Raw genomic sequence first — 72089 nt, forward strand, 5'->3', positions numbered from 1 at the left:
TCGGTCTTACATGAATATTTTGAGAGCAGTCGGATGAGTTATTAGGTCTTTCATTACGCGGTTAGAGAATCCGTGCCGATAAGTGGAGATAGTAAGAACTCAGCTTACAAGGTCATGCCTTGTAGCTGATTGCTTCTTTTAAGTAAAGTCACTTAACTGCTATCGCCCACGATCTCTAATACGAAATAAATAAAACATCACGTTAAAGAGACTAAGAACCATGTGTTTCCAGAATGTAGAGAGTTAAAGAAGTACATGCTGAATGGTGAAATCTAACTGCCGGATAAGCTTTAGCAACTTGGATCGTTCTGTTGTAGGTACTGAACTATAGTGCACAGTCGGGTTACCTGTTATCGTCAGGTATATTAAGTGAAATAATATTTTATACTTTGTAGATATACCAGAAATTGCAATTTTGTAATGTAACTAATTTTGTAGGCTAAGGCGTAGTTAAGTTTGTCCAGGAGCTGAAACAGTAGCAGTCGAGCGGGACCAAGTCTGCCATTGAAACTTCGTGGCAGATTAAAACTGTGTGCCGGATCGAGACTCGAACTCGGGACCTTTGCCTTTCGCGGGCAAATGCTCTAGTGCACTTGCCCGCGAAAGGCAAAGGTCCCGAGTTCGAGTGTCGGTCCGGCACACAGTTTTAATCCGCCAGGAAGTTTCATATCAGCGCACACTCCGCTGCAGAGTGAAATTCTCATTCTCATTCAAGTGTGCCATTGCTCAGCGACGACACACCTGGACACAACCACCCACACTATCCACAATCCGAGAGGCTAGCAGGAGAAAACTACAACCAACGAACCCTGAGTGATATATTTCTCTGTTTAGTTTTGGTTGAACTGTCCCTGTGAGAGTAGGTTGTGTGAAAAGAAGTGTTTGTAATTTCAAAGGATCCTAATTGCTGTAGCTTTAACCAAATATTTACACAAAAGTATGTATCTTCTAGAGAATTTTTTCATACAGCGTGTGTTGCATTCAATAATCGATGCGTGTAGTGGCTGTTAGGTTTGGATTGGATAATGACTTATGGAGTCACCTTGGATGTGCCTAGAGAGATAATGTGCCTGTCTATTAAGAATAAACAAATTTGTATTAAATTGATTAAGTGGCAGTCAGTCGCACACAAAGAAGAGTATCTGACTAGTTGGAGAGTAAAATTTGAAAAGAACTACATGAATTAGGTGAAATGGTAATTTTAGTTAAGGAAAACTGTAAAGAATGAAGTGAGTTAAATAGCGTTGAGAGAAATTAATTAGCGGCAGTATCATCACAGAGTAGATAAGCGTTTGGTGGCTAATCGGATATCACTGAAGGAGTTGAGTGCGCGTTAAATATCAAACCTGATCTTCCTTTTTTCAACCTCTTTATCACAAGGGGTAAGCATGCATAACGCTTTGTGCAACGAAATTTATTGGATAACTAATTGAGGCATTATCGAAGAAACAGATAGAGCATGTTGTAGTTCCATTGCTGCAGTGGAAAAATCGAATGGCGATTGTAGGCTGGTTCTTGAAGTGGCAAAAAATAAGCTAAGATTTAATGACGCCAAGTCATAATAGTAATATGCCGCGTGGGATTAGCCGAGCGGTCTAGGGCGCTGCGGTCCTGCGCTGTGCGGCTGCTCCCGGCGGAGGTTCGAGTCCTCCCCCCGGCATGGGTGTGTGTGTGTGTTTGTCCTTAGAATAATTTAGGTTAAGTAGTGTGTAAGCTTGGGGACTGATAACCTTAGCAGTTTTCGCGTAATAGTTCTCTCTCTCGCGAATTGTTAAATTGTTGCTCTATGGTTTATTTATTCTCTTTGTAACAACACATTTACGGAAAGAGTTACGTGAAATACTTTTATCAATGCTGTGCTTTGCTTTTCCTTATCATCATTACCTTTTAGCGGAATAAAATGTATATATGGAAGTTTGATTGTTCTGGATCTGGCCTACAATTTAAGGAACGATTTTTCTTAACTGCAACTCATGCTAGAAATCAATATATCTTCCCTACTTCATAATGAATAAAAGTTGAAATTACTTTGTTATGAACACTGATGTTACAGTTCGTATGATCGTTCAAAAACACAAGTTCGCAGTGGATTTTATTTCTCGTTAAAATGCTATTTCACACCACGACTAGCCCAAGAACATGAGACTCTCAATAAAAAATACGTTGTCACTATAAAGTTTGCCAGATCAGAACGGAGCACAGCAAGATTCCTATCAGATTCTGAAGGTACATTAAATTATTTGCACTGTAAATTATATCCTATCAGCAGCCCGCGTCAATCTGCAACACATCATAAAATCCGCTGATCTTCACTGCCAGTCTGGTAGCTAAAAGAAATAATATTATTTTACTATTATTTTACCGCTTCCTTGCGGTATGCTCGACTATATCGTAAGTCGTTTAAATACGCCGCGGCAGCGGCTTTTCGTTCTCCACGCAGCTCAGCACCCCAGATAATATTTATATAACTGAAAAATGTTTCAACAGGATGGGATAATATGCAAGCAAGCTTAACAATAAATGATACAAGTTTTCATTTAAACAACTCTATTATAACCTTTAAATATCTCAGTGATTACAGACCTTTGTGAATTCAGGCGTAATGGCGTATAATGCTTAGTCTCGACAAAAGAGTGCTACATTCGCGTTCTCTATGACAACAACAGGAGATCTTACTCGCGCGACTTCCAAACTAAGAAGACAAAGACATTAATCTACATCACGTATTATATACTAGTTCATTTCTTTTATCTCTGTTTAACATTTATCTTCTGTGTCGGTTTTATTACTCGCCGACGCAGACGTTTTCAAAAATAAATAATAAAAAAAAAATACATAATTTTATGCAATGACACAACATGATACATCTAATTCTCTAATTACTACATAATATATTGTTTTTGTTTCTCTAGACGTTACAATGCCCCCTGGCAGCAATTGACTAACGTTGGAAATGTTCGGCAATATGCTGCCACTAACGTCTGTTTGGTTATTGTCTGTTACCTTGGTTGGAACATTCACCATACACTTCTTAGTTCTTTTACACTGTAGGTTTAATTACACTTTTTATACTGTTCTTACACTTTGCGAGGTGCAGATACAACAGTCATTTTCTGTCCCTGCTACACACAATATTGCGTCCTTTCCTCCATTATTTATACGCACAGTTTATTTTTTAGTACCTTTTAACTGTTCTTCATATACTCACTCTCATCTACATGGCGTCTATTTGTTTTTACCTTATCACAACACACTTTTCATATTGTTACTAGGCGTATATAGCCCTTTTGCAAAATTTTTTAATTTTCTTATAAGTGTAGCTTGCCTGGTTATCACCCATCTATCAAACAGATTTTACCATGTGCATGACAGCTTGACTTGGGCATATTGCTCAATAAATACTTCATTTAGCACTAGCATTATTTTTAATGATTTTTCCTATATGACTACAGTGTAGGTTCCACATTGGTTGACTTAATTCGCGTATCGCGTAGTGAATATTCAAGGGCGTGTACCAAGTACACAGGCTTCAATTGAAGCATTGTTATATACAAAGCGGAGTTTCCACGGAACCGGCTTGTTTTTTGATTAGCTTATGCTCCAGTGTCGTTCTCAAATCACTACTGGCAGCAAACATCACATAATTGTTGCATATTACAGAGTCCATGTTTGGCTAGTCAAGACTCTCTCTCTCAGGGTTCCTTATTCTAATACAATTACAACAGTTACCTTACTATATTAGATTGCATCATTAATTGCACTTACACACTACACATAGAAAATGGTTCAAGAAATTAATCCTTTGTATAATGATTCAAGAAATTAATCCTCACTTTATCAACAAGAATATTGTTCGTTGCTTAATGAGCATATAATATTTTAAATGGCTCTAATTGTCTGTAAGCAAAATCTTTCCTGTGTAAGCTATTGCCTACTTTCTGAATCCATTTCCTCCAAGTTTCATTACACACAAATTTCTTTCTTAATACTAACATACTTATATTCTAAAACACAATTAAAATCTTCTTATAACTATTACTCTTTATATGTGATATGTCACTGAATAAATAACTTCACATCTTTACGTGGATACAATCCTTTGATCTTCCCCGTATGGGGATGTGCTAACAAATAGCTACATTCGTGTGGCACGCTTATTACTTCAAAGGGCCCTGAATATAGCAATTGCCACTTACTATTCTGTTTTAAGGTGGCTGAGGATTTAGGGTGGTTACGAATAAGTACTAGATCTCCGACATTATATTTCTGTTCGTTAGTTACACCTCGGTCGTACTTCCTTTTCCTCTTTGCCGCACAGCTGGTTAGTCTGTTCCATATCTTTTTCATCTTTTCCTCCCTTGTTTCTGCCTTGACTGGTAGTCTCGGCAAAGGCGTGAGCCATTCATTCGGTGTCTCATTAAATCCATTCAATATCTCTACCGGTGGATAGCCTGTACTTGAATGGGGTGTTAAATTGTGTATTTCTACAAATTTCGGTACTAGTCCTGGCCATTTTGTATGTCGGTTCCCTAAGTAGATTCTAAGGAACTTATTCAATTCTCTAAATATTCTTTCAACTAGACTTGCTTCTGGATGGAACCGGGATACCAGAATATGCTGTATATTTTGTTCCCGTAGGTAATTTTTCCAAGTTCGACCCGTGAAATAAGAAGCATTATCAGTCGTTATGGCTTCGGGTTTTCCCACTTGAGGCAAGTATTCTTGATTGATCCGCCTAACCATGGTTTTGGCAGTAGCTGATTTTATGCAATAAATTGCCAAGTATTTGGAAAAAATATCGTACATGGCCAGTATATACTTCATACCTCCTCTGGCCATGGGATAAGGACCGGCTACATCCACAGATACTATTTGAAGCGGCCTGAGTGGAACTATGGGATGTAGTTCAAACTTAGTGGATCTATTATAATGTTTTGCTTTTTGACATATCACGCAAGTTCTAACTGTTGCCTGAATCTGGTGTTTCATACTGGGAAAGTAGCAGTATCTCGCCATGATCTCTGTACACTTTCCAATCCCTGCATGGCCCCATGCCAAGTGCGTGTGCCATATCATAACTTTTACCGACTGGTTAGGTATACATACTGCCCAGCAGTCTTCTTTCGTACTAAGTTTATGATACAAAATATGATTCACTATTTTAAAACCTTGCTCATCTCTATTGTTAACGCCCTCTTCAATATTATTAATGATTTTTTTCCACATCGGATCTGCCCTTTGTAATTCGAACATGTTTTTACATATATATAAAAAATCCTTCATGTAAGTATTGTCACGCACTAACAGCACTTTATACTCCGCGGATTGCTCTAACAATTCTGCTAAATCCGGTAATCCTACCGGCAGTCGCGACAGAGCATCCGCTATCACGTTATCTTGGCCTTTTATGTACATAATCTTTATCCGGTATTCTTGTAAGACAAGCATCCATCTCCTCAGTCTGGTATGGAATAGTTTGCATGACATCAAAAAACTTAACGCCTGGTGGTCACTATACACTCTAATCTCCTTCCCTTGTAGATAATAATTAAACTTTTTTACAGCCCAGACTACTGCAAGTGCTTCCAGTTCGGTTGCCGAGTAGGCTCTCTCGCAGCTAGTTAAAGTCCTACTGGCGAAGCCGATAATCTTTATTGTTGTCGGGTCGTTTCCTTCCCCCCACTGAAATAAGCACGCTCCCAGGCCATAGGAACATGAATCCGTCGCAAGACAAAAATCTTTTGACATATCTGGGTGCTGCAAAATATTTGCATTCAGTAGGGCGGTTTTAATCGCTTCGAAAGCTTGTTGACATTTGTCAGTCCAAACCCACTGCACATTTTTTCGTAGTAGATTTAGTAGTGACGCGTCATTTAACAACTGATTGGGCACGAACCTTCTGAAAAAAGACGTGAGCCCAAGGAACGCTTTCAATTGTCTCTTAGTGCGGGGGCTTGGAAATTCTCGGATCGCCTCTAGTTTTTTGTTGTCTGGGCGGATACCAAGTGGTGTAATAAGATGGCCTAAAAATTTAATTTTATTTCGTCCAAATTTTGACTTTTCTAGGTTTGCTGTCACACCTGCTTGCTTAAATCTCTCTAGTACTCTACGCAACAATTCCATATGTTCGTCCCAAGTAGCAGTAGCGATTACCAGATCATCAACATATACAGTGATTTTTTCTAATAAGTCTGGACCCAATACCGTGTCTAGTGCAGTAATAAACACTCCGGCACTCACATTCAATCCGAAGGGAAGTACCTTGAATTGGTAACTTCGCCCTCCGAATATGAAAGCTGTGTACTTCCTGGATTCCGGTGTAAGGGGAATTTGCCAATATGAACTTTTAAGATCGACCGAGGTCAAGTACTGTACTCCATGAAATTTTTGTATCTGCTCATCTAAATTCTCAGGGCGAGTCCGGACAGGTATGATAATTTTGTTAATGTCCCTCGCATCTAACACTAGCCTGATTTTTCCATTGGCTTTCGCCACTGCTACAAGAGGACTACTATATGGAGAGAAGGAGGGCTCAATGATATCCCACTCTAACATCTTTAGAATCTCTTTAGCTACCAATTCCCTCCTCGACCAAGGGATGGAGTAAGTTGCGCGACAGTATGTTTTATGGGGCATCACCTCTATGTGATAGTGGTACCCTTTGACTATTCCTGGTCGGTCGGTAAATACCATAGTGTATTCCGATAGCAGCTGCGTCAACTGTTGCTTTTGTGTATCGCTTAACCCTTCAGATTCCTGCACTTTGGTTTTAAATGCCTGAACATTTATTTCAAAATTTCGATCCTCTAAATTCGGATAATAGAGGTCTGCTGCATGTGAAAAATCATCAAGGTGTAGTACCCAAGGGTTCCTACCCTTGATATTGATTCGATTACAACACGGCACAAGTACCTCCTTCGATTTCATCATAGATAACTCAATCCTTCTACCCCTATTAACTATGCTTAATTTCCCCAAGGAAAGGTCGATCAATGCGTCCCTCTCGCGGAGAAAATCTACTCCCAGAATGCAGGCCACCTTCAATCCTTTAACAACGAGGAACGAGCTCACTATGGCTTCGCCCTCCTTACAAATCTCCACCTGCACCTGGTACTTAACTGATTGGCTCTGTGCACTAATGGCTCCAGACACCTTACAATTATTAACCGGGAAAGTCGGAATGCTATGTCCTTTTCCCAGTGCCTTAAATAACTCCATACTCATTACACTTACTGAGGCACCTGTGTCGATGATTATATTCACTGCAACATCATTAATTTTCGCTTCGATAATAGCTTGCACATTTTCGTTATTATCTTTCTTACATTCGTGCGGTTCGTTCAGTAGATCTTTGTCCATACTGACACCATCGTTGTATCGCAGCATACGTATCCCAGGTATATTATTATCACTCGTGTTGCTCTCACTCCATCCCTCGGCCATCGATGGAGAGCATATCGAGGCCGATTCTAGTTTGTTGGATTAGTTACTTGTGAAGTACTTGGACGGCTATTGTCCGCGACCTCCACTATATGTACACTCTGATTTGCCGGCCGCCACGGCTGCGCAATAGGCGCGTTTTGCGGTGGTGGTCTATTGTTGTCATACCGGTCATTATCCTGTCGCTCTGGGCTTCTTCGCTGATTTTGCTGCCAATTTCGATTACTATCACTATAATTGCTCTGCCACTGACCTCGCGCATTTTCCCAGCGGTTGGTCCCTGACATTCCGGATTCGTACCGGTCGTCAAATCGACGTCTTTTGTTATAAGTTGTTTGTCCATACCCGTTCTGGCCTCTACCATTACTACCATTTTGCGAATGTTCTTGCCGCTTGTTACCAACCCCACTATTTCCATGGTTGTGGTTTTGTGCACTACTATTCCTGTCATGTTTACATCCTGACCCATTATTCCGCGAGTGATCACACGCTGATTTTGCGTCTTCCTGTATCAAGTCTATAGAATCTAGAACAGACAGGAAGTTTTCCATATCGCTTTCTGGTACGTGTATTAATTTCTCTTTGATATGAATGGGTAAATGGGATTTTAGTAGTCTTATTATGTCTCTTGGTGATATAGGTTCGTCCCAGTAGCGTGTTTTGTTTATATATTTTTCAAAATACCGTCTCAAATTCCCCAGACGAGGTGAGTACGGTTCGGGATTATATACTTCTTTTCTTAGCCGCTCTTGTATACAAGGCGACCAATATTTCGATAGAAATGCCCTTTCGAACTGTTCATATGTCATGCAGCTGTCTGCTACTTCTGTAGCCCACAACGCTGCATCACCTTGAATGTACGACATTACGTATTGAATTTTCTGTGTTTCATTCCACACACTGGGCAAGATATTTTTAAAGCTTTTTATGAATACCACTGGGTGTACTGATTTCCGTTCAGTAGTAAACGTTTGAAATTGTCTATTTTTGATTAAACTTTCTTCCACTAATATTTTTGAACTACATGGTTTTGCTCCTGGGACATATGCTGTGTGCTCCGAACCGAAGCTACAGCTCTTCGCATTGTCGACTACAGATTCCTCATTGTTGTATCGCGTATAAGTTTGTGCGTTGCCAAAACCGTGGGCTGTTGGCGACAGAGGTTCCTGTTCCAAATGCTTTCTGCTTTGTGCTAAACCCTTCTCCAGGTCGGATATCCGTTTGTTCATATTCACTTGCCACTGCGGAATATCCTCACTGAGTATTTGTTTGATGGTTTGCACGTCGTTCTGTACCTGACTGTTTACTGCGGTACTGAACGTTTCGGGATCTCTATTTGCTATGGCTGCTTGTACTTTGGAATTAATGTTCTTGTCAATCTCACACTCCTTCACTTCTAGCCATGAGTTGAATTCTGTTTCAATTTTAGTTGCTTGTTCGATCCACTTCTGCTCTACAAGCTGCGTGGAATCTATTTCTAGCTTTTCTACTCGATTGGCTAATACACCTATTTCGTCTACCCTGTTAGTGTTTGCTACTTGCAGGTTGTTGACCTGTTCAGTCAGCTCCTGCACGGCCTTAGGTATCGACTCATAATTCTGTTTCATATCTGCAATCTCTTTTCTCATGTTTTCTAACGATTGCATAAGTTGCTGATCCCGCTCAGCTTGCCGGGCAAGGAAACTTTCTGTTAACTGGCGATCTCGCTCAGCTTGCTGGGCAAGTAAATTTTCTGCTAGCCTACGATCTCGCTCAGCTTGCTGGCGGTCCCGCTCGACTTGCTGTTGCGCAAATTCTGCCTGGTAATTCAGCACGCGCTCTAATATAGCCTGAAGTGAATACCCACCAGGCGGATTACCACTCTCTGGTTCCTGCTTTTCTGGTGGTGGTACAACTTCTTTCTCTACATCCCCTTGAGGACTAGTGGGCGGTGGCACCACTTCCTGTGCCCCTGCCCCCACATTCTCACATGTTATATCCTCAAAGAGAGTACTAGTACTACTTGAGGTACCCGGTTCCACATTTCCTGCACTAACTAATTGTTGTTCCTCAGTATCCATATTGCTCGGACGTTGACTACGCAACTTAACCATATTCCTAAATTGCTTACTAAAACACAAAGTCTGACAGTTTTGCCCCTTGTACACAAAATACGTTAATTTATCTACACTAACTGCACACTAAAATTTACTATCTACCATCAACTTTGTCCTGTCACAAACACTAACATCAAACTACGTACAATATGCACACCACTAGCGAAATGAGATCACTTCACTGGAGCTCGACTTCTACAAACAGGACAACTACACTGTAGTCTTACCTTTAGTTTATCTTATCTCGGGGTTCGGCTGCCCCCGGATTACGTAGTCGTTACAGCTTCTCAGTACTATCAGGATCGTCTTCTCAGACTCGTTTGCAGTAGTACGTTTTGTCATGAAAGAGTGTTTACACATTCATTAATACATAGCATTGATCATGATATACATACATACATTCATCACTAAATACATATATATCTATACATACATAACAATCAACACTGAAAGAAAAATACATAAAATTTTATATTTGTGGCCACTGCAAATTCGGGCCCCGCGTTTTTGGGCGACAGTTTCGCGTAAATAGTTCTCTCTCTCGCGAATTGTTAAATTGTTGCTCTATGGTTTATTTATTCTCTTTGTAACAACACATTTACGGAAAGAGTTACGTGAAATACTTTTATCAATGCTGTGCTTTGCTTTTCCTTATCATCATTACCTTTTAGCGGAATAAAATGTATATATGGAAGTTTGATTGTTCTGGATCTGGCCTACAATTTAAGGAACGATTTTTCTTAACTGCAACTCATGCTAGAAATCAATATATCTTCCCTACTTCATAATGAATAAAAGTTGAAATTACTTTGTTATGAACACTGATGTTACAGTTCGTATGATCGTTCAAAAACACAAGTTCGCAGTGGATTTTATTTCTCGTTAAAATGCTATTTCACACCACGACTAGCCCAAGAACATGAGACTCTCAATAAAAAATACGTTGTCACTATAAAGTTTGCCAGATCAGAACGGAGCACAGCAAGATTCCTATCAGATTCTGAAGGTACATTAAATTATTTGCACTGTAAATTATATCCTATCAGCAGCCCGCGTCAATCTGCAACACATCATAAAATCCGCTGATCTTCACTGCCAGTCTGGTAGCTAAAAGAAATAATATTATTTTACTATTATTTTACCGCTTCCTTGCGGTATGCTCGACTATATCGTAAGTCGTTTAAATACGCCGCGGCAGCGGCTTTTCGTTCTCCACGCAGCTCAGCACCCCAGATAATATTTATATAACTGAAAAATGTTTCAACAGGATGGGATAATATGCAAGCAAGCTTAACAATAAATGATACAAGTTTTCATTTAAACAACTCTATTATAACCTTTAAATATCTCAGTGATTACAGACCTTTGTGAATTCAGGCGTAATGGCGTATAATGCTTAGTCTCGACAAAAGAGTGCTACATTCGCGTTCTCTATGACAACAACAGGAGATCTTACTCGCGCGACTTCCAAACTAAGAAGACAAAGACATTAATCTACATCACGTATTATATACTAGTACATTTCTTTTATCTCTGTTTAACATTTATCTTCTGTGTCGGTTTTATTACTCGCCGACGCAGACGTTTTCAAAAATAAATAATAAAAAAAAAATACATAATTTTATGCAATGACACAATATGATACATCTAATTCACTAATTACTACATAATATATTTTTTTTGTTTCTCTAGACGTTACACAGTTAAGTCACATAAGATTTCACACACATTTGAACATAATAATAATAATAGAAAGTCATGATAATAGAAAGGCGAGGGGGGGGGGGGGACGATATTTCAGAGTCTACTCTGAGAAAAGAGTCGGATTAGTTTTAGGCGTTCCTAAGTAGGGACTTTATACCATTGAAGAAATTTTTATTATGTATCTGCAACTGTACGTTCAGAACGATTAATAACAGAAATGGGACTGAAAATTTCTAACTCTTCAAGATATTAAGTCTGAAGCCCTTCTTCTCTGTGTGAAGGCTACACTTCATGGACTTACAGCCTAAAATTCATAAACGATCATCAAAGGATGATATTATGTATATATGTAAGAGATGTCTTCTTTAGATTTAACAGCAATGGCTAGTCATATTTGTAGTACTATACAGGGTGAGTCACCTAACATTACCGCTGGATATATTTCGTAAACCACATAAAATACTGACGAATCGATTCCACAGACCGAACATGAGGAGAGGGGCTAGTGTAATTGGTTAATACAAACCATAAAAAAATGCACGGAAGTATGTTTTTTTAACACAAACCTACGTTTTCTGAAATCGAACCCCGTTAGTTTTGTTAGCACATATGAAAATACGAACAAATACGTAATCAGTGCCGTTTGTTGCATTGTAAAATGTTAATTACATCCGGAGATATTGTAACCTAAAGTTGACGCTTGAGTACCACTCCTCCGCTGTTCGATCGTGTGTATCGGAGAGCACCGAATTACGTAGGGAGCCAAAGGGAACGGTGATGGACCTTAGAAGCAGAAGAGACTGGAACAGCACATTACGTCCACATGCTAACACCTTTTTATTGGTATTTTTCACTGACGCACATGTGCATTACCATGAGGGGTGAGGTACACGTACACACGTGGTTTCCGTTTTCAATTACGGAGTGGAATAGAGTGTGTCCCGACATGTCAGACCAATAGATGTTCCATGTGGTGGCCATCATTTGCTGCACACAATTGCAATGTCTGGCGTAATGAATGTCGTACACGCCGCAGTACATCAGGTGTAATGTCGCCGCAGGCTGCCACAATACGTTGTTTCATATCCTCTGGGGTTTTAGGCACATTACGGTACACATTCTACTTTAACGTACCCCACAGAAAGAAGTCCAGAGGTGTAAGATCAGGAGAACGGGCTGGCCAATTTATGCGTCCTCCACGTCCTATGAAACGCCCGTCGAACATCCTGTCAAGGGTCAGCCTAGTGTTAATTGCGGAATGAGCAGGTGCACCATCATGCTGATACCACATACGTCGACGCGTTTCCAGTGGGACATTTTCTAGTAACGTTGGCAGATCATTCTGTAGAAACGCGATGTATGTTGCAGCTGTTTGGGCCCCTGCAATGTAGTGAGGACCAATGAGGTGGTCGCCAACGATTCCGCACCATACATTTACAGTCCACGGTTCTGTCGCTCTACCTGTCTGAGCCAGCGAGGATTGTCCACGGACCAGTAATGCATGTTCCGTAGATTCACTGCCCCGTGGTTTGTGAAACCCGCTTCATCGGTAAACAGGTAGAACTGCAACGCATTCTCTGTTAATGCCCATTGACAGAATTGCACTCGATGATTAAAGTCATCACCATGTAATTGCTGATGTAGCGACACATGAAACGGGTGAAAACGGTGACGATGCAGTATGCGCATGACACTACTTTGACTCAGTCCACCGGCTCTCGCAATGTCCCGTGTACTCATGTGTGGGTTCATGGCAACAGCAGCTAACACACCAACTATACCCGCTTCTCCTGTGACGGGCCTGTTACGGACCCGTTTGCGTGCTACGACCATACCTGTTGCATACAGTTGGCGGTAGATGTTTTGCAATGTGCGGCACGTTGGATGCTCTCTGTCCGGGTACCGTTCTGCGTACACCCTGCAGGCTTCAGCTGCATTTCGTCGACACTCGCTATAGATGAGTATCATCTCCGCCTTTTCAGAGTTCGAATACACCATGGTCACAGTTCCTACAACACTACACTATCACAGACGTCTGGGAACACGGTGTACTACAGTTGGTCTGCGTGCGGAGACGAATGCAGAATAACAATAGCAGCAAGCGCTACATGCGGACACTGCGACAGCTAGACCAAACCACAACAGAGCACTACAGCGACACTCGTATACACGGTCGTCATCGTAAACATGTCCCTGCAGATGCTGCTCGCCGACCGTGGCCCGTGTTTGTTACAACACGCAACTTAACGTCGAAGGTTTCAAGCGTCAACTTTAGGTTACAATATTTCCGGATATAATTAACATTTTACAATGCAAGAAACGGCACTGATTACGTATTTGTTTATATGTTCAGATGTGCTAACAAAACTAACGTGGTTCCATTTTTAAAAAAACGTAGGTTTGTGTTAAAAAACATACTTCCGTGCATTTTTGTATGGTTTGTATTAAACAATTACACTAGCCCCTCTCCTCACGTTCGGTCTGTGCAATCGGTTCGTCAGTATTTGATGTGGTTTACGAAATATATCCAGCGGTAGCGTTAGGTGACTCACCCTGTATAATAGGCAGGAGAGATGTGTCACAGCTAATTTTATAGACTTGAGTTTCGTAAGGAAGAATGCACTGGTTTCAAATTATGAATAAGATTACATTTGAAGTTATTACTAACAGAAAATGCTACTTTAAAGTCCTATTTGTTTTGGAAGAATCGCTGCATCCTGTAAGATACAGGTCCTAAAAAGCTGAACAAATTTTTCTTTTCACTATGTTCGTTATTAGAGGTGCTAAGAGTGGTTATTTCAGTTGTTTTACAATTAATTCGAAGCGCACGTTTCTCAGTGTTGGTTCCTTGTGTACTTTATTGCCATGAAAACAAATTGCATTCTATAAGTAATAAAAAGTAGTTGATCACGTATCTTCTGCCCTTTAATGCAATGAAAGTATTTCGGCGTAAAGCCAAACGCCGGCACGCTAGTCGGTAACGTCAGAGCAGAGAGGGGTGTGAAGAAGACGTCAGCCAATGGCACGCTGACCGACCCCTCTCTAGGACAACGCGATGGCAGCGCCCTCTTCGTGAGGACGACATGACCACCGTACCCGACTGGCCAGTTTTTCGAGTTCTAGACGTTCTACAGCAGAGTACTCAAGAATACCATCGAGATTAGTCATTTCGTTTCAACTACGTAGCATTGCCTATACTGAAAAGATTTGTTATTTTGCATGTCGCCCTTTGCTTGCAACACATCTGTATTTCTCAAACTTAAGTATTGTCATTTATTTCCTGTAATAAAACTCTTAATACGATTTGCTTGAATTGTTGTCTAGCGATACGAGAGGCAGGTTTCTTAGACACCCTATCTTTAACAACTAACAGGATAATACAGAATGCAATTACTATTTATGAACATACAATTTCAATGTACACACACACACACACAATCACACGTATTTTTGTACTCAATAGCACGTTCTTGATTGCGATGAAAGGTAAGAGTTTCCTCTTATTATTGATAAATGTGAAAGCTATGAATAACTGAAATATGTTTTACACAGCACGAAGTTCTGAAGCAATGTTTGATATATTTTTGTTATGCGGCATTTTTCTTGTACCTTTTCCTTGATTAAATAGCGTTTTGCAGCGTTATGTGATAAATATGGATTCTGTTCTTTACTTTAAGTACAACATTCATCCGTTTCACGATACAAATCAACAAATTTCGTATAAAACCTGAATTAAATTTCGACGTTTTCAGTTTTACTATAAATACTGTTTACTTTTAAGTAACATGAGGGATGAGTACGTGGAACAAAAATGTTCCATAGATTACCCAGCATTTTATATAACCTTAATCAGTTTCTAAATAGTTCACTGCTTCCAATTGTTAGAGGAATCTACACTACTGGCCATTAAAATTGCTACACCACAAAGATGACATGCTACAGACGCGAAATTTAACCGACAGGAAGAAGATGCTGTGATATGCAAATGATTAGCTTTTCAGAGCATTCTCACAAGGTTGGCGCCGGTGGCGACACCTACAACGTGCTAACATGAGGAAAGTTTCCAACCGATTTCTCACACATAAACAGAAGTTGACCGGCTTTGCCTGGTGAAACGTTGTTGTGATGCCTCGTGCAAGCAGGAGAAATGCGTACCATCCGGTTTTCGACTTTGATAAAGGTCGAATTGTAGCCTATCGCGATTGTGGTTTATCGTATCGCGACATTGCTGCTCGCATTGGTCGAGATCCAATGACTGTTAGCAGAATATGGAATCGGTGGGCTCAGTAGGGTAATACGGAACGCCGTGCTGGATCCCAACGGCCTCGTATCACCAGCAGTCGAGATGACTGAGTCAACAGATGGCGACGTTTGCAAGAAAACAACCATCTGCACGAACGCTTCGACGACGTTTGCAGCAGCATGGACTGTCAGCTTGGAGGCCATGGTTGCGGTTACCCTTGACGCTGCATCACAGACAGGAGCGCCTGTAATGGTGTACTCAACGACGAAGCTGGGTGCACGAATGGGAAAACGTTATTTTCTCGCATGAATCCAGCATCATGATGGTCGCATTAGTGTTTGGCGACATCGTGGTGAACGCACATTGGAAGCGTGTATTCGTCATCGCCATACTGGCGTATCACCCGGCTTGATGGTATGGGGTGCCATTGGTTACACGTCTCGGTCACCTCTTGTTCGCATTGTCGGCACTTTGAACAGTGGACGTTACATTTCAGCTGTGTTACGACCCGTGGTTCTACCCTTCATTCGATCCCTGAGAAACCCTACATTTCAGCAGGATAATGCACGACCGCATGTTGCAGGTCCTGTACGGGCCTTTCTGGATACAAAAAATGTTCTACTGCTGCCCTGGCCAGCACATTCTCCAGATCTCTCACCAATTGAAAACGTCTGGTCAATGGTGGCCGAGCAACTGGCTCGTCACAATACGCCAGTCATTACTCGTGAGGAACTGTGGTGTCGTGTTGAAGCTACATGGGCAGCTGTACCTGTACACGTCATTCAAGCTCTGTTTGACTCAATGCCCAGGCGTATGAAGGCCGTTATTACGGCCAGAGGTGTTTGTTCTGGGTACTGATTTCTAGGGTCTGTGGACCCAAATTGCGTGAAAATGTAATCACATGTCAGTTCTAGTATAATATATCTGTCAAATGAATACCCGTTTATCATTTGCATTTCTTCTTGGAGTTGCTATTTTAGTGGCCAGTAGTGTCGTAAGACACTGATCGCATAAGCAAACAAAGCGATCGTTGAGAGGTGACGCCCTATAGGTATGCAACCCGCCTAACATTCAGTTAACGCGCATATGACGTTAACTGAGTACAGGTACTAGGAGAACCACCGTAGTTTACGCTTACTTAACAGTATCTATGCTAGTCTACTTTACAAGCCTATTGCCGATGCAGCGCTTTTAACACCGGCCAGCAGGGCCTGCTGCAGCCTCTAGCGATCGTCATAGTACTCGTTGTTCATTAACGAGGCTCAAAGAGAGCGTAGAGTGAAGGCGTCTATCGGTAATACTTACATGAGCCGATAAAAGGCTCAGTGGCGAATAAAAGAAGATATCATACTGTAGCCTTTCTATAGCTTTCGACGTACTTAGCTACTCCTCAAGGCTAGAAGAGAAACTCTCAGCAAAAGTTTTGCTTGTCAGTTATTCTATTTCAGAGATGGATGAAAGGAAAGACCATCTGTAAATGAGGATACATGTTTGTGACGAGGGTGTCGTCAGTGAGATTTCTTCGTACACATGAAGCTTCGCTGTTAAAACGCCCAGTCATTTATCTTGACCAGATAACGATAAGGAAATTTTGCACCACTTATCAGTTCTAAATGAATGATAGTGTAAGATGACCATCGACGAAGGAAAATGCCGATCTAATTCTTTGGGATGTTCCTAATTCACTCTCACTTAACGATACAAAAAGTTGTGTGTGAGAACACATTACCTCGTTAGGTAGTACAATGAAGTACCTAGAAAGGTATTAGTGCAAAGCTTGTAAGGTCTATTTTTTGTTAAAAGAAATTATTTCCTTCTTACTTCTAAAAGAAGACTGAGTGCTAGATGCTACATCTAGATCACCTCCTTCAATGACATATAGTTAAACGTGTCTCTGTAGAACGAGTTAGTATTTGCTTCCTCTCTGCTGTAATGCTCTTGCATTATTCATAGCAACCTCTCCGTTCCATACAAAACACTTGCCTTAAATCTCTAGTAATTGGACGGGCACCATAATGGCAAGGCTCGGCTGATGTATGAACCATTTACTAGAAATATCGTTGTAATAACACAAAGTATGAGCGTTTTCCTTCACTTGCGCTTTCACTTTCTCTCTCTCTTTCCCTGCCCCTTCTCTCCTGTTTTGCAGGCGCTTTCCTAAGCAGTGTATCGCAATTGAGAAAGTGAAGACTTTATACTGGCCGATATTCATTCGACGACTTCTTCGATGCTGCGTGAAACGCAGCATGAGAACATGCAGAACTTTGTTTTTCGAGTTTCTCTAGCGAACATATACAAATCTGAATCGGTACCTTACAGCAAATACCTTCTTTCACCGTAATATTGCTGTCAGTCAGTTACGAGCAGTTTCGAAAAAATTAGAGTTTAACGTCCTTCGAGGACGAAGCCATTACAGGCCGAACACAATCTCGCATTGAGAAAGGAAGGAATCCGGCCGTGTCCTTTCAAAGGAACCATCTCAGTATTCGCCTTAATCGATTTACGTATATCACGGAAACCTAAATCTTGATCGCTGGTATTCCATGTTCTTTCAGTGAGCTACTTCGTACTATTAGCTGTTAGTCGGGTTAATCGGGTTCTTCATTTCTATTTGTGAGTGCCGTAAATTTAATCTTGAGAGTGACTTCCACTTCAGTGGTTACTTTATATCAAACCACAACCACAAGCGGGCGTCATCTAAATGAAGCACCATTAAATAAAGAGTGAATAAAGAGAAGTACGTTTCTTGTAAATTAGATCGCAACAAAAGTTATTAGTAATTGCTATATTCACTGTTAAGAACATGTACACAGCTTATAATCTGGTGGTGATAATTCTGTCTAAATTACTCATTACCAAACGAAGATTCTATCCACGCAAAAGTAATACAGAATCAGACATACAAAAACGTTCATGGAATCTTTGAATATTTAACACTGGAAAATTAAATGCACCGAAGAATGAAATCAAGTTAAAAGCGATGCAGTAAGCGCAAGCATCTACAGGTACTTATTACCCGCAACTTCTCCAAGTTTATTCCACTACACGTAACACGCGGGAGCCGGAGCATACATCGATGTTCGATGTATGCCCAACCCATCGATACTGTGCAGTAGCGTGTGACCAACGTATAGGACGCTGTCTGAATGGAGCCCGGTATATTTCATAGAGTGCGCGGTTCAGTGTCAAGAAGGGATGAAAAGTGTGTCAGTTCGACTGGTAACTACGTGCAGGGCTGCCTATAGAGTCCATTTCTGTATAACAGACGGACTGACTGGTTCTTATTTCAAAAGATTTTGTCTTCCGAACACGTCATTACAGGAACTTTTTCTCAAATTTTCGTCAATACTACTGCAGGACTACACTAGTCTTGCAGTTTGATTTGATAGACGACTGTCAACCATGAGTTTACGCCCTGACGCAATCACTGTAACTTGTAATCCTTCCACTTGTCTAACAGGTCCAAGCGTTTTCGAAATTGGTTCCTCCCTTTCAGAGTGGTTGTTGTTGCTATCCTGCATTGATGGTTATCGCATTTATCAGAAACTAAATAAAAATGAATTTACGGCTAAAGAGCGATGGTTGGAGCTTGATATTAAGTACGCTTCTCATGCTACCTATTTTTCTGGATTAAATAATGTGTAACAGCCGGCCGCGGTGGTCGAGCGGTTCTAGGCGCTTCAGTCCGGAACCGCGCGGCTGCTACGGTCGCAGGTTCGAAACCTGTCTCGGGCGTGGATGTGTGTGATGTCCTTAAGTTAGTTAGGTTTAAGTAGTTCCAAGTCTAGGGGACTGATGACCACAGATGTTAAGTCCCATAGTGCTTAGAGTTATTTGATTTAATGTAAGACGTTGCTGTATTACTGCGTGGTGGTACGATACATGTTGCAGCACTGTGTCATTGACCTGTACCATTTTTACGTACGAAAGATGCTGAAGCTCTATTAAATGAGTACGACGGTTCAGGTTCTAGCAAAATCATCTAGACGTAGGTTTTCGCGATTTCTTTATACCGCTTAAGGCGAATGCCGGGATGAGTCATTTAAAGGGGCACCGCCAATTTCCTTCCCGTCCTTCCCCACTCGGAGCAGGCACTCCGCCTCTAACGACGGAGTTGCCGATGTGATGTTAAACTCTAATCTCCATTCGTGCCTTCTATTAAATGATGTTTCATATGATTAACAAACGTCTGTGCTCTGAAGTAATGGCTAAGTAACAAGGGAAACAGCACAGTTGATCGGTATACTTGAGAGGCTAACACATTTTATGACTCGCTGTTTCTTTCACGAAGCTACTATGTGGTCTATATTAATTTATGAAATGCAAGCCCATATTACTTCCGTTTCGCTAGACTGTACGGAAGTGAGTGCTGTGCAGTTACTTCACAGATATTTTTCGAGTCAGATATCCTTAGAACGAAGAAAGAAAGGAAGGGGAGATTATGGTTTAACACACCATCGACAACGAGGTTACTGGCGACGGAGCACAAGCTCTAATTGATTCGAGGAGGGGGAAGTAAACTGGTCATCCCCTTTCAACCAACCAACTCAGCATTTTTCTGGAGACGGTTAGGAAAATCACGGAAAACCTAAATGTGGATGGGCGGACGCGTATTTGAACTCGCCTCTGATCACCAACGCTAGTATGCTCCCGTGCCTTCGCAAACGTTCCGACCCGATATTTATTTCTCCTACCAACTCTAACTCTTCACTACCTCTCTCACTCCCCAGCAGGGCTCCATCCTCGTTTCCCTCTGCATCCATCCCCATCACTTTTTTTTACTGTAACCACTGTCCTAACCACACGACGCGCTACTCCTCACACTTCACACTATTTCACACACTCTATCTTTCCCACCGACTGCATGTCCCAGTATCCATCTCACCATCTACCTCTCATCTCCATAGATTTCCTGCATAACAGACCCTTGTCTACTTACAACCCTCAAACCTCCGTCAGTATTTCTAACTAGGGCAGGTCCTTCAGATATTGAGTATTGAAAAGAATTTAGCCTCCTGTGATGTGTTTTCAAAAAGGATGTACACTCCTGGAAATTGAAATAAGAACACCGTGAATTCATTGTCCCAGGAAGGGGAAACTTTATTGACACATTCCTGGGGTCAGATACATCACATGATCTCACTGACAGAACCACAGGCACATAGACACAGGCAACAGAGCATGCACAATGTCGGCACTAGTACAGTGTATATCCACCTTTCGCAGCAATGCAGGCTGCTATTCTCCCATGGAGACGATCGTAGGGATGCTGGATGTAGTCCTGTGGAACGGCTTGCCATGCCATTTCCACCTGGCGCCTCAGTTGGACCAGCGTTCGTGCTGGACGTGCAGACCGCGTGAGACGACGCTTCATCCAGTCCCAAACATGCTCAATGGGGGACAGATCCGGAGATCTTGCTGGCCAGGGTAGTTGACTTACACCTTCTAGAGCACGTTGGGTGGCACGGGATACATGCGGACGTGCATTGTCCTGTTGGAACAGCAAGTTCCCTTGCCGGTCTAGGAATGGTAGAACGATGGGTTCGATGACGGTTTGGATGTACCGTGCACTATTCAGTGTCCCCTCGACGATCACCAGTGGTGTACGGCCAGTGTAGGAGATCGCTCCCCACACCATGATGCCGGGTGTAGGCCCTGTGTGCCTCGGTCGTATGCAGTCCTGATTGTGGCGCTCACCTGCACGGCGCCAAACACGCATACGACCATCATTGGCACCAAGGCAGAAGCGACTCTCATCGCTGAAGACGACACGTCTCCATTCGTCCCTCCATTCACGCCTGTCGCGACACCACTGGAGGCGGGCTGCACGATGTTGGGGCGTGAGCGGAAGACGGCCTAACGGTGTGCGGGACCGTAGCCCAGCTTCATGGAGACGGTTGCGAATGGTCCTCGCCGATACCCCAGGAGCAACAGTGTCCCTAATTTGCTGGGAAGTGGCGGTGCGGTCCCCTACGGTCTGGTCCCAGGTCGACGGGCACGTGCACCTTCCGCCGACCACTGGCGACAACATCGATGTACTGTGGAGACCTCACGCCCCACGTGTTGAGCAATTCGGCGGTACGTCCACCCGGCCTCCCACATGCCCACTATACGCCGTCGCTCAAAGTCCGTCAACTGCACATACGGTTCACGTCCACGCTGTCGCGGCATGCTACCAGTGTTAAAGACTGCGATGGAGCTCCGTATGCCACGGCAAACTGGCTGACACTGACGGCGGCGGTGCACAAATGCTGCGCAGCTAGCGCCATTCGACGGCCAACACCGCGGTTCCTGATGTGTCCGCTGTGCCGTGCATGTGATCATTGCTTGTACAGCCCTCTCGCAGTGTCCGGAGCAAGTATGGTGGGTCTGACACACCGGTGTCAATGTGTTCTTTTTTCCATTTCCACGAGTGTATATTCGCCTATCAACTCTCCGTGTTTTATTTTTACTTTTGTAAGTAGGCTGTTTATGTTTTCTTTGCCACGTTACGTAGCGCGCTGTATGAAAATCACTGGCTGTGCTGTGTGCAGTCTGTGGCTGGTTTGCATTGTTGTCTGCCATTGTAGTGTTGGGCAGCTGGATGCGAACAGCGTGTAGCGTTGCGCAGTTGGAGGTGAGCCGCCAGCAGTGGTGGATGTGGGGAGAGAGATGGCGGAGTTTTGAAATTTGTAATGCTGGATATCATGAACTGCTATATACATTATGACTTTTGAACACTATTGAGGTAAATACATTGTTTGTTCTTTATTAAAATCTTTCATTTGCTACCTATCCCTATCAGTAGTTAGTGCCTTCCGTAGTTTGAATCTTTTATTTAGCTGGCAGTAGTGGCGCTCGCTGTATTGCAGTAATTCGAGTAACGAAGATTTTTGTGAGGTCCATGATTCATGAAAGGTATAGGTTAATGTTAGTCAGGGCCATTCTTTTGTAGGGATTTTTGAAAGTCAGATTGCGTTGCGCTAAAAATATTGTGTTTCAGTTTAAGCTCAGTCCTGTACAATTTTTCAAAGGGGACGTTTCACTTTGAAATAGAAAGCACTCCCAAATTTTGTTTATGTTTTCTCAAGACAGCCACCCCCACTCTCGCCCATATGGGCCAAGCGGGATGAAATAACAGACAAGTAAAGAAATAGCATCACTGAGACAGTGGATCGCTACCTAAATATTATTATCGTACGTTGTCTCTCTCCGTGACGCACCCACCTTCTAGGGCTAGCGTCTTTGATTGCTAATCCCAGATCAGAACCTCGCCACCGCTTAAATATTAACAATCATAAGCATTGGCGGACAAAGCCTCTTGGAATACGAAGCCACCCTCATTCTGCCAATGGCACTATCAGGGTGGACGGAGCAGCGGACAGAGGTTCAGGGTACCCACATGCTATTGTGGTAGGAAATTGCTCCTCAAGGCGGAGAATCAGTAATGATCATCGGCATGAGGATGCAGCAGCCAATAGGAACCACTCCATGAAAGACACATAATGTGTATCCACAGCACATGTGGCCCGTAATTGAAAAAAAAGTCACAATGATCACTGCATTGGCAAAAGATTCTGGAATAGTCCTCCATTCTGGTCTCCTGGAGGGTCTGCCACGGGTTCAGGAAAGTGAAATGGAAAGAAGACTAGGATTCCTGCTCAGATAGGTACAGGATAATATCAACAGCAGCTGAAAATGATGTCATGGGAGTATGATTCGTTATGAATAGGAAGATAGTGTGGAGAGTGTCTTATTGTGAAAATTCGGTGACAGAATTATTCTCATCAGAATCGACAGCAAACCAACACCAACAACGATACTTAGGGTATACATGTCGACGTCGCACGCGGAAGACGATGAGATACAGAAAAAAATATGAGGATACTGAACGGGTAATTCAGTTCGTAGAGAGAGAGGAAAATGTAATATTCATGGGGGCAGGAATATGGTTGTAGGGGAAGGAGTAGAAGAAAGGGTTAGCAGAGAATGTGGGCTTGGTACTAGGAATAAGAGAGGAGAAAGACTAATTGAGTTCTGTAATAAATTTCAGCTATTAATAGCAAATACTCTGTTCAAGAATCAAGAGGGAGGGACTTGTAGTTGGAAAAATCCTGGAAATACAGGAAGATTTCAGCTAGATAACATCATAGTCAGGCAGAGATTGCGAAATGAGATACTGGATTTTATGGCGTACCCAGCAGCAGATATAGGATCAGATCACAATGTTGTACTGATGTAGAGTACACTGGAGTTCAAGAGACTAGTTAAGAAGAAACAATCCGCAAAGAAGTGGGAAATGGTTCAAATGGCTCTGAGCACTATGGGACTTAACTTCTAAGGTCATCAGTCCCCCAGAACTTAGAACTACTTAAACCTAGCTAACCTAAGGACATCACACACATCCATGCCCGCGGCAGGATTCGAACCTGCGACCGTAGCAGTCACGCGGTTCCAGACTGTAGCACCTAGAACCACTCGGCTACAACGGCTGGCAGTGGGATACGGAAATACTAAGGAATGAAGAGCTACGCTTCAAGTTCTCTAAAGCTGTAGGTACTGTGATGCGGAATATATCAGTAGACAGTTCAGATGAAGAGAAGTTGACATATTCAAAACGAGTAAGCACCGAAGTTATAAAGAAAAACATAGTTACAAAGAAGGTAACTGAGAAGGAAGAATGCTTCAGCTGATCGAGCAAAGAAGGAAATATAGAGATGTAAAGGGGAATTCAGGAATACGGACATACAAGCCGCTTAGTTATGAAATAAATATGAACTGCAATGAACTTACGGCGAAATGGCTGCATGAAAAATGTGGAGAAATCGAAAAAAAAATTAATTTCCGAAGGACAGGCTCAGCATATAGAAAATTCAAACAACTTTGGGAGAAACAAAAAGCAAGGGTGGTAACGCTAAGAGTGCCATGGGAATTCTACTCTTAAATGCCGAGGAGAGAGCGGGTACGTGGAAAGAGTACATTGAAGGCCGCTTTAAGTGGGAAGACTTGTCTGATGTGATAGGAGGCGAAACAGGAGTCGACGTAGAAGAGGAAGGGGATCCAGTGTTAGAATAAGAATTTAAAAGAATGGAACAGAAAATTGATCAGTTTGGCTTAAGGAAAGGTGAACGCTCAAGAAAGGTAATTCTATCGTTGTGGTTGATAATGGAAGCAAGACAGATGAAAAAGCAAGACACATTCATAGGCTTTGTCAACCCTGAAATAGCATTCGACAATGTGAAACGGTCTAATAAGTTCGAAATTCTGAGGAAAATAAGGGTAAACTATAAGGAGCCACAGGTAATATACAATAACTTAGAGAGCCAAGAGGGAATGATAAGAGTGCAAGATCAAGAACGAAATACTCGGATTAAAATGGGTGTAAGACAAGTATGTTGTCTTTAATCCATACTGTTCAATCTATGCATCGGAAAAACAATTATGGAAATGAAAGAAATGTTCAAGGGTTAAATTAAAATTCAAGATGAAAGAACATCAGTGATAAGATCTTCTGATGACATTGCTATCCTGAGTCACAGTGAAGAATTACAGGATCTTCTGAATGGAATGAACAGTCTAATGCGTACAGAATGTGAGTCGACACTAATCGAAGAAAGGTGAAAGTAGTGAGAAGTAGTAGAAATGAGAACAGCGAGAAACTTATCAGGATTGATGGTCTCGAAGTAAATGCAGTTAAAAAATTCTGCTACGTAGGAAGCAAAATATCCTGTGTCAGATGAAGCATGGAGGACATTAAGAGCTGGCTATCACTGGCAAAATGGGCATTCTTAGCAAAGGAAAGTCTACCACTATCAAACATAGCTCTTAATTTAAAGAAGGCATTTCGGACTATGTACTTTTGGGGCACATCATTGTATGGTATGAAACATGGAATGTGTGAAAACCGCAGGAGAAGAGAATCGAAGCATTTGAGATGTGGTGCTATAGACGAATGTTGGAAATTAGGTGCACTGAGAAGATATGGGATCAGGATTTTCATAGAATCGGAAAGGAAGAGAATATATTGAGAAGAATTCGAGCTATCATGCCAAAGATGTTCGGACTCACATGCAGTTCCCCTTCATCGGAATGTCTCGGCTCAAACTCGTCTAGGGGTCGAACCGAACGTGTCGCATTACACGCCCTAAATTAGACGCTTATGACCCTTTGGTTAAATTGTCTGGCTGATGGCAAGTTGGCGAAATACAAAGTTAATAAAACATATAACAACAGTAACAATAAAATCGGGAACTAAATTAACGACCCATAAATGATGTAGGCCACACAGTTGCGATTTGGTTAGATAATCTTTTTTCAGAAATAAAATTGACGGGGAAAATGGTCATATTTAGAATTACTATTACACTGGAGCGCATATACATTTGACACAGTTCAATCATTCACAACCTCACATTGAAACACAGGTCCAATACTTCACTTCGATATTTACACGAAATGTTAGAATTCACACCAGGCGCGCGGCTGCTCACCGCTCAGAGACTACACAACGCGATATTTTCTAAGTCGTTTCATCTCCTAGCAGCCTAAAGACCGACTGTCCGCTTTCGCGTCTCAGCCAGAACTTTACCCTTTGGTGTCTCCAGCTTTCGCTTCTGCACCAGCACTGTCTCTGCCCGTCCCCGGGCGCGTTTCCCGCGTGCCGAATATCCTCGCTCAACTGACTGGGGCAGTTCCCTTTCCCGAAGTCGTCCATCTGTTTGGCTACAGGTTATTCTACATTATTTTGCATTATAACACATTTAAATATTCAAAGCTTCATCACTTTCACGTTATAAATAAAGTAACTATAATATCCATTGTTAAATTCTTTTACGTAAAACCAATACAATTTCCTTCTTAACTTTGAATGTCACGGCCAGTAACCTTATACCAACGTGCTTTCTATTAAAATCATCATAATCATCATCATCATCATCATCATCATCATTTAAGACTGATTATGCCTTTCAGCGTTCAGTCTGGAGCATAGCTCCCCTTATACAGTTCCTCCATGATCCCCTATTCAGTGCTAACATTGGTGCCTCTTCTGATGTTAAACCTAATACTTCAAAATCATTCTTAACCGAATCCAGGTACCTTCTCCTCCGTCTGTCCCGACTCCTCCTACCCTCTACTGCTGAATCCATGAGTCTCTTGGGTAACCTTGCTTCTCCCATGCGTGTAACATGACCCCACCAACTAAGCCTGTTCGCCCTGACTGCTACATCTATAGAGTTCATTCCCAGTTTTTCTTTGATTTCCTCATTGTGGACACCCTCCTGCCATTGTTCCCATCTACTAGTACCTGCAATCATCCTAGCTACTTTCATATCTGTAACCTCAACCTTGTTGATAAGGTAACCTGAATCCACCCAGCTTTCACTCCCATAGAACAAAGTTGGTCGAAAGATTGAACGGTGCACAGATAACTTAGTCTTGGTACTGACTTCCTTCTTGCAGAAGAGAGTAGATCGTAGCTGAGCGTTCACTGCATTAGCTTTGCTACACCTCGCTTCCAGTTCTTTCACTATGTTGCCATCCTCTGAGAATATGCATCCTAAGTACTTGAAACCGTCCACCTGTTCTAACTTTGTTCCTCCTATTTGGCACTCAATCCGATTATATTTCTTTCCCACTGACATTACTTTCGTTTTGGAGATGCTAATCTTCCACCCATAGTCCTTACATTTCTGATCTAGCTCTGAAATATTACTTTGCAAACTTTCAATCGAATCTGCCATCACAACTAAGTCATCCGCATATGCCAGACTGCTTATTTTGTGTTCACATATCTTAATCTCACCCAGCCAGTCTATTGTTTTCAACATATGATCCATAAATAATATGAACAACAGCGGAGACAGGTTGCAGCCTTGTCTTATCCCTGAAACTACTCTGAACCATGAACTCAATTAATGTCAACTCTAACTGCTGCCTGACTATCTATTAAAAAAAAGTAACTATTATGCACTAAATTTTACAACAAATATTCTTTTACCTTATAATTCAATAAGGTGTCATGCTCTCATCGTCCAATGAGTTTTGTGTGGAGGAAATGATGATCTGATGCTTAACTGAAAATACTGATAATTTAAATTTACTATATTTTTTAAACAAATAAAGCTACAGACTCGGTATTTACAACGTTTGTCATTTTAACGATGCGCTTCTATATGAAATGTCGATCGTTAAGATCGACCAAAGCGTTCAGATATTAGCATTCAGGTCTTTGTTACAAAACTTGTGAGTTTTGCTTTAACAGTAAATCCTAAACTATTATAGATATGATCAATATCCAAGTTTTATTGTGATCACCATGAAAATTTATGGAGGATGGCAGATTACAATTACTGTGACTTCATTTCCTGAATTACTGCAGAATTAAATAGTTTTCGTAAATGTTTCCCTTTGTGGCCCATCTTAGCTCAGCCATATTTAAAACTGCTTCATCTCCTTGGCCACAAACGGCTTCTACTGGGTTTCGCTATGACTTAGGTTCTCGTACGTCTCACTCGCACGCTACAGCGCTAAGGACTCTATAGACAATAGACGGCTGTGAGATTCCCAATCTCGTGGTGAATCTGCGCCCTTAGTGACACCCGGTCCTGGACAACAGGGTTCGTTTCACAATTCCTGTAGGCTGACTCTTTCGGCTATGCATTTAAATGAGAGCGTAATGCTCGTTAACTCACAAGAAGAAGGGTTAGGATGATATGACGTATGTTAAGACATCAGGTAATAAGTCCCATGTTACTATAAGGAGATGTAAAGGGTGGAAACTGTAGAGAAATACAGAGATTGGGATACATCCAGGAAATTATTGAGGTCGTAGGCTGCAACTGCAACTGTGAGATGAAGAGGTTGCCACCGGATGGGTAATCGTTTCGGCCGCATCAAATCAGTCAGAGGACTGCCTCAAAAAAAAAAAAAAAAAAAAAAAAAAAAAAGTCTGTCCTAAAATCTATTCAGTAGTAGATCAGCAGTAGGCTGCTCCCCTGTACTTCAACGGTAGTTTGCTGCTCTGTTATTGTTACCCATCCTTCCTACATGGGGATATTGGCTAGATTGGCTGGAGCAACTCTCTAGTGCTAGACTACCATTGAAAATCGCTCCCCCTTCACATCCAGCAGTTATTGACGTGACTGACTAGAGCTACTGTCTAGCGCTCGACAAATGGCAGCTACACCTCACCAACTCACATATTTCGCAGCCAGAGGAAAAATTTGGAGTTTCTTCGCAATTTTTGAATTTATCACCAATAGGACAAAGAGAGTTAGACTTCACCAATATTCTGGGTCGGCTATATGGATTGTGATGTCCTAGTTGGGCTTCATCAGTGTTCCAACGTTGAAGAAATAGAGGACGTACCTCACATCGTTCCACTCCAGCGATGTGCAAATTGCATTTTTGTAGATAAATAATTATTTATTATTATTATTATTATTTCTTTCTTTCCTTTCTCAGACGTTACGTCTGGTAAAAATGGAAAGTGGCGCGGACCTTGGTCAAGCGTGACTTCCTTTTAACTGTATGGTATATGTTACACTGCATTGAGGAACTTTCAGGTAATTGAACATGTATAAATAATTACAGATTTCTGTAGTTGTATATATACGTTTGCATATAGCTATATTGCTTTGATGTACTCGTGGATATTGTGTGGTATGACCCCTGTAGTTGATAGTATAATTGGTATAATGTCAACTTCATCCTGATGCTACATGTCCTTGACTTCTTCGGCCAGTTGGATTTATTTATCAATTTTTTCTATTGTTTTCTTCTGTATATTTGTTGTATTGGGTATCGATATTTCGATTAGTTGTGTTAATTTCTTCTTTTTATTGGTGAGTATGATGTCATGTTTGTTATGTGGTGTTGTTTTATTTGTTATAATGGTTCTGTTCCAGTATAATTTGTATTCATCATTCTCCAGTACATTTTGTGGTGCATACTTGTACTTGGGAACGTGTTGTTTTATTAGTTTATGTTGTATGGCAAGTTGTTGATGTATTATTTTTGCTACATTGACTGTCTTCTGATGTATTCTGTATTTACTAGTATTGTACATCCCTTTGTGATGTGATCCGCTGTTTCTATTTGTTGTTTGCAAAGTCTGCATTTATCTGTTGTGGTATTGGGATCTTTAATAATATGCTTGCTGTAATATCTGGTGTTTATTGTTTGATCCTGTATTGCAATCATGAATCCTTCCGTCTCACTGTGTATATTGTCTTTTCTTAGCCATGTGTTGGATGCGTCTTGATCGATGTGTGGCTGTGTCAGATGATACGGGTGCTTGCCATGTAGTGTTTTCTTTTTCCAATTTACTTTCTTCGTATCTGTTGATGTTATGTGATCTAAAGGGTTGTAGATGTGGTTATGAAATTGCAATTGTGTAGCCGATGTATTTATATGAGTGATTGCTTTGTGTATTTTGCTAGTTTCTGCTCATTCTATAAAGAACTTTCTTAAATTGTCTACCTGTCCATAATGCAGGATTTTTATGTCGATAGGTCCCCTTCCTCCTTCCTTTCTGCTTAATGTGAATCTTTCTGTTGCTGATGTATGTATCTGATGTATTCTATATTTGTGGCATTGTGATCGTGTAAGTGTATTGAGTGCTTCTAGGTCTGTGTTACTCCATTTCACTACTCCAAATGAGTAGGTCAATATTGGTATAGCATAAGTATTTATAGATTTTGTCTTGTTTCTTGCTGTCAATTCTGTTTTCAGTATTTTTGTTAGTCTTTGTCTATATTTTTCCTTTAGTTCTTCTTTAATATTTGTATTATCTATTTCTATTTCTTGTCTGTATCCTAGATATTTATAGGCATCTGTTTTTTCCATCACTTCTATGCAGTCGCTGTCATTATCCAATATGTAATCTTCTTGTTTAGTGTGTTTTCCCTTGACTATGCCAGTTTTCTTACATTTGTCTGTTCCAAAGGCCATATTTATATCTTGCTGAATACTTCTGTTATCTTTAGTAATTGGTTGAGTTGTTGATTTCTTGCTGCCAGTAGTTTTAGATCATCCATGTATAGCAAATGTGTGATTTTGTGATGGTATGTTCCAGTAATATTATGTCCATAATTTGTATTATTTAGCATGTTGGATAGTGGGTTCAGAGCAAGGCAGTACCAGAAAAGACTTAGTGAGTTTCCTTGGTATATTCCACGCTTAATCTGTATTGGATGTGATGTGATATTATTTGAATTTGTTTGGAAATTAAGTCTGGTTTTCCAATTTTTCATTAATATGTTTGGGAACTGTATCAATTTACGATCTACTTTGTACATTTTCAATATTTGTAGTAATCTTGAATGGTGTACATTAGCAAAAGTTTTTTGGTAATCAATGTATGCATAGTGTAGCGACCTTTGTTTAGTTTTAGCTTGATATGTTACCTCTGATCTATTATCAGTTGCTCTTTACACCCTCGTGCTCCTTTGCAGCAGTCTTTTTGTTCTTCACTTATAATTTTGTGCTGTGTTGTATGTGTCATTAATTTCTGTGTAATGACTGAAGTTAATATTTTGTATATTGTTGGTAGGCATGTTATGGGGCGATATTTTGCTGCGTTTGCTGCGTCTGCTTGATCTTTAGGTTTCAGATAAGTTATTCCTTGTGTAAGGGTATCAGGGACTGTGTATGGGTCTGCAATGTAACTGTTATTCAGTTTGATGTGAATATGTTGAGGTGAACTTCTTTAGCCAGAAATTTGCTATTTTATCTTTTCCAGATGCTTTCCAATTGTGCATAGGATTAGTTGTTTGGGTGACTTCATGTCACAAAATTACCACCTCAGGCGTTTGTGGTATCATCTTGTATGTGTCTGTTTCTGCTTGTATCCAGCGTGCATGTCTGTTATGTTGCACCGGGTTTGACCATATGTTGCTCCAGAAGTGTTCCGTGTCTGTTATGTTTGGTGGATTGTCTATTTTAATGTGTGTGCTATCTATTGTCTGGTAAAATTTCTTTTGGTTTGTGTTGAATGTTTGGTTTTGTTTCCTTCTATTTTCACTTTTTTTTGTATCTTCTAAGTCGTTTGGCCAATGATTGTAATTTCTGCTTCTTTCCATCTAATTGCTCTATCGGTACTTGTTGTGAGATTTTACCTAACCTTTTTCGTTTTTTGTCTGATATTTCATTTCTTATAAATTGTGTTAGTTATCCGATGTCTTATCTCAGTTTTTCTATTCTGATCTGTAGCCTGTGTTGCCATGCTGGTTATGTGGGTTTCTTTTGTGTGTTGCTTGGTTCTGATCTCTGCCTAGTGTGTATATTTAGTGTATAGAGTGCTCCTATATAAACCAGTAGTTGTATGTCTTCCATAGTTGTATTTTCATTTATTTTATTGTGTATGATTGATAGTTGTTATTGTTGTTTCGACTTGTGGGTTATTTGGTGGTCTATGCAAGAATGGTCTAATGTCTGTGTTTGTGTCTTTGCCGTTATATATATGTCAGCTGAAATTTTTCTTCTATATCTAACATGTGTGTCACTTCGTGTTCTATTTGTGCTTGTTCTGGTGTCTGTCTTAATATTTCATTTTCCTCTGATTGTTTAATTGATGCGTGTTGTTCTGTGTTTGTTTGGTCTGGGATGTTTGAGTCCATTACTGTATTTTCTTCTTCTTCTGATTGCACATTATTTTGTTCCAGTATTTGTTGTACTTGTTGTTTGATGTTTTCTAATTCTGACTGGGGTATCCAGTTATTTTTGTTTATTACACGGATCTGATCAGCTAGTCGTTGTTCTGTTAAAAATTTTAATTCTTTATATGTGGTAATAAATGTGTGTACTTGTGATCTGTACCCATTTGTGTTGGGTCATAAGTTTTTTGCTTGGTAATAACAGAACATGAGGTTTCGGTTAACTTCATCTGACCATTTCGTCCTCTGTCTTTGTTTTCATTCTAGAGTGGTGGCAGCAAGCATATCCTGCAAAACACCTCTATTTGGATTTAAATCATTTTCTGTGTGGCTATCAGTGTCGTTACCATTGTGGACGGGCATAGGGTTCAAGCGTCGTCCCCGACCATGACAGCACTTGTCCGAGGCTTCATTAGTTCTGTCCTGAACCAACTAATCACACTAAAAGGGGGGTTAGCCTTATTAGTGGTTTGTTCTTTTCGTTGCCTTTTACGACTGGCAGAACATACCGGAGGCCTATTCTTTTCCTGGGCCTCCACAGTTATTATTATTATTATTATTATTATTATTATTATTATTACATTCTCTGCAGTGGAATGCAATGTAATTACCATAGAATTTACCGCGAATTTCAAATTTACTGCCATCATTTGAATATCGCACCAATTGGCGGTGGGGGAGAGGAGGGCTGAGGATTTCCCTGAGAGAAGGGGTAGTGGTTTCTCAGAAGGAAAGATAACCCCCAGCGGTCAAAAAACAATAAGCATAACAATAGGTTAATGGGAAAGGGAGAGTGGTGGTTCAAGTGATAAATTTAATTAACTATCATATCAATTTGATATCAAAAGTGCGCCATCTGACTATTTACCACACTCCCTATGGTCTAGGGACTAATTTCGTGGCATTTCCTGCGTGATGTCATTATGGGAGCCATATAGATGAAGACAAGTGTGCATCTATCCTCGGGGACCATGGCCACCCCTCCTTGCAGTTTGATTCTCCTCTGCGCAATGGAATATACCCGTAGGTAATGCAACATGCCACAGCTCGCAGTGTACGTGCGTGGAGCGCCAGGCTCAATTTACCGTACTCCCCTGGCCACCATACTCTCCAGATTTAAGCCCAGGCGAAAGTCTGTGGGACCACTTTGAATAGGCAGTTCGCGCCATAGATCCTCAGCCAGAAAAGTGCCTCAACTTTGCCACGGCACAGGATTCGGCATAGCTCCACAACCCTGTCGGTACCTTCCAGGACCTCACTGAGTATCTTCCTGTCTTCCCTCTTTCTTATTCTGTTTACTGTTTATTTCCGATGTACGAGGTCTGTTACGAAAGTATATGATCTATGGCGAAAGAAAGAAGCTAGCTTGTCTGGAGTGTTGGACAACTAATCTCCCTCAATGTACACACATAAAAAAAAAGTTTTCATCACCTCGGTTCCGAGAGTTCCCTAACATATACAGAAAATTGGAATAGAAATCAACATAAACGTCATTTCCGCCGTTCTTATTGCTCATGAAAACCACACATTCCATGTTGTATCACCATACAGCGATACCTTCAGAGGTGGTGGTCTAGATTGCTGTACACACCGGTACCTCAAATACCCATTAGCACGTCCTCTTACACCGATGCATGCCTGTATTCGTAGTGGCATGCGATCCACAAGTCCATCAAGGCACTGTTGGTACAGATTGTCCCACTCCTCAACGGAGATTCGGCCTAGGTCCCTCAGAGTGGTTGGTGGGTGACGTGGTCCATAAACAGTGCTTTTCAATATATCCCAAGCATGTTTGATAGGGTTCATGTCTGGAGAACATGTTGGCCACTCTAGCCGAGCGATGTCTTTATGATGAAGAAGTCATTCACAAGATGGGCACGATGCGGGCACGAATTGTCGTTCATGAAGACGAATGCCTCACCAATATATTGCTGATAAGATTGCACTATCGTTCGCAGGATGGTATTCACGCATCGTACAGCAGGGAACCTCCACCTTGCTGCACTTGCTCAACAGTGTGTCTAAGGCGTTCAGCCTGACCGAGCTGCCTCCAAACACGTCTCCAACGATTGTGTGGTTAAAGGCAAATGCGACACTCATCGATTAAGAGAAGGTGATGCCAATCCTGAGCCGTCCATTCGGCATATTGTTGGGCTCATGTCCACCGCGCTACATGTTGTCGTGGTTGGAAAGATGGACCACAGGGTGGACGTCAGGAGTGAAGTTGCGCATCATACAGCCTATTGCGAACAGTTTGAGCCATAACACGACGTACTGTGGCTGCACGAAAAGCTTTATTCAACATGGTGGCGTTGCTGTCAGGCTTCCTCCTAGCCAAAATCCGTAGGTAGCTGTCATCCACTGCAGTAGTAGCCCGTGGACGGCCTGAGCGAGGCATATCATCGACCGTTAAAGTCTCTCTGTATCTCCTCCATGTCCGAACATCGCTTTGGTTCGCGTCTAGACGCCTGGACACTTCCCTTTTTGAGGGCCTTTCCTGCCACAAAGTAAGAATGCGGACGCTATCGAACCGCTGTATTGACTGTCTAGGCATGGTTGTACTACAGATGACACTACAGCTGTCGGACCCCCTCCGCCTAATAGGCGCTGCTCATGTATGGTTATTTACATCTTTTGGAGGGTTTAGAGACATCTCTGAACAGTCAAAGGGACTCAGTCTGTCATACAATATCCACAGTCAACGTCTATCTTCGCGAGTTCTTGGAACCGGGTTGATGAAATACTTTTTTTAATGTGTGTAGTTCCCTCGGTACTCCACACACCTCTCTCAGCAATGCCTCTATCGTTGGAAGGAGAATTAAGCTTGGCTATCGTAGCTGCCATAATGAATTTACCAGTTTAATTTCTTGTCGCATAATAGATCGAAGCATCTTTGGTTCAAATGGCTCTGAGCACTATGGGACTTAACATCTGAGGTCATCAGTCCCCTATAACGTAAAACTACTTAAACCTAACCAACGTAAGGACACCACACACATCCATGCCCGAGGCAGGATTCGAACCTGCGACCGTAGCGGTCACGCTGTTCCAGACTGTAGCGCCTAGAACCGCTCGGCCACACAGGCCGGCGAAGCATCTTTCTTGGTCGTGGTTATTTAGGCTTTAGACAGGTAGTGACACAGGACAGTGTATAAGAAATGGACAAAGTCGACGACATAATTTAGAATGTATAAAAATTAAACATCACACAATTTAGAAAATTTTTCATGTTGAGTCCTACATCTGTGCGAAAAGGGCTCTCCCCAGTACAATATTCGATATGGGTACGTTTTGGGTAGGCAGACTTCGTTTCCTCGACAGCTATGATAAATATCCTGATTCCAAAATTTCAGAGTGATGCGCATACGTGTAAAATTAAACTTAGTTCACAATTAGAGTATCTAAAAAAGCTGTATGGAAAACGAAAGGCGTGAAGTCTTATTGCAGATCGCTTTGCTGACGAAAGCCTCAGGTAGAATGAGTTCTGCACTGCCGAGACTAACGAAATTAATCCGAGCTGAGTATCAGCGTGGAGCAAGCGATTGAAATGAATCCTCCATCTCTCCGGTAGCCTGGATCCGCTTTCGCTTCCCCACCGCTCGTAAAACATTTCTCCCCTCCCCCGCTCGCCTCGGTGTTGCCTTTGTAATCCAGCCGCGCCTCCCCCCTGCTCTTTGCCTGCAGTCGGGCTCCGTCGCAGCCTAAACCGCGCTCTGATTACGCGGCGGAGTTTACTCAGATGATTACTCGCGCCGCTGCCATTAGTGCGACGGCTTCCGTCTAGCAGACACTAGCTAGCTCTGTCGCGTCCGTGCTCGTCCCCTGCCAATACAGCAGTTCCCTCTGCCAGGGGAACCGAAGCTTGAAGATGAAACGACCGAAAAGAAATATTGCACTGGTGGCGATTTCATTTCACAGAACACTGTTATCTCTTTTTCTCTCCGTTTACAATTTGTTACGGAATATCTTTCGTCATCGCTTTTTTTATACGAAGTGTATTCATAATACGAAGAACAGGAAAGGTTCTTCTAGGAGCAGCATATCGACAGCATTTTGTGCGACTGAATACAATTTTAAAGTATTGACTAGTAAAACAAAGACGAAGTAATTTGCAAAGAAAAACTCTGGAATTGGCAAATTAAAACTTGAGCTGATACAACTTTTCGGTTATTTGAACAGCAATCAGTAAGTTGCAAATTGTGTTCGATGCATCCCATCGTCGAGGTAAGCCATCAACGATTCGGAACGGGCCATGTTATACATTAATAGGCAGATGCAGAGACTGCATATAATGAGGAAAGCAGCATATTTGGAAAACACTGAAATTTAACAGATTTCGTACAATAGTGTCTTCTGTTTGTATACGACAGATGTTAAAGTCTTTAATATAGAATTGACATCTTCGATTCAATATATTCAGATAAATTACGGTAGTTCCTAAGAAGGGGACATTTCACTTTATTTTTTAATATTTGGTTGTCTCCCAGTTCCAAGAATGTCTGCATTCTGTTAAGTATTTCGTAACAAAGCTTAAATCTCCAAAGTACCGAAATAATCGGCGATTAGTCTGTATTTACGTCTATTAGCTTGGTTACGAACTTAATAATTCAAGTGATTCACATTTATTGTTAGTTACAGATACCAGTTCAGAGTAGATTTCTTGACTTGGTTGAAGAGTGTTACACGAGATATTCGGTTAAAAACTTTGCCTGACATCGTTGTAGCTTCTGCAGAGTTAACAGTCTATATTTTTCTGACTATGACGTCAGTGTTCTCAAATACGTTTATACACTGAAGAGCAAAAGAAACTGGTACACCTGCCCAATATCGTGCAGGGCCCCAGCGAGAACGCAGAAGTGCCGCAACATGATGTAGCATGGACTCGACTAATGTCTGGAGTAGTGTTAGAAGGAACTGCCACCATGAATCTGCATGGCTGCCCATAAACCCGCCAGAGTACGGGTGGGGAGAGAGAGGAGGGGGGGGGGTGGGAGATCTCTTCTGAACAGCACGTCCAAACGCATCCCAGATATGCTCAATAGTGCTAATTTCTTGGGGAGTTTGGTGGCCAGCGGAAGTGTTTAAACTCAGAAGCGTGTTCCTGGAGACAATATGTAGCAATTCTTTACGTGCGGAGTGTCGCATTGTTCTGCTGGAACTGCTGAAGTTCGTCGGAATGCACAACGGACATGAACGGATGCAGGTGATCAGTCAGTATGCTTGCGTACTTGTCACCTGTCAGACTCGTATGTAGACATATCAGGGGTCCCATATCACTCAAACAGCACATGCCCCACAGCATTACAGAGCTTCCACCAGCTTTAACAGTCCCCTGCTGACATGGAGGCTCCATGGATTCAGGAGTCGTCTCCATACCCGTACACGTCCATCCGCTCAATACAATCTGAAACGAGACTCATCTGACCAGAAGAAATGTTTTCAGTCATCAACAATCCAATGTCTGTGTTGACAGACCCAGGCGAGGCTGCAGTCATCAAGGGTACACAAGTGGACCTTCGTCTCCGAAAGCCCATATCGTTGATGTTTCGTTGAATGGTTCGCACGCTGACACTTGATGGCCCAGCATTGAAATCTACTGCAATGTGCGGAAGGGTTGCACTTCTGGGACGTTGAACGAATCTCTTCAGCCGTCGTTGGTTCTGTTCTTGCAGGATCCTTTTCCGGCCGCAGATACGTCGCAGAGTTGATGTTTTACCGAATTACTGGTATTCACGGTACACTCGTGAAATGGTGGTACGAGAAAATCACCACTCTATCTCTACCTCTGAGATGTTGCGTGCCATAGCTCGTGCGCCGACTATAACATCACGTTCAAACTCACTTAAATCTTGGTAACCCACCATTGTAGCAGCAGTAACCGATCTAACAACTTCGCCAGAGTTTTGGTGTCTTATATAGGCTTGCCGACCGTAGCCCCGTGTTCAGCTTGTTTGCATATATCTGTATCTGAATACAGATGCCTGTATCAGTTTCATTGACGCTTCAATGCAATATGATGATACTGACGAGAGTGTAATAATTCCTTCAACCTGAAATCAGAAAATTAAGATCGTTATATGAAGCAAAAATGGAAGGCTTGAAAGTAAATGATTCGAGACACATCAGATCCTAAGCGTGGTTGGTTGTGGAGACGGTCTGTTGAAAATTATAGTCAGCTAAAATACACTTCGTGAGATCGTTAGGGCCAATGGGCGGCACGATAAAGTATGAATTGGAAAATTCAGTCTGAGATACCTAAGTAAACCTTAACATTAAAGGAATATAAAGAGGTTAGCCCTTTTAAGTCAACGCATGCATTTCTGATAAATTTAAAATCAATAATACAAGGTTAACTACGCAACAGAAGAGATGTCAACCGACTCAGATTCTCTGTTATGTGTTTTGTTTTTGTTTTTGTTTTTTCTTTTTTCTTGTGTTCCTACTACCTTTCGTGCCTGATATGGAACCAGATGAACAGTTTTTTTTTCCCTATGCAATGTCTGTTTATATTATTTTTTTCTCGAAACAGACACAAAGATGAAATCAACCCAGTAAAAGTTCCTTGCCGTATTTTCATATCTATTTCACATTTTGTCAGACATACAGCTGTAATTAGGAGTACATGTTCAAGATCAAGCAGATAACGTTTCATTACTGTACTAGTGTAGCGGCACTTTCCTGCACCAGTTGTACAAATCATTGAAAACTCTTCCAAACGTTGTCTATCACATATTACGAGAATCAACGACTCAGAAATGGGACTAAACAGATCACACATTGGTTTCACCTAAATTGGAAATAAAATAAATCCCATACCGTGATATGCAACTGGTTTCCTGGGAAACGTAAACACATTGTGCTTATTACAACATACGCTTTCCTTGCCTACTACACTCGCAGTCTCCGTCGTTAAATAGGGTGATGTGAATATCGGGTACACATGATATTGCGGTGATTGTTGTCCGCCATATTAGTTCTGCCCTCATCCGATATTATACCGTCTACAACAGGAATAACAGAATACTCTGAGTTAACGCGCAAAGTCATACAAAATTTTCGAACAAAAATGCCACAACATTGAACACACAGCCTTAGGTCCTTTCGTTATGTGGATAAAATACAGATTTTCGACCGGAAAGAAAATGAATACTGAATGAATAAAAGCTGCCTGCGGTAATACGCTCAATTTCTCGAAATGTTAGGAAACGCGAGGTTTTTCGCGTAATCGCCAGCCTTGTGGCCGAGCGGTTCTAGGCGTTACAGTCTGGAACCGCGCGACCGCTACGGTCGCAGGTTCGAATCCTGCCTCGGGCATGGATCTGTTTGATGTCCTTAGTTTAGTTAGGCTTAAGTAGTTCTAAGTTCTAGGGGACTGATGACCTCAGTAGTTCAGTCCCATAGTGCTCAGAGCCATTTGAACCATTTTTTTCTCGTAATCCTTTGAGAAGGATCTCTTAATCACAACATTTCTGGAGTTCCACCGTCTGTAATGTTTGATTTCGTGAAACGTGCCTATTTTCATCTTATGCAGTTCATTTTAACTTGTTACATGTTGTTTCTGCTTGTTCGAAGACTGTAACGTCTTTCTCTTTGGTTTTCTGTAAATCAGTTATGGATCATTCGGTTGTAAGTTGTTACACACAGTGAACATGTGTGAGCTCTGGAGTACCCAAAACATTCAAGGCAGTTGGTCATAAAAATCAGGCGATATTGTCCGTAAGACACAGGGTTTGGAGGATTTACCTCTGAAGACCACAGTACTAATTTTCGAATAATAAGTTCTTCTGGTCATTATAACCGATTGATATAATGAATGCTTCAATGTGATTTGCGGTGTCTCGGTGATTCAGCGTCTGTATACGTTGAAACACTTTAGATGCAGTTTCTACATAAGATTGTTTGATCTAGCGTTATGTATTCCTCTGGTCCTTAAATGTGTTTCCTTGTAGTAGCCACCGCCTTTTCAGAGTAATAAGACGTCTACTGGGGACGCCTTTCAATGCCAAGAATGCTGATTGAGAAATCTGAACATCCTGAATTCGTCAAGCTCTATTAATATGTAATTTTTTGGAGAAATAATAACATGGAGCTTCGTATGGACTTTTATTTGGTCTTTCTTGCATTACATGATTTACGCTGGTGAGTTCAGTCAGGTGAGATTTTTGTATCATGGGAAGCCATGTGATTGAATATCTTTATTAATCATTATATTCCTTTAAATGGAACATTTAGAAAACATCTAGGTCATAAGCACTAAGAATTATCATCTGTTACCTAATACATGGCCATTAATGTTTTTGCAGAATCAGAAATACGCCCTTTTATTCTGTTCAGTACTGGAATGTTTATCTTTATTTTCCGTTATTTCTGATGAATTCCTTTGACTTAAGAAATAATTTTACTCACAATCTCGGTAACAATAACGTATGAGTGTTTCTGCTAAACTTATAGAGAAAAACTTCTGTTACAACCTAGTCTGGATGCACAATGTTGACAACTTTATATCGCTCTTTGCTTCTTTACCAGATAATGTAACACTCGAAACTGGCAAGTATTATACGAACACATGGTCTCGTAGCGATAAATACTGGTAGAAGTACTGTTGGAAAGCGAGTAGCATAAAGCTATAGCATTATAAGATGAAACATAAAAGGACAAGCTCCGAGTAGAAAATGGATCTTCATCGTTCTTTCTCAGCTGTGAGTGGACATTTTTCGTTTTTATCAGGCCTACCAAAACTTTGGCACAGAACGTATCGCACTTGCCACAGTATACTACTTCCATTCCTTTATAAAATGGCATTGTGAACTACGTTTTAAATTTTGATGGACGAAGATCGTTATTCCCATATTCCTTTCATATATACATAATATTTCTTATTATGTACACTTCTTTTCATAACTGTATCTGACAAGTAAATGGCACCAAATTTGATTCCCTGCGAGATGGGGGAATGAATAAGTAAAAACAGAAGTCCCATAGCATCCTAGTATTGTTATTGATTTATCACAAAACTTACTGTTGACTCATGTGCTCTAAGAAGCTCAAAATTAAATTCAAAAATAAAATGAAGCAGATTATTCCAGAAAAATTTAAATAGAGAAGACCTGGCAAGAAGTGTTCTGAGAAATGAAGAAATTAGCCTACTGTTAAAAAAAAATAAACTAAAAAAAATGGTCCAGTGTGAAAGACAAATATGAAACTACATACTATTAATGAAATATTTATTGAAATATATTTGAAAAACCTGTTGAAGAAGAGTTTACGTGTTACAGACCTTAGCCTATTATTACAGAAAGAAGATGAGCTACACACGTTTTGAATAAAAAATCAGTTTTACAGGTATAAGTTATTCCTTTATTCAGGATGTGGTCCTTTATGCTCATTAATACCATCAGCACTGTCTACTGATGATATTTATTGAGCTGAAAATTACTGGAATATGCTTTCAAAAATGAATTTTTCGTTTCTTGCCATTATTTACCACACTGAATTACAATTTATATATGAGAATTCAAATTGAGAAGTTGTGTAAACTACAATGACATTGACACACTGAAGTCTAATAAAACAAGAACTCGGTTCTGGTATCCCTCCAAGCAGCTCCACTGCCTCTACATTTCAATAATCATTCACTTCGTTGATACCTACAAGTCATGATAGCATGCCTTGCTAACTTCTTTGCTCGTTACACATTTAGGCGCTAGCAAAGAAAACTTAGGTAAATTTTTTTGCAAATGTGAAATTTAAACGTGTTGTGTATTGATCTGAAAGTTGAAAATGTAAGAGTCAATAGCTGTTAGCAAACAACCATTGCCTTCGGAATTCTAATTTCATCAGTGTTGACGCAAACATAGTTTAAATGAATTACGAAAGCATTGTTTTCACATCACATACTTCTGTTATTGGTTATTTGAAATGTATTACCAAAAAGGAATGTTTCATTGAAGAGGGCAAATTCGTCTAATTACTGAATCAAAGGCACGTTTACGACCACAAAATCTGAAAATACTTTCCTGACACTATGTTATTAGCGTAAGCCATGTAATATTTGCTATTTAAAACAACTGTTACGTGCATACGACATGAATTACAAACAAAATTCAGTCGTAAACAAACTACATGTAAACAAAAGTCTGTAAATGTTAGGGGGCATCTAACATGCCGACGACTGCTCCAAAACAACGTATAGCGTATTTCTGAGGCTCCATCTGCCCTTTTTTTTTGCCGCTGTGGTTGCAATGATACTCCACCGTCCTTGGTTTGCTGTTGTTGGCAAGGAAACGACACTCACTTTTTTCTACCTCACTATTCCCACCAGCCACTAATCCTATAGTCTTGTTACAGTTGAGTGCAGTATCTCAAACACTAACGTGCTATTTAGTGACAAATAGAGACTACAGTTAACTTTGAATAAAGATTAAGTTCTGTAGCACGTAAATTCTAAGAGGACACGTATTCTAAATTTGGTCGTTTCACTGACTTTAGTGCTTAAATTTTAATACCTCTCAACAATGCAATTTGTTCCCTGCCACACCACGTTAATTTAACTTTATCGGTGGAGAACCAGTCACGAAATCAATGAAGCAAGGTTTTTACTCACGAGCTATAGCAAAACATCCTATAACTGCATGTCTTTTAATTAAAACGTTCTATACAAAAACTCCGACCGTGTACGGGTTTGCAAACTTTCATTCTTATATAGCTGCAAAACTTAGCTCGAAAATTTACTTTTATGAGCAGCGACAGTACTCTGCATAATTAACGCAACTCGGTACAGTAGGCCTAATGAAAGTATCTCATAAATAACTGAGATAAAATTGAGCTCCCGTGCCTAAAACGGTGCATTCTCGATACAGCAGCTAACAGGAGTGGCCATGCCGTTCTATCAACACTATCGATTTTCAGCTCAAACAGAGGCATAATGTTTCACTACAATGAAAAATACGCATGAGTGTATTGAACACTGATGAATTTTCCGCGACACCGACGTCGCATTCAGGGAGAGCAGTGCTGCCATCTATCGTGCTGATTGGCGTTCATCATCAATACACTGGTTCCCACGACGGCACTGGGATGGCGCTGGTAGCGCCTACATACATCACGTCCTTCTCACAAGGGAACCTCCCCATCGCACCCCCCTCAGATTTAGTTATAAGATCGCACAGTGGATAGGCCTTGAAAAACTGAATCCAGATCAATCGAGAAAACAGGAAGAAGTTGTGTGGAACTATGAAAAAATAAGCAAAATATACAAACTGAGTAGTCAATGCGCAACATATGCAACATCAAGGACAATGTGAGTTCTAGAGCGCCGTGGTCCCGTGGTTAGCGTGAGTCCTCCCTCGAGTGAAAAGTTTAATTTTTTATTTTCAGACAATTATTACATGTCCGTCCGTCCGTCCGATGCGAGGTAACTGCTCGCAATATGGGGACGCTACACCTAAACAAACATCGAAACACATGACGTCAGTCGACTACAGCGCACGGAAGAGAGAGTATTCCTGCTAACGAGGCTCCCTGGCTGGCAGTTGACTGCTCGCTACTTTGGACGAGGGTGCATCAAATACGTGAGATGTGTTCCGTGGGCAATATGAATCCAGCAAATATAGCTCGCGACTTCAATAACAATCGCACTGTTTTGCGATGCGGTCGCAAAACACAGGCGCTAAACTTATTACAGTGAACAGCGACGTCAGTGAACGAACGGACAAATCATAACTTTGCGAAAATAAAGAAAGTAAAATTTTCACTCGAGGGAAGACTTGAACCAAGGACTTTTCGCTCTACAGCGGCTCACACTAACCATGGGACCACGGCTCTCCCAAGCTCACATGCTCCTTGATGTTGCCTATCTTGCACATGGACTACTCAGTTTGTATATTTTGCTTACCTTCTTCATAGTTCCACACAACTTCTTCTTGTTTTCTCGATTGATCTGTGTTCAGTTTTTCAAGGCCTATCCACTGTGCCAACTTATAACTAAATCTGAGGGGGGTGCGATGGGGAGGTTCCCTTGTCAGTGGACATACAGGCCTCCACGCAAGATACGATTAAATGTTAATCATATTCAACTACAGCTTCAACCGACAGCTGAAAACATGTGTACAAATTTTGAGTTCCTCTTCACTGCACTTTCAAATCACGCTTCTATTAATTATTCACCTGTGGAAGGAAGATTATATACGGAGCACGGGTCCGTAACTTACCCTGACGTGAGTATGAACATCGTTTGAGAGTTGCATATAGGCGCACCTCAGTAAATGACGTGCGTGTTGCACTGCAACCAGACGTTATTGCGTTACGATTCTGAAGCTATGCACGGACGTTTCTTTACTCAATAGTCAAGTACGCCTCTGTATGTCATTCTTTCCAAGTGCAGCTATAGCTGCCACACTGGTTCCTTGATATAATCTATTTTAGAATGCCAGAACTGATTTTACACGTGGCTAAATGCATTTGAGAAATCGATGTTCTACGACTAAGAACTGAGCCGTTTATACTACTTACTCTGAAAGACCGTATCGTCATTGTCATTTTTGATGCTAATGCAGTACATACCGCTAGTAAAAAAAAAATTAAAAAAGTTTCCGTGCATAAAGAGTACATACATTCATACATACATACATATATTAATCCTAGTACCATGAATAGGACATTTCGTAATGTTGTGGAAAGTGTCACTTTAACATAAGTTTTCTTCACACAAAATAATTAATTAAAAAATTTTTTTACAGTTACTGTTTCATATCTAAGAATTCATCAATTGAGTAGAAGGAGTTGCATCCAGAAATTCTTTTAATTTGATTTTAAATGTTGGTTGGCTATCTGTCAGAGCCGGCCGATGTGGCCGAGTGGTTCTAGGCGCTTCAGTCTGTAACCGCGCGACAGCTACGGTCGCAGGTTCGAATTATGCCTCGGGCGTGGTTGTGTGTGATGTCTTTAGGTTAGTTAGGTTTAAGTAGTTCTAAGTTCTAGGGGACTGATGACCTCAGATGTTAAGTCTCATAGTGCTCAGAGCCATTTGAACCATTTTTTATCTGTCAGGCTTTTAATACTATTTGGCAAATGACCAAAGATTTTTATGGCAGTATAATTCACCCCTTTCTGTGCCAATGTGAGATTTAATCCAGAATAGTGAATATCATCCTTTCTTCTAGTGTTGTACCTATGTACTTCGCTGTTATTTTTTAACTGGGATGGTTTATTAATGACAAATTTCATAAGTGAATATATGTATTGCGAAGGTACTGTGAATATCCCGAGTTCCTTAAATAAATGTCTGCAAGGTGATCTTGGATGGGCTCCAGCTATTATTCTGATTACATGGTTTTGTGCAATGAATACTTGCTCTCTTAATAACGAATTGCCCCAAAATATGATGTCGTATGAAAGCAGTGAATGAAAACAGGCATAGTGGGCTAATTACTGATATGTTTATCACCAAAATTTGCAAAAACCCTAATAGCATAAGCAGCTGAACCTAACCGTTTCAGCAGATCATCGATGTGTTTCTTCCAATTCAATTTCTCATCAATGCACACACCCAGAAATTTTGAGTGTTCTACCTTAGCAACAAACTTCCGTTCATAGTCTATATTTATCAGAGTAATTTATTAAAATGTATTTATGTAGCTACAAGTGAAGGCATATACAGGTACCTGTATGGTGCAGAGCAAGTGGAAAAGTGGGGTGAAAAACTGCTGTTTTCAGGCAGATATTTTATTTTTATGAGTGGATTGTGGAAACGTTTTCAGCTGAGTATTTCATTAGATTCGGAATCAAAGTCACACACGCTACACGACAGGTCATGTGTGGTGTTCACTAATATTTTCAGCTGTTCGGCAATAGAATAATATGTATATTGCCTTTATCTCGTATTGCTGTCAAAGTCTCTATAGCATTCATAAATTCAGAAGCAGACTTTATATTAAACGCATTTATAAACAGTGTCAGAACCTAGATGCAAATTATGTTGCCTAACACCGAGGCTACAATTCAATACCAGATACAGTTTATTCATCAAATGTGCGTATTAAATGGAAGACGTGTGAAGTTGTACTCACTATCACTAGGAACTCACTATAAATTTTAAAATAATCTGGTGACACCAAGAAATTACTTTAAGTGCATGAGTAAACTGTCCCAAAATGTTCTGTCTCCGTACTAAACTGATCGCGATAGCTACAAGTCCATTCGACACACGAAATTATCCTATGTCAACAGCTGCTTAATATTCAAAGTCCCCAGTGAAAACTGTGAATTTAGAGTCCACCTCACACTGAGATTATTCTAGGAGCGGAATAGCATTACTTACGACAAACACAGTACCGAAACCTCCTGACAGATTAAAAGTGTGTGCCGAACCGAGACTCGAAATCGGGACCTTTGCCTTTCGTGCGCAAGTGCTCTACCATCTGAGCTACCCAAGCGTTCTCACAGCTTCCATTCTGCCAGTACGTCGTCTCCTACCTTCCAAACTTGACAGAAGCTCTTCTGTGGCAGAATTGAAGCTCTGAGGACGGGTCGTGAGTCGTACTTGGGTAGCTCAGATGGTAGAGCGCTTGCCTGCGAAATGTAAAGGTCCCGAGTTCGATTCTCGGTCCGGCACACTGCTTAAATCTGCCAGGAAATTTCATATCAGCGCACACTCCGCTGCAGAGTTAAAACTCATTCTGGAAACACAGTACCATCCAACACTCGACGAAATATTTCTAAGTACCGAGCGAAACAAAAATATTCATACTCCAATTCTACCGTCTGAGTTAAGACTCAAACTTACTGCGAGATTATTCGAAGTGCAGGACCAGCTCTACACTTAAAAATCTCTTGTTCAACCGAAATGCAGACCTGAATTTTTCTAAGAGTTGACTGCCGTCCAGAAACACTACTAAGTACCCCAAAGTGAAGTGTTAAAAGCGCATCTCAGAGAAGTATATGCCGGGCCTCTGCTAGAGCGCCAGTCCGGCTGACCAAGAGCAAAGACGGCTGCCCTAATTTATAAGATCGGTGCCCCTTCCCCTGGGGTTTCAGTAAATCTAAGTCTCCGCTACTCAGATCATCAGTCAGATTTGTAACTTTTGGTACAGAAATGCAGTCGTAATTCTAGAGGGTTCGTAGAAGTTGATTAGTTTACAAGATAGGTCAAGTGGTCAAGTAGTTCTTCCAAAGTCTTCATTAGAATTATTAAACATTTCAAACGAAGACATCAATAGTCAACTTTTGTTGACTGTGTCTTGAATAACTACGACAATCTATCTCCTCTTCCTATTGCAGTTACCAAAAATTATACATCTGTAATGGAAGTTGAATTATGGACAAAACTGTAAATTGTGGTTAATTAAGTAAAATCAGTAATTACACATAAAAATCTGATATTCTGTGTGTTCTTTATGAAGTGTGTCTCCGTCATCCACCAAATTCTGCCATGCTATTCGCGTGGATGTGGGTAATCAATTAACGTATGTTTCAATTAACATATGGTTCAATCACTTGTCATTGTCTAATGAAATATGTAAGTAGGTCACTAAACGTGTCTCGATGTGTGCTTTCGTTTGGGAGCTTGATACCTTTTGTAGTTAAATTATTACACCGGTTGTTATATTTTGAACATTCGTTACAGATACCTTCTTGGCTCACTAACTACTTACATTTCATATTTGTACAGTCGATCTACAAAAAAATGGTTCAAATGGCTCTGAGCACTATGGGACTTAACATCTATGGTCATCAGTCCCCTAGAACTTAGAACTACTTAAACCTAACTAACCTAAGGGCAGCACACAACATCCAGCCATCACGAGGCAGAGAAAATCCCTGACCCCGCCGGGAATCGAACCCGGGAACCCGGGCGTGGGAAGCGAGAACGCTACCGCACGACCACGAGATGCGGGCAGTCGATCTACAATGTGGAGCACAACTAAAGGACTACTTTTTCGAAACACCGTAATTATTTCAGATTGCGACGTATAAGTTTAAAATCTGGCTCAAACGTGCATACTCCTCCTCTACGTCACTTCCTCCTCTATGTCACTCTCGGGTTCGATGTCGCTTTCAAACAGCAATGTGTCGACACATGTTAAACAAAGACCAGAGTTTACAAATTCATGTGAGATGTAAGGTGTGTTAATGAAGTCACTTTAGTACCAAAATTGATCACAATTCTGCCCAACGTGACTGTCGACGTATCGCACGATGGGTAGGTCGTCGCATACCCTCTTACCCACATTTCAATTCCCTCTTGGAGGTTGGAACCACGGCACTACTGGCCCCAGACGAACGCTTCAGTCCTTCTCTAAAGTCATCGTGGGCCTGTAACTCTACTAAATTTGGTCGCACTCTTTTAGAGCGCAGGGCGATCGTAATTTATGCTTTGCTGTACAGGTGGAACCACTAGGGAAAGTTCAAAACACTTCGAAGAAATGTGGACACTATTTGAGGTACCAAAGTGAGCTTATGTTTTTCTGCCCTCCTTTGGCTTGATCACGGAGATTTGCGACATTGACACATGACTGAATAAAAAGGCAAAGGGTCCCTCAAGGACACTTCCCCCCAATAAATCTGCCTGTCATTGCCACACACACCCTATTAGTTGGGCTCTTTACAAATGTACATGTACAGAGGAAACATGTGAGAATCATTACCACCACTTAGTGGGCATACAGAATCGGAGAAGTGTCAGGGGTTGCCTACTTGCAGGCATCTAGAACTCACGCGTTCTGCCTGTACAGGTACATTTTTATAGTGCTCAACAATCGTGGGTGGACACTACTCAGAGCGCTGCCAAACTGGGTGGGCTCAGGGAACACTTGGCCTTTTTATTCACGCATGTGTCAATGTCACACACCTCTGTCATTAATCCACATGAGGACGTGAAGCAGGAGGGTTGCTGCTTCCACTTGCGTTCAAATTTCGTCGAATGGTTTTCAACGGTCCTTAATGGTTTCACACTGTATACCAGAGTAAACATTGCGCTCGGACTTCACTCCTAAGGGACTTGATCGAGTTCAGGGGTGTAGCCGAACCTCCATATCCTTAGAGAAGTGTCCATGCGTCCGTCTGATGTCAGCAATGTCAAATATCATCGAGACTGTTGTCCTGTCGCTCATTCCACTGCGAACAGTCGCAAAATGTGTCAGGATCAACACCTCAAAGGACGGGGTGGTTTCATTGACGTCCTTTATGCCATCCCCAGAGGCTTTTCCATGTCTGAAATGTTTTCCTTGGCCACTCAAACCAAAAACGCGTGCGATTTCGAAGCTGACTGTCGTGGTTGTAACCTTCATCGCACAGCAGGTGTAAGAGAACCTGTAATCAGCTTAGGTGTTTCACTGAGAGCTGAATCTCTCTGTCTCACACACGATAATCTGTTACACTGGAGAGGCATATTCCGCAGAAGTGAATCTAGTGCCACTGGCGATGCACTGATTGTTGGGTAGCGAGAGCCCTATTTCGACACTGTAAGATATCGAATCTAACTGTATCGTGAGGAAATTTTCATTCTGTACTTCCACTGATTTTTGAACATACGATTTCTGTTACCGTTTCTCCAAGGTATTTTATAGTATAAAAAAGTTGAAATCGTGTTGCTGGCCGTACTATATGCCCTTTCTCATGACAAGCATTTCTGTTCTGTAGGTGGAATAAAAAAAATGGTTCAAATGGCTCTGAGCACTATGGGACCTAGCTTCTAAGGTCATCAGTCCCCTAGTACTTAGAACTACTTAAACATAACTGACCTAAGAACATCACACACATCCATGCCCGAGGCGGTCGCGCGGTTCCAGACAGAAGCGCCTAGAACCGCTCGGCCACAACGACCTGCGTAGGTGGACTCATTGACTTGTTACATACAAGGGTTTGGTCTTAGGTGATTCCGAATATAGTACGTTCCTGACGACGGTTAGTTGTGTTCATCATGTCAAAGCTACTGTCGTTTGCGGCAAGGACTAGGTCATCTACATACAGCAAGGTTTTAGTATCTGTAGTTAGCGGCTGGTCGTTGGTGTACCTTCTGAATCTGGATGTACAACCCTTCCCTAAGGTAGGTCAGTTTTCTGTGCTAATCCGTTACTACACTCTGCTTCGTAGTCAACGAGAAACCTACGATTTCGTGGGAGAGTGACAAGGAGGTCATTGAGCAGATTGTACAACTACTGTACGAATTCTTGAAATGAATCTAAGTAAGATTCAGGGGATGCCCCGTACACCTCTCAACAGACCGAAACCGTGCATGCTCATGTACGAGGGCGTGCTGAAAAATAATGCTTCCGAATTTTGTACGCGAAAAATCTTTAATTTCTTTAAATAAAACAAACGTCGATAACATACTACATATTTATCTTTCATATCTACAAATTTATTCTCAACACAGTCACCGCGGCGACGGACGCATTTATCCCAAAGAGGAATAGCTCTGTTCATACCTCTAACATTCTGCGTGGTGTCTGTCTGTTCTAAGACGTGTCTCCCTACCACTTTCGCGCAACGACGCTCTGAGCGTGTTTTTTAGGGAATTGACTAGTTTGAACCTGGGTCCTGTTGCTAGTAAGGAGACGCCAGACCACACATGACATGTAGAGTTCAAAAGAGTTCAGTGAGACTAGCGATGATATATTGTTGTTGTTGTTGTTGTTGTTGTTGCGGTCTTCAGTCCTGAGACTGGTTTGATGCAGCTCTCCACGCTAGTCTATCCTGTGCAAGCTTCTTCATCTCCCAGTACCTACTGCAACCTACATCCTTCTGAATCTGAATAGTGTATTCATCTCTTTGTCTCCCTCTATGATTTTTACCCTCCACGCTGCTCTCCAATACTAAATTGATGATCCTTCGATGTCTCAGAACATGTCCTACCAACCGATCCCTTCTTCTAGTCAAGTTGTGGCACAAGCTCCTCTTCTCCCCAATTCTATTCAGTACCTCCTCATTAGTTATGTGATCTACCCATCTAATCTTCAGCATTCTTCTGTAGCACCACATTTCGAAAGCTTTTATTCTCTTGTTGTCTAAACTATTGGTCGTCCACGTTTCACTTCCATATGGCTACACTCCATACAAATACTTTCAGCAACGACATCCTGACACTTAAATCTATACTCTATGTTAACAAATTTCTCTTCTTCAGAAACACTTTCCTTGCCATCGCCAGTCTACATTTTATATCCTCTCTACTTCGACCATCGTCAGTTATTTTGCTTCCCAAATAGCAAAACTCCTTTACTACTTTAAGTGTCTCATTTCCTAACGTAATTCTCTCAGCATCACCCGACTTAATACTACATTCCATTATCCTCGTTTTGCTTTTGTTTATGTTCATCTTATATCCTCCCTTCAAGACACTGTCTATACCGTTCAACTGCTCTCCCTGGTCCTTTGCTGTCTCTGACAGAATTACAATGTCATCGCCGAACCTCAAAGTTTTTATTTCTTCTCCATGGGTTTTAATACCTATTCCGAATTTTTCTTTTGTTTCCTTTACTGTTTGCTCAATATACAGATTGAATAACATCGGGGAGAGGCTACAAACCCGTCTCACTCCCTTCCCAACCACTGCTTCCCTTTCATGTCCCTCGACTCTTATAACTGTTATCTGCTTTCTGTACAAATTGTAAATAGCCTTTCGCTCCCTGTATTTTAACGCTGCCACCTTCAGAATTAGAAAGAGAGTATTCCAATCGACATTGTCGAAAGCTTTCTCCAAGTCTACAAATGCTAGAAACGAAGGTTTGCCTTTCCTTAATCTAGCTTCTAAGATAAGTCGTAGGGTCAGTATTGCCTCACGAGTTCCCATAATTATACGGAATCCAAACTGATCTTCCCCGAGGTCGGCTTCTACTAGTTCGTCTGCAAAGAATTCGCGTTAGTGTTTTGCAGCCGTGACTTATTAAACTGATAGTTCGGTGATTTTCACATCTGTCAACACCTGCTTTCTTTGGGATTGGAATTATTATATTCTTCTTGAAGTCTGAGGGTATTTCGCCTGTCTCATACGTCTTGCTCACAAGATTGTAGAGTTTTTTCAGGACTGGCTCTCCCAAGGCTGTCAGTAGTTCTAATGGAATTTTGTCTACTCCGGGGGCCTTGTTTCGACTCAGGTCTTTCAGTGCTCTGTCAAACTCTTTACGCAGTATCATATCTCCCATCTCATCTTCATCTACATCCTCTTCCATTTCCATAATAATGTCCTCAAGTACGTCGCCCTTGTATAGACCCTCTATATACTCCTTCCACCTTCCTGCTTTCCCTTCTTTGCTTTGAACTGGGTTTCCATCAAAGCTCTTGATATTCATACAAGTGGTTCTCCATTCTCCAAAGGTCTCTTTAATTTTCCTGTAGGTAGTATCTATTTTACCCCTAGTAAGATAAGCATCTATATCCTTACATTTGTCCTGTAGCCATCCCTGCTTAGCCATTTTGCACTTCCTGTCGATCTCATTTTTGAGACGTTTGTATTCCTTTTCGCCTGCTTCATTTACTGCATTTTTTACACTCCTGGAAATTGAAATAAGAACACCGTGAATTCATTGTCCCAGGAAGGGGAAACTTTATTGACACATTCCTGGGGTCAGATACATCACATGATCACACTGACAGAACCACAGGCACATAGACACAGGCAACAGAGCATGCACAATGTCGGCACTAGTACAGTGTATATCCACCTTTCGCAGCAATGCAGGCTGCTATTCTCCCATGGAGACGATCGTAGAGATGCTGGATGTAGTCCTGTGGAACGGCTTGCCATGCCATTTCCACCTGGCGCCTCAGTTGGACCAGCGTTCGTGCTGGACGTGCAGACCGCGTGAGACGACGCTTCATCCAGTCCCAAACATGCTCAATGGGGGACAGATCCGGAGATCTTGCTGGCCTGGGTAGTTGACTTACACCTTCTAGAGCACGTTAGGTGGCACGGGATACATGCGGACGTGCATTGTCCTGTTGGAACAGCAAGTTCCCTTGCCGGTCTAGGAATGGTAGAACGATGGGTTTGATGACGGTTTGGATGTACCGTGCACTATTCAGTGTCCCCTCGACGATCACCAGTGGTGTACGGCCAGTGTAGGAGATCGCTCCCCACACCATGACGCCAGGTGTTGGCCCTGTGTGCCTCGGTCGCATGCAGTCCTGATTGTGGCGCTCACCTGCACGGCGCCAAACACGCATACGACCATCATTGGCACCAAGGCAGAAGCGACTCTCGTCGCTGAAGACGACACGTCTCCATTCGTCCCTCCATTCACGCCTGTCGCGACACCACTGGAGGCGGACTGCACGATGTTGGGGCGTGAGCGGAAGACGGCCTAACGGTGTGCGGGACCGTAGCCCACCTTCATGGAGACAGTTGCGAATGGTCCTGGCCGATACCCCAGGAGCAACAGTGTCCCTAATTTGCTGGGAAGTGGCGGTGCGGTCCCCTACGGCACTGCGTAGGATCCTACGGTCTTGGCGTGCATCCGTGCGTCGCTGCGGTCCGGTCTCAGGTCGACGGGCACGTGCACCTTCCGCCGACCACTGGCGACAACATCGATGTACTGTGGAGACCTCACGCCCCACGTGTTGAGCAATTCGGCGGTACGTCCACCCGGCCTCCCGCATGCCCACTATACGCCCTCGCTCAATGTCCGTCAACTGCACATACGGTTCACGTCCACGCTGTCGCAGCATGCTACCAGTGTTAAAGACTGCGATGGAGCTCCGTATGCCACGGCAAAATGGCTGACACTGACGGCGGCGGTGCACAAATGCTGCGCATCTAGCGCCATTCGACGGCCAACACCGCGGTTCCTGGTGTGTCCGCTGTGCCGTGCGTGTGATCATTGCTTGTACAGCCCTCTCGCAGTGGCCGGAGCAAGTATGGTGGGTCTGACACACCGGTGTCAATGTGTTTTTTTTCGATTTCCAGGAGCGTATTTCCTCCTTTCATCAATTAAATTCAATATTTCTTCTGTTACACAAGGGTTTCTAATAGCCCTCGTCTTTTTACCTAATTGATCCTCTGCTGCCTTCACTATTTCATCCCTCAAAGCTACCCATTCTTCTTCTACTGTATTTCTTTCCCCCATTCCTGTCAATTGTTCCCTGATGCTCTCCCTGAAACTCTGTACAACCTCTGGTTCTTTCAGTTTATCCAGGTCCCATCTCCTTAAATTCCCAACTTTTTGCAGTTTCTTCAGTTTTAATCTACAGTTCAATACCAATAGATCGTGGCCAGAGTCCACATCTGCCCCTGGAAATGGCTTACAATTTAAAACCTGGTTCCAAAATCTCTGTCTTACCATTATATAATCTATCTGATACCTTTTAGTATCTCCAGGGTTGTTCCATGTATAGAACCTTCTTTCATGATTCTTGAACCAAGTGTTAGCTATGATTGTGTTATGCTCTGCGCAAAATTCTACCATACGGCTTCCTCTTTCATTTCTTAGCCCAAATCCATATTCACCAACTAAATTTCCATCTCTCCCTTTTCCTACTGACGAATTCCAGTCACCCATTACTATTAAATTTTCGTCTCCACTCACTACCTGAATAATTTCTTTTATCTCACCATACATTTCATCAATTTCTTCGTCATCTGCAGAGCAGTTGGCATATAAACTTGCACTACTGTAGTAGGTGTGGGCTTTGTGTCTTTCTTGCCCACAATAATGCGTTCACTATGCAGTTTGTGGTAGCTTACCCGCACTCCTATTTTTTTATTCCTTATTAAACCTATACCTGCATTACCCCTATTTGGTTTTGTATTTATAACCCTGTATTCACCTGACCAAAAGTCTTGTTCCTCCTGCCACCGAACTTCACTAATTCCCACTATATCTAACTTTAACCTATCCGTTTCCCTATTTAAATTTTCTAACCTACCTGCCCGATTAAGGTATCTGACTTTCCACACTCCTATCTATAGAACGCCAGTTTTCTTACTCCTGATAACAACGTCCTCTTGAGTAATCCCCGCCCGGAGATCCGAATGGGGGACTATTTTACCTCCGGAATATTTTACCCAAGAGGACGCCATCATCATTTATTCACACAGTAAAGCTGCAAGTCCTCGGAAAAAATTACGGCTGTAGTTTCCCCTGGCTTTCAGTCGTTCGCAGTACCAGAACAGCAAAGCCATTTCGGTTAGTATTACAAGAGCAGATCAGTCAATCATCCAAACGGTTGCCCCTGTGACTACTGAAAAGGCTGCTGCCCCTCGTCAGGAACCACACGTTTGTCTGGCCCCTCAACAGATACCCCTCCATTGTGGTTGCACCTATGGTACGGCTATCTGTATCATTGAGGCATATAAGCCTCCCCACCAACGGCAAGGTCCATGGTTCATGGGGGGAGGAGCGATGATATAACCGAATACTTAATGATTTCAGCATCAGCTCCACTGCACTCCCTGTAAAAGAATCCTAATACTAACTAAATTTAGGGGATCAAGGCTTTCCTATTTCTAGTTAGCTGGTAAAATAACGTCGAAAAAGCAGTTAAGTTTACCATTGGAAATTTTATTCTACTCACAAAAAATTGTTTATAAATTGCACTATTTATAAAAGGAAATGTTTTAATACAGGATGATAAAAACCAACTTCGTTCAACAAAAATGTGAAAAAATATTCTCTGAATGGGTTTCCAAGTTCTATAATTGATCGAAGGATGACCTATGCCATATCACATCTATAATCTATGTTCAAATTAAGTTTCACAAAAGAGAACGCTACCAAAATGGTCTACAGTGGCCCTCAATTAACTTTAATTAATTATTTAACTTGTCGTAAAGTACAGTGGCTGATGTGGCATCTCAATAATTATATAACAGAAAAATCATCGCATTTCAGATTTAAACTTACATAGCAAATGTGAATACCATGAGTTTTAATTGACGATCGACACTAGTATTATGCAAAACAGGGATGTAACAGATGAGACTTCTGCAGTTCTGAGTGAAGCCTTATGCGCTCAAAAATGAGGCATTGCGTGCGTTCATTACCTTGTCGGTGTTCGTCAGTGGGCGGCAGCCGGCGCAGCTCCATGCATCTCGCCGTTTCAGAAGCAACTCTTTTCTAACTTCTCCTTACTACCATTTACCAAAGTTGGTTTAAAAAAAAAAGACTATCTAGCTGTGTTTTAATCTGACCAATCAGGGTCTCAATGTTAACCCTAAGCTCCACCTACAAAAATTCTGTCCATTCAATGCGAAACATTATACTTTTCATGGTGGGGCAATGTTTTTAATGTCTGGAACGTAACAGAGACGCGAAAAAGTCTCACGCTAAAACTTGCGGCTGGTGTGGCCCATTTTGTGTTATCGTAAGATGTATACTGTTCTTCTGGAGGGCTCTAGCTTTTAACATAGGCTGGGGTGTGGTCCTGGTGGTTAACTGGCGATGTGGGTGTCCGTCCCTTATCGTAGGACCTTCTAGCTTAACACGGTTCTGCTCTCAGCTTCTGTTCTCGTTTCTCCCCTCGGAACTGCGTCTGTCTCACAGTGGGAAGGTATGACATGCATTTAGGCAATCTTGTGTTAGTCTGTGGTATTCCATTTGCTCACTCGTTACTCGTATTACTTTGGTTAATTTAATGTCACGTTTTATTCGGAGCTATGTGACATACTACTGGATTTGCTTATCATGTCAGGGTTTTCATGGTCGGTGTTGGATTTTCCTGACACCTTGCATATCACCACCCTTCGAACTTATTTTTTGCACTGAAGTTATGCAATGATTGAATCGTTGTCTAACTCAGTCAAAAATTATTCCTTTATCTAAATTTTGTTGCCTACTGTTCAGCCACGTTATTCTGGTTCTATGCTAGTTTGTATTACTAATTTATGTTTTTATATTCTTCCACATTATTCTCAAAAATATGTTTATATTGACGAGAGAAGAATATTTTTATGCTATTATTATTATTATTTATTTTTAATTATTTTCTTTCTTTATTTAAGTGTGAAGTTTGTTTTTTAAGAAGTTTGTTATGGAAAGTGAGGAGTCTTTCACATCGATTTTCATAGAAATATTTTTTTTATAAATGTAGTAATTAAGTAAAATCTATTCCTAACACATTTTCTAAATATCAAGTACAAGTAAAATGTTTTTGTTTCTAGACACTCATTTCAACATTGTTACACTAACAAATAAGAGTTATTTCCAAGAATTGCTCTGACAAAGAAATATACATACACAAGTATTGAGATATTATCCTAACAAATGGTGCAAATGTTAAAAAAAAGGAAAACATCCAACAAGATAATTTTTTATTCTTTGTTTTTATAAGGAGAAAATAAGTAATATATAGTTATTCTTTTATTTTTATGAGGAAAAAATAAGTGGCTTATGGTTTTAGTGTTCATTATGCCTTACTTTTGTTCTTTATATACCGTCCATTTCAGAACTAATGACTTATTTGTATCGATAGTCTATTTTTTACTTAAGTCCATAGTCAATGACTGTTATTTTGTAGTTTATTAGCTGTCTGGTGGGCTTAACTTATTTAGTTTTTCACACGTTTCTTTCTCACAATTCCTACATCACATAATTTGGTTTCACACTTTCACACAGTCACACAATCCTATGAATGTTTAAGCATGAGGTTGGCGAATGCTTTTGCATGAAGGTGATGGACTTGAGCGAGATGGACGTGGGCAAGTATTTGATGTACAGCTTCGTTTGTCGTTCCTTGTTGGCTTTGCAAGTGTGTTGTGGAGGTCCCATAATGGAATGGAGTTGTGAGTGCAGAATCGGGTGGTTTACTGGCTTTGTATGCCTGTAAGTCATCGTTATGTGTCGCTAAAAGTGGTCGTTTTTCGTTGTAATACTTCGCAGATGACTAGTTTACAATAGGATAGCGATTTGGGAAGGTATGTCGTCTATTCTTCACCCGTCTCCTTTCTTGGTCTCAATCTTGCGAATCTTCAACTTCTGTTCTTCCTGCTTTTTCTCTGCTTCTTACTTGATTCTTGGGTCTTCTCTGGGCAGGATATGGGAATATTTATTGATAACTAATCGCTTTGAAGTTCTCCTCTTAGTAACAGTTTGATAAATTAGTTGGATGTGTAATTACTACTTTGTGGACGTTTTCTTCAGTTTTGTGCATCAGCGTGCTGTTTATTAGCAGTAGTGTGACTTTTACACATATTTTTTGCCAGTGGTGGCTTGCCCCAGTGGTCTTCTCTTCCGGCCGTTTTTTGCTCGCTCCGCTGAGTTGGGGCGTTCCAAGACCCTCTTAATCTTCCATGTTCTGTCACAGCAGGGTTCCACTTAGCAGGCAGATTTACTGCCCATATCAGATACAAGGGCTCTCTGTTGGTCTCGCTGTCCTTTCCCTTCTCTCGACGCTTCTGCCTTGTAGGAATCGTTTCTTGCTAATTACATCCTTTTCTTTCTTGATACTTGTCGCGTTGCATCTTGTGGGTCGTTGCATCTGGTCTTGCTGGAGTTTTTACAACAGTTCTTACAAAACGTTTTATGTATAATCATCTAACATCTGTCTAGTACCTACATTGTTTTACGCCCTCTTAAAAAGCTTTGCAAATTTTGGCACCCTTTCCATGTTACAATTCTAAGATATTTTGAGTCTTAACTTCTACAAGAATCCTCAAATTCTTTTTTTTATTTTTGTGCAGTGCCGTGGTGTATAGCATTTCAGTATTTCATGTTGTTAGACTGTCTATGTTTTATCCCTTCACCTTAATCTATGGTATTATTGGTGTTATTTTAGTTTTTGTTTTTATTGAAACTACTTTCTTTTTCCCGCCTTCCCCTCTCTTTATTCTTCCTTCTCCTGACGATCTTATCTGCAACATAATCTTGAAATATTGTGCTGATTATTTACCAGTAATAAAATTAATCTTCAAACTTGTACTGAAAGTGTTTAATACTGCCAGTCTTAGGTAAAAATACCTCTGCTTTATCTCGTAAAATACCCTCTATTTCTCTTTAACTATGTTCTTAAGTACCTTGAACTTCTTGCAATTTTTCGTCGATTTCTTTATGGACTTCTAACATGAGTTGAGGCGATTCCCCCATTTGTGCATACCATTCTAAATCTTCATCCTCTTTATCTCGTGTCATTCTTAATTGTTTGTTTATAACTGAGTTTTCTTCTAATTTTAGCTTTTGCTCTAAGAGAAGTGTGACATTCCCGAATGTTACGCTACCTTTCCCCATATCTATTATCGCTCGTCTCATTTAAGAAATCTGCACCTATAATCAAATCTACAGTTAATTTAGGTATAATCACGAAGCTGGCTTCAATCGTTTGACCTTGACACGAAAGAGTTAACCTTGTTGGTCTCGTAACTTCCGCAGCATTGTTTCCAATAGGACCTCTTACTTTAATCATACGTGTTTTCAGAACTGGCAATTCCTCATTGGCATTACACTGCATGAATAAATTTTCTGAGATCGCAGTGAGTTCACTTCCGCTATCAATTACAATATTGACTGGGATATGCTTTACCATGGCCTTCACAATTGGTTGAATTTGAAAGGGCTGGTTCTGTTCTTCTTCTTCTTGCATCAACGAATCCTCCACCGAATCATACATGAGTCTTTTCAGGAATTTCCCTTGTGAATTCGAACTTTCTGTTGGATAAGCTTCGACTGCTACTTCTCTCTCTTTTATTTCTTCTTCTCTATTACTTCCTACATTTACGCTTTCTTCAACATCATCTACTTTTTCCTCATCCTCGTCTATCTCCTTCTTCGTCGCTACTTCCACATAATCGCATCTAAATGCTCTAATTATCACTTCATAACTTCATTATATACGTTGGGTTGTATGCCCACTAGTAACTTATTTTCAACTTCTGTCGTCTGCGAATTACCATCATTGAATTCGCTTTCCCTGGTTTCCATCTCAAATAGGTCTGCAATACTCATTACTTCGTCCTTTCCTCCTACATTCGTTGTGCATGCCTCTGGTAATTCATCTTCCTGGTCAGTATTCTCCCTATTAATTTCGTCCCAACACGATATTGTTATTTTCCTGTCTTTGTTTTCATCTGATCCCTGCGGATTTGTTTCTTCTTCCTTATCTTCTCGTGATAAGGTATTTACTTCTCTGTTCAAGGTGCTGCAATTGTCCTGAGTCGGTGCGTCATTCTCTTTGTCATGGGCGCTTAGCTGTCAATTCGAACGTTTATCGGGGTGGTGGTTTTACCTCCAACTCTTCTATCTGTATTCTCTTTTCTTGTTCAGCTTGTTGATAGTGGTTTCTTTGTCGATAATTTGTCGGTCTATTGGCGCCCCAATACCCGTTCCGGTTGTCATTATTCCCTCTGTAATAGTTGTTGCCGTTCCTGGGTGAATTATAGTTATTGCCATATTCTCTTCTAAGTCCATAACCGGTTCATTGTTGAAATCTATTGTCGTTTCTTGGTGCGAAGTTATCACGTGGTTCGTGATTATTGTTTCTTCGTACTGTGTCTTGTGGATTCCACTGCTTTTTGCTTTCGTTTTCACGTGCGCTTCGTCTTTTTCTTGCGTCATCTTCCGAAAATATGAACTCTAGTTCCCTTAGAATACCTTTAAATGCTTCGACGTCATTGCCTCGGCGCCCTACTAATGACTGCTGGTATTTCAATGGTAACTTCATCGCGCATAATTTAATCAACTCTCCGTCACTGTATGGTACATCTAACCATTGAGTTTTCTTTGCCATTAATTCGAAAAATTTCACGCGACTCTTCTCTCCTGAATTTTCAAAATATGGGTTCTGTAATAATTCGTACTTCACTCTGTTCTGTGCTTCGCTGGACCAATATCGTGAGAGAAACTTCTCTCTGAAATCTTCGTACGATCGGCATGTCGCTGCAACATTTTGCATGGTTTCTGAGACTGTTCCTGACATGTGTGCACATATAAAGTCTAATTTGTGTTCTAGCGTCCTGTGTTCTGGTAATCCTACCCGGAATTCATCAATATAAGTTCGTGAATGTAATGAGTTTCCTTCTCGAAAGTGTCGAAATTTTCTGACTGTGAGGAAATGATCGTTGTCGTACTTCGTCATAGTTCCATATGAAATTCGCGATTCTTCGCCACTTTTGTTTCTGAGCATTTCTCCCGTCGTTCTTTCCGGTTGTGGTAGATCCATTGGATATTGTCTACTGTAACTTTCGCCTACCCTTGCGTAGTATCGTTGGAGTGGTACGCAATAATTTTCTTCCATCGGTTGTGAACGTGTAGCCGAATGCATTTCACTGTACTCTTCGCGACCTGGCTTTCCATTGTCAGGTGTTGGTTCGGTATCTTGTCTGGCTAACCTTGCCGCTTCATTGCACGATCCAAACTGTCTTGAAACATACATTTGTGGTTCTGCATGTGTTTGTGGTGCCGTTTGTTTATCAAGAATTTCGAAATGTGTTTGTTGCTGTGCAGGCTGTCTGATTTCACGTATGTTATTTTCCGCCTGTGATTGGTATCGCCAATGCGTAATATCTTCGTTAATTGCTTGTTTTTCCGGTACTGTTACAGATACGGATGTGGTTGCAGACTCTGTGCTTGTTCGATCCTGTTCACTACGCTCTTCAATAGATTGCAACAACTCTATTCGCAATTTCTGAAATAGTCGCTTCGTTTGCGCTTCTATTTTGACTATGCGGTTATCGTATCTTTTCAGCGTTGCTTTTGTGATACGTTTGTGTAACACACTGTTTTCAACAATTTCAAGCGCTGTACCTGCTGCTTGTCTAGTAATTACGTTTATGTGTCTCTCTAGTTTCTTGACTTCTCCCTGGGTGTTGTTTCGTAATGTTTTGATCTCGTCCTGAGTGTCATTACGCAATGTTCGTACGTCCGCTTGTACCTTGTCAATGTCTGTTTTCAATTGATTGTGACCTGTTTCCTATCACCTCTCGAGATCCTTTTGCCTCGTCTTCAATACGACTTAGGTGTAACTGAATTTTTAGTTTTTTCTTTAATCTCACGCATTTGTCTCGTGGTTTCTGCAATTTGCTTCGTCGTTTCTGCATTCTGAATTTTAATTTGGTTCACAATTTTTTTATTTTGTCTTGTCATGGTTTCCGTCATTAATTATAATAATTCTGCCATATTGGTGGGTCCTATTGCGTTTTCTTTCGACGTCCTATGCTCTGTGTTTGCGCCCAAGTGTTGGTTTGCAACCGATTGCATTGAACTGTGCGGTGACACGTTTCTGCTCGCATTACTGGTACTCTGTGGTGAGGGAGCTCTGATTACTCATACTATGGGTTCTACGTATTCAAGACGCAAGTTAGAATCCTCATCGGCTGTGTCTCTACTTTCCTGCTCCTCTGTCGTATGCTGACCACACCCTGCAATGCTTTGACTAATGCTCCACTGTTACATCATCCGAGACTTGATCAAGATTTTTATATTGCTGCGGATGCTTCGGAAACAGGATTGGGTGCCACTCTTTTCCAGATGGACAGTCCAGAATATATCAGTACCATCAAAATAATTGGGTTTGCCAGCAGAACACTCTCTAGCTGTGACCATGTTAATTTAGACAAGTATTTGACCCGTTTCTAAAAAAAAAGTTTGGTGCAGGACCTTAATATTTTTACTGAATCTTACGTCATGGTAATAGAGTCAACTGTACTAAAATATACTTTATCCATTTTATAGTTTTCAAAAAATAGTTTTTTTAAATTTATTAACCAAATATATTAAATTTTTCTGCAGAAAATATTTTTGTGAAAATCCTAATGGGGGAATATTAATGAATGTAGTACCAGAGGTGGCTTTTTATGTTATGCAGAATCGCTGAAAATTTCATAATGGGGCATATGTACTAAAGTCTTTAGTTTGCGGGAAATTGACTTTGAAGAATAAACTTTTGAAATTTGTTAAGGAAGGCGGTTCCAAATTATGCTGTTGAAACATTCATTTGGGTTCACTGTCTGCCCATGCAGACATTTCCTTAGAAGGTCAGGATTAACCAAGTCTCTGAAAATAGGTTTAATTGCTGTAATAACAGCAGCAAGAAGAGAATGAAGGCGAGAATAAGATTCTCCAGTTGCCTGAGCCGTATTGTATTTGCACCACGAATTTTCTGCTGGTGGACACAATCCATGACATGGCTTATCATCAGTAGAGGACTTACGGAAGAATATGGCCCAAACATCTCTCTTCATTGCCTCCAGATTTTCTTTATTTCTTCTGATTGCCTGCCCATAGTATACCTGCAAGTTTTCTATAATAAATACTCGCAATCACACTTGAACAAAACTTACCGTGTGTTTGGAAGCGTGTTGTTTACGAACAGCAGAAACAAAAGAATACCCACCGTTGCATTCCAAGGATAGCCAACACACTCGGGAGTAGAAAAAAATCCCTAACGTGCAATGTAGGGGATATAAAGATCTAAAATATATGCAGTATAGTGGGTGACCGAAAAGTGGGCGTTGCACATAAACACATTTTGTAGGACAATGCTGTAAGTGCACGAAAATTTTTTTCATCAAAATCCTTTTCAGATTACTTAAGTAAAACCTTAATTTGTCGAAATATGATTAAAACTGAAAATTGAAAACCGATTTTTTCGACCTGAATCACGGCGTGGTCCCCTTGAATGTTGGAAACAGGTGAAAATCGGATGACGCCAAGTCGGAAGCCTATAGAGGCTGATGGAAAAAGTGAACTCAAGACGTCGTATTGTAACAGAAGTTACGGCGCTCGTGTATTGTCTGGTATTGTCATTGCTGGAGGAAAGGGTGCTCCACGTGTGGACGAACTCTTGGAATTCATGCATTCAGGAACACAATTACAGCATGCTCTTTCTCACGCTCCGGCATCGTCACATTGCATACCGCCATGTTACACGCTACATTTCGGAGTCCTCCAGTGGTAGATGACTGCAAATATGTAAATACGAAGAATAAAGAAGCTGAACGTTAATAGTGCATTGTTTTATTTTGAAAGCTTTATGTGTCTTCACATAAAATATTCAGAGGCTTTGCTCTTCAGCACGTCCTCTTGTATATAGAGAGCCATTTGTAGATAGTGCTTTGTTCTAACTCGGGATTGGTTTAAGAAGAGCCGACACTCTACTCTTTTATTTTCTTATCTTTAGCAATTGACAGATGCTCAAGTATTGTCGAGAAGCAGCGTTTGTATTATTGAAGAGCTGTTCTCTTGGTGGTAGCTCAATGCCCTTGCTGTGTTCCATTCGAATGTCATCAAAGCTAGCTCCTTTACTGACTCTGCCTCCCTGATAAGCTTGAGTTCTGACATATTGAATGGGTTTTTACGGCTTCTCCTGTATCTAAAGATTAGACACTTTGTCACCTTGTTTGTGTTTCCCATTCCAGAGTGGCTGTGGAGCTACCTAACCAGCAATGATGTTGTAATGTGCATTAGCTCTGGTTGTAACATTATCGAAACGTCTCAGTAATCTCCATGTTTTATGGCTGCTCCAGACTGTTTTCTGTTCTTTAATCTCTCTTTGGCGATGTCAGTGGTAATTAAGAGTTTATGCCTGTTTTCGCGTTGCTTCACCAAATGAATCTTTTTCCCAGTTGCGTCCTGTAGTCTGCAAGCAGAGCAGCAAACTCGGAGGCAAGAGTTGGCGTATATAATGTCCGACAACCAAGGAGACATCGACAATGCGGAGCATCCCTCTGCAAACTTTATACCGTCGTACGCTTCAGGTCTTCGTTTGAGGTGGGAAAACGCAGCATGTTTCCTTAGCTTTCGTGAAATCAAGCCCCCTTCGCTATGGGACTCACTGTGGCCTATCTGTTACGTGTGTTTGACGCTATATTGGCCTCTGCTGTGTGACTGGAACAGAATTGAAGACTGTTTTGGTGCACAGCCAAACTATCAGTCCTGGATTACCAGCCAGTACCATCCCTCCCACCTTGACACCTTCGATTCCTTACAGAACTGATTCCCATGTACAAAACACCTTGAAACGTATGATTACTTTGCAAATTAGTTAACGTGTTCATTACTTGAGGTTTTAAGGAAAATCAGTTTTTCAAATGGTTCAAGTGGCTCTGAACACTAAGGGACTTAACATCTGAGGTCATCAGCCCCCTAGAACTTAGAACTACTTAAACCTAACTAACCTAAGGACATCACACACATCCATTCCCGAGGAAGGAATCGAACCTGCGACCGTAGCGGTCACGCGGTTCCAGACTGAAGCGCCTAAAACCGCTCTGCCACACCGGCCGGCAATCAGTTTTTCACGCATGTCAATGATTTTGACCAATATCCCTCGAACTGTCTCTCGTACAATGATATAGTTTTGCAGACACATTCAGTGCTATATGTAGGTACTGTGTGTTACTGCGATAATAATTAGCAATAAAGAAATAATAACTGGAACTTGTTTCCCATTTCAGGAAAACCTGCATGACCATCGAAAATTCAGCATTCAATAACTTTTTTTGCATGTTATCGTCTGTCGTGGGTAGGGGTGAGGGGGGGGGGGATAGAAATTTAACGGAAAAAGTCGTTAGAAAAGATTGGGGTTTAACGTCAAATCGATCTCGAGGTAATTAGACGGAGAGGAAGCTCGTACTTTTTCAGAGATGGAGAAGAAAATCGGCCGAGGGCTTTCTATGAAACCATTCCGGCATTTGCCTTAAGCAATTTAGGGAAATCGCAGAAAACATGGATTTGAACCATCATCCTCCTGAATGAGCAACCTCGCTCAGTGGGAAGTCGCTAACTGGTCTGATTCTCATATATTTGGTGAATGCAACCCAAATAATTTGCGTACCCTGAGTTACACAAGATCAGTACATACGCAAATTTTCTAATATAAACAATGGTCTTATCGCGTTAAACCTTTAATGGAAGTTTACGAAAGCATTTTACATTTTTAAATTCAGGCAATAATTTTATGAAATACCCAAAAACAAATTTCGGTGGCCCTGGAAGCCGTTATATGGGCAGCATTAAACTGGGATTAGTTTAATTTAACCGTGTAGTAATATTGAAATGTCCCCTTAAAACAATTATACATGATTGTCCTTAAACTGACACACAATATTTTTAGCGCAACGCAATATGACTTTCAAAAATCCCTACAAAAGAATGGCCCTGACTAACATTAACCTATACCTTTCACAAATCACTTACCTCACCAAAAATCTTCGTTACTCGCACTAATTCAATACAGCGAGCGCCACTACTGCCAGCTAAATAAAAGATTCAATCTACGGAAGGCACTCACTACTGATAGACATAGTTAGCAAATGAAAGATTTTAATAGAGAAGAAACAATGTATTTACCTCAATAGTGTTCAAAAGTCATAATGTATATAGCAGTTCATGATATCCAGTATTACAAATTTCAAAACTCCGCCATCTCTCTCCTCACATCCACCACTGCTGGCGGCTCACCTCCAACTGCGCAACGCTACGCGCTGTTCACAGCCAACTGCCCAACACTACAATGGCAGACAACAATGCAAACTAGCCACAGACTGCACACCGTACAGCCAGTGATTTTCATACAGAGCGCTACGTAACGTTGCCAATAAGAACCTAAACAGCCTACTTACAATATACGGAGTGAGAAAGTTAAAGCCGACCTCGAAAATATTTAATCCACCTTAATCTAAGCAATTCAACGTACGTCATCTATAACAGGTACATATGATGTTGGTTAGGTTGCCTATCTTGAAGTGCATTTAAAATTTTCCAGTTCACACGTACTTCGCTCACCTTGTGGATAGTCACGTTTCCGTGTACCACTTTTAAATGACGTAGCGGGCACACTCCTTTGGGTATCCAGCTAGTGGAGCAGTGTGTGAGCACTATGAACAGGGACGTCCAGTTCTGCAGCGACGTGTTTGACTGTGGCCCGTCCATCAACTAGAGGGAGAGTGTCGGCACGTGCCAATACTGCAGGAGTCATAGCTGTGTGCGGCTGGCCGCCAAGCGTGAGACCGGACAGGTTCGCGCAACACTGTTCCGATGACATACTCCTCGCCCAACGAGTCGCTGTGCTTTTGTTCGCTGCCAGGACTCCACAGACACTGTGTAAGTGCCCGTGAATGTCTGCAGTTCTCTGAAACTCAACGAGAGCTACCTGCTTGAAACGAACCTCCGTTACGGACGCCATACTGAAGGGTTATATATAGTGCCACCACCATTGGAACTTCATGAAACTATAGGTGCTATAGCTGGAACGTCCCATAAGTGTTCCACAAAAAATTTTACATTTTTCCGACTGACATTGGCCGTGAAAAAAATGGGTTGCCTTACATAGTGCACGTCCCTCGTACAGTGTTTATATTATTATCTTCACTCCATTCTTGCCGTATAGTGCCATTCTCATTATCACGCTCATATCCCCTCGTCAGCCTTAGCAGTTAAAATTGTGAATCACTATTTGTTTATGTTCTAACCGGCAGAAGATCGGGACTACACCCTTCCAAGTCCATTGCGCACCTATAAAAACCCCTTATCCGACCCATCCTCTTTTATCGGGACCTTCAGGCGGAAGAATCAGCAGTGATCAACGGCGTGAGCATGCAGAAGGCAATGGAAACCACTGCATTAAAGACACACGATATGTATACACAGGTCATGTGGCCTGTAACTGGAGAAAGTGTCATGATGATCTTTTCACTAGAAAAAAAATTCCGGAATAGCCCCCAGTTCGGATCTTTGAGAGGAGACTGCCAAGGGGGAGGTGACCATGAGAAAAAAATTGAGTAACTAACGAAAGGATAACGCTCTACGAGTCGGGGTGTTGAATTACACAAGTATGAACACGGTAGGGAAGTCACAAAATTTGAAAATGGAGATGCAGAGGCTCAATCAAGATGTAGTGGGAGAGAGAAGTCTTTCTAGTCAGATCAGGATAGAATGATATCAAGAGCATCAGAAAATGATATTACGGGAGTAGCGTTATGAATAGGAAGGTAGGGCAGAGAGCGTACTACTGTGAACTGTTCAATAATAGGATTTTCTCATGAGAAAAAGTGGAAATGAGTGTACGGCATTGTGGGTCAGGGATCCCCCATTCGGGGAAGTTCGGCCCCCGACGGCAAGAACTTATCGCATCGGACGCCACATTGGGCGACTTGCGCGTCGGAGATGGGGATGAAATGATGATGAGAACAACACAACACCCAGTCCCTGAGCGAAGAAAATCTCCTGCCCCAGTCGGTAATCAAACCCGGGCTCCTTGGCGTGGTATTCCGACGCGGTGACCACTCAGCTAACGGGGGCGGACTTCTCATGAGAATCGTCAGCAAAGCAACACCGACAACGATAGTTCAGGCACACAAGTCGACGTCGTAAGCCGAAGTTGACGGGATGGAGGAAGTGTACGAGGATATTGACCGGGTAATGCAGAATGTAAATATTCTATATTTAGTCATGGGAGACTGGAATACGGTTTTTGGGGAAGGAGTAAAAGAAAGAGTAACAGGAGAACGTGTGTTTGGTAATTGTAACGATAGAGGAGAAAGACTAATTGAGTTCTGCGATAAATTTCAGCTAGTGATAGCGAATAGTATTTTCAAAAATCACAAGAGGAGGGGGTATACTTGGAAAAGGCCGGGAGATACAGGAAGACCTTAGATTACATCATGGTTAGGAAGGGATTCCAAAGTCAAATACTGAATTCTAAGGCTACCATAATTTAGTAGTGATGAAGGGTAAAGGCTAAAGTTAAAAGACTAGTTAGGATGAATCAATTCGCAAAGCAGTGGGATGCGGAAGTACTACAGAATGAAGAGATACTCTTAAAGTTTTCTAAGACTATAGACATTACGATAAGAGATAATTCAGTAAGCACTCATTTGAAGATGAACGGATATCTCTAAAAGTAGCAATCATTCAAGTTGGAAAGAAAAACATAGGTACAAAGAAGATAACTACGAAGAAACAACGGGTAATAGAAAAAATACTTCAGCTGATCGATGAAAGAAGGAAACACAAACATTTTCAGGGACATTCAAGATTACTGAAATGCAGCCGCTTAGGAATGAAATAAAAAGGAAATACAAGAAAGTTAGGGCGAAATGGCTGCATGAACAATGTCAAGAATTGGTATAGAAATGGCTGTTGCAAGGACTCACTCACCATACAGGAAGGACAAAACAATCTGCTGCGAAATTTAAAGAAAGGGTGGTGATATTAAGTATGCAACGGAAATTCGAATATTAAATGCAGAGCAGAGAGCGTATAGGCAAAATGAGTTACCAACCGTGTACAGGCAGGGTGACGACTCCAGCGAGGGACCAAATAGTGTAAATTGCCCGGAAGATGACCCAAAGGTGCGGGTTGAAACCAGTTGGCGGCAAAATAAATTATGCGATTGTAACTCATTTCGAATAATTAAAATTAATACATTGAAGGACTTGTAACCTCCCCCTCACTTATGGACCTTAATGACAATGAAAAATTAAACCACGTGTACCTAATGGAAGTTTGGGAAAAGCAATCGTCACCGAAGTTAATCTGTCGGTAAAGAGGGAGGAGAGGGTTACATCTAAATGAGAGGAAATATGCAAATGAAACTGGTGGAAATTAATTTTGAAAAGGGTAAAGTTAGTAAAGAAAGTAAATGTGCGGCCGTTACGTTAACAATTAACTAGCAGTAATTAGATATTTGAGATTTGGGGGAAATTACAGTCGCCAGTCCTATGGACAATTACTATAGCAACTGAAAAAGAAAGGTTATTACACATATAATTAGCACTAGAAGCGTGGAAACTAAAAGTTGACACGTGTAGTGTGAAAACTGAAAGTTTGTCAGAACTAATAAATTTCGCTACACTCTGGCTTAATTTAGCAAAAGAATTAATAAAACCGGAAAATTGAAAGTTAATTTAGTGACTGAAATTAATAGTGAGCTTTGTTTCTGAAGCACATCGAAATTCAGTAAAATACGGTTAGTCTTGGGCTACCTCAACAATCATTTCAAAATCTACTTGAATCTACGCAATTTAGAAATAAGAGATTTAACTTTGAACTTGAATTAAATGATTCTGAACAACTAACAATAGCAAAATTTAGTACATACCAAGCTGAGCTGTAGTCACAGGTAAACTACAATTCGGTAACAAAACTCGCACTCTCAATTTGTGCTTGTGTAATCTAAGTATTGTAGCCATCTATGAATACCTTAACTGAACTTTGAAATTAAATCAGTGAAATGGAATGATATTACTTTAATGCTGGCGTTTGAATTTCAACGACATTCGGGTTCATTCCGGAACAGGAAGGTACCCTGCTTGGTAAAGCAATTGGGACAATGAGCAACAAAGGTTCATGCTAAGTTGCTGTATTTTTGTGTTGCAACAGTTTTAAAAGCTGAGGTCTGCCATACAGTTCTAAAACTTTACATGCTTCCAGTCTTCCTTGTTGGCTGATTGAAGGTTTGAAGCCGTCGATCGAGGAGGTGGCGACAATCACTTATTGTCGGCCGTCGCTATTGCAGAAGCTGGATGTTGGCGCGCCTTCTTCTCAACACGGTCACCAGGCGAAACGGGCTCTTGATGTGCGCCAGCTATTGCTTCCTGTCCGCGACACCGTGTCAGAAACTATTATCGCAAGTCGAGCGCAATTACATGCTGCCCAACCTCGAAAGCGCGGCAACTCGCGGGAGCGTCATACAACACACCTGCTCCACCGCCCTACCCCAGCCAGACTCTCTCTACTCTGCCCGCGCTCCACGCGGCAGAGTTAACACTACCAAAGATCCTAAACACTCTAGTTCTCCACATGACCTATCGATGTATTCGTTCGATAGCATAGTTTTCCCTAGGCGAGACCCAGCGTAAAAATACAAATAATATTTACAAAACAACCAATTATACATCGACATAAATGCATATATATATATATATATATATATATATATATATATATATATATATATATATATATATATACAAATAGTAAACCAATTACAATATATAAAGACACAGAAATGTCATATGTTGAGGTAAGAAAACAAGGAAAAAAATTATAGACAATAGATGGAAATAGGAGGAGATGCATTTCTGGCGTTACAGACTCTATGAGGGGCAAGAAACAGGAGTTGACGTAGAAGACATAGGGGATCCAGTGTTAGAATCACAATCATAAAGAGCATTGGAAGACTTACGATCGAACAAGGCAGAAAAGAAAAGTAAAATTCCATCAGAATTTCTAAAAATCATGAGGAGAAATAACTACAAAACGACTATTCACGCTAGTGTCTAGAATTTATGAATCTGGCAATATAGCACCTGACTTTTGTAAAAATACCATCCACATAATTCCGAATACTGCAAGAGCTGACAAGTGCGAGAATTATCGCACAGTCAGCTAAACAACTCGTGCATCCAAGTTGCTAACAAGTATAACACACACAAGGATGGAAAAGGAAATTGAATATGTGTAGATGACTATCAATTTGGCCTTACGAAAAGTAAAGGCGCCAGAGAGGTAGTCCTGATGTTGGATTTGATAATGGGAGCATGACTAAAGAAAGTTCAAGATACGTTCATAGGATCTGTGTACATGTAAAAAACAGGGGTAAGCTGTAGGGAGAGACTGCTAATGTACAACATACACAAGAGACAAGAAGGAATAATAAGAATGGAAGACCAAGAGCGAAATGCTCGAGTTGAAAGGGTGTAGGACAGAAATGTAGTTTTTCACGCTTACTGTTTAAACTACATATCGAAGAAGGAATGACGGAAATAAAAGATGGGTCCAGAGTGGAATTAAAATTCAATGTGGAAGGGTATCAATGCTAAGCTTCGCTGATCAAGTTGCTATTCTCAGTGAAAATGAAGAGGAGTTACAGGGTCTGTTGAATAGAACGAGAAGTGTACTGAGCACAGAAAGAGATTGAGAGTAAATCGAAGAAAAACGAAACTAACGAGAAGTAGCAGAATTGAGAATTGCGACAAACTGAACACCAGGTTTGATGGTCGTGAAGCAGACGAAATTATGGAATTTTGCTACCTTGACATCAAAATAACATGACCGACCGAGCAATGGGGACGTCAATGCAAACTAGCACTTACAATATTATCATTAC

Source organism: Schistocerca cancellata, chromosome 1 (genome assembly GCF_023864275.1).
Source record: "Schistocerca cancellata isolate TAMUIC-IGC-003103 chromosome 1, iqSchCanc2.1, whole genome shotgun sequence".
Lineage (NCBI taxonomy): Eukaryota > Metazoa > Arthropoda > Insecta > Orthoptera > Acrididae > Schistocerca > Schistocerca cancellata.